Source organism: Triturus cristatus, chromosome 6 (genome assembly GCF_964204655.1).
Source record: "Triturus cristatus chromosome 6, aTriCri1.1, whole genome shotgun sequence".
In the NCBI taxonomy this organism is placed as follows: Eukaryota; Metazoa; Chordata; class Amphibia; order Caudata; family Salamandridae; genus Triturus; species Triturus cristatus.
The window spans coordinates 874415062-874487150 of record NC_140589.1 but is presented as its reverse complement, the minus strand read 5'-3'; the positions used below and the strand labels follow the sequence as shown (position 1 = coordinate 874487150).

Here is a 72089-nt window from a genome sequence, read left to right as displayed (position 1 = left end):
AAGATTTTGGCACATTCCCAGGTTTACAAGTTCTTGTAAATCTGGGAATGAGTCAAAATCCATGAGAGTTGCGTGGGATCGCCCTTGCAATTCCCATGGAACACCTATCCAGGGCAGAGTAATGCAACGCATCGATGTGCGCTGCATTGCATTGCTACAGATTTTTTAAAGTAACTCAGAGCCATTCAAAGTGGCTTTGCGTGGCTTAAAAAATCTGACCCCGAGGTTTGCGTCATGCATGTACCACGTTGCGTGGTGCAAAAATGACGCAACTCTCTCATAAATAAGCCTCTTGGCATGTGCATTTTTCTGTTAGGCCAGCGTAATGCTGCGTAATTCTGATTTTCACAGTAGGTTAAATGTGCACTTTTTTTTACCTTTAGTATAATGTGAAATCTTTTATACTTTTTGCCCGCGGACACTGATTCCATTAAAAAATGTAAAGGCGTTGCCATTTAAAACAAGACAAATTCTTCTCCTCCGAGTATCGTCTGGAACTTTATTTGCATGGATACTCATGCTGAGAAAGTTACTCAAGATACCAGTGAAATGTATTTTGAAAGCTAGGTGTAATTCCACAAAATTATGCATATTTCACACCAAAAATATTCCCAAATTTCACACACGCTTCATTTATATATATATATAGATTAGCACAATGTATAGGTTTTATATAGTCTCCTCAGAGGTACGAAGCTTTGAGTTACTCTTTAGCTCCAATATCGTTGAGCTAAACCTGAAATTCACTCCTAGAGAGCGAGTATAGAGTGCAGAGACATTGCGTTAGCTGCTATGAAAGATGTTTTATTCACATAGATCGTGGGTAATATGACATTTATCAAGATTACTTTATGCACATTTACTTCAGAATAATGCTGATTGATAAAATGCACTAATACAAAGGGAGTAAAAGGGGGGGAAAAAAAAAGCCACGGCCGCCCCCCACTCAATCTACTATAACAACCAAAGGCCTGCTTTACAACACATCAATTCAAATGTTAATTGATCAATGAGATTTCAAATCTTTTATGATTCCCTAGTGTATGTTTCTTATCACTCCTCATATGTTTGTGTTGTATTAATTTAAAAGTGTCAAAAAAAACATCAAAGCACCAATTCTTCCCCAAACACAAACTTTGAAAAAAGGTGAAAAAGGAAAAAGGGCACCTCACGGTAGTAACACCAAGGAGGGTTTTGCTGGTTGGTACTCACCAGTATACCCACTTATCATCATCGGTTGTTCTTATTCCATGTGAAAAACAAAGAAATTATAATATACTAATATATAATTTCAGTGTATAAAGATGGTGAAAAAAATATATAATAATAATAGTGCCATGTGAATTTACATGTGTCCAATGAACCCCAGTGAGAACATAAAAGATTTTATTCTCACTATTTAAAAAGCGGTGGTGCTTACTAGCTTGTCGTAACTTTATTAGATGCTGTAAGCTCCCACAGTAAAAATGGTTTCAATCAAACCATACCCAATTCTACAGTGCCAACATGTTTCGTTGCCGACTCTTCACGCAACTTCTTCAGGGCTGAGTGGTTCAAAATCACCTTCACAAATGGTGCACCTACAATCTCTGATGGTATAATAAAAGACACAGAAAGCCAGTGTAAAATGCACTCAGCAAGTTATAGATTAAATATCTTGATTATGTGCCACATAAGCATTATACCAATGAGATAGTTGCTCATGGCCAAGACATCATAAGCTAGTTGCCATTGAAGTGAAGTGGGCACCATAGCTGTAGAGAATGGAATACATATTCAGCCTTCCCTTGATATTTTTCAGATTACCTGTATTTACCTTTACATTCTCAGCCTCATTCTGGCTTTGTAAACATGTATCCAAAGTCTGTATGTTATACAACAACTAAAAAACATATCCTTCTTTGAAGCATGAGAACACATATCGAGCTCAGCTTAAGGTGCCAGCTATTTTTTACTGTGATTAGTATCATATAAACTGCAGTCTCAATTGGCCTTTCGTTATAAATTAAGATGTCAACGCAGAATTGCATAATGCAATACATTTAGCCCTATTCACTTAGTTGGCTTCATTTACATATATGTCAAAATGTATGACAGCAATAACATACCTAACTTAGCTTACACAGCGATAAACTGAAAGATACTGGACTTTTCCCTTTCCAAATTCACACCACTGGCAGGATTGGACTTGGACAGAAAATAGGCATAGCACCAAAATAAAAATGGCCCCATCAGTGAATTAGACACCTTCCTGCACGAAAACAATCCCCAGAGACATTTTCCTCTGTCTATGTGTGCTGTGGGATGCAGGAAATAACGAGGAGAAATAAAGATAATACTCCTCGTTATGTCTCTGTTGGGACAGCCTAGCATTTTGACCCATTACCAGGTTTACTAGTCTTAGTTTAACTGGAAATGTGCCAAAAACCATAGGTGGATACATGAAAACACACACACCCCAACAATGGAATGCCTAACGCAAGGTGGGTGCTTGCTCTCCCTTGCGTTATTCCACATTTACTATGCCATGCAGAGGCATGTGGCTCTGCGTGGCATAGTACATCTAACTTAAGTGCTTGTGTTACCTAGTGTGACTCAAAGGCATTGCAAGCCCTTGCTAAATCTGAGCCATGGTTTGCTGCTAGGGAGACTCAAACATTTGACATGAATTTAAAAACTAGGCTGTATTTTTGTAGGTTCAATTTAGAATAAATTATGCACTCATCAATAGTCAATCCATGTCCTAACCTAAGTATGTGATCTGATAATAGATTGATTAAAGTTTTTAAAGTTTTAGGAAGGTCTACATTTTTGCCCTTTTAAATTTTTGCTAGATGTCCTAATTTTCCTTCAAGTTTGCTTTAGTGAATATTTTTTCCACATGTACAATTTCCGAAGTTCATTTTTGCACCAAAGGAAACCAGCAAAGTCAAATACTACCTTTGGACTGCGATTAATGCTCCTTGTGTATTTGCGTTATAGTTCTGTGTCGGAAAACGATGGCAGAATTATTATTCCACTGCAAGATTATATGGGGCATATTCTCAAGAACGTGTGATAACAATCGCAAAAGTTACTTAACGCAACCTACAACAACGCAGTCAATCGCTGGAATTTTACGCCGTGTTACCCAGGGATTCACAACACAGCGGTACCATGCAATAGTCACCAGATAACACGTCAACTGATTGCGATAAAATCAACGCCATGCCGCAACAATGTGAAACGCAAACGCAAAAAAAGCTGCCATGAGGCCAAGCATGATTCAAAAAGCTGCGAAAACCAGTGGTAGGCCTGCAAATCCTACGCGTACCGCGAGAAAATGCACTACAAAAGTCGAACAAGAAAAACACGCCAGAAACAAACCCAAGTGCGCAGCAACATGGATGCACCCTGGCTCAGCACAGAGGCCAATGCGAACACCACAACCCCCACAGACCACCAGCAAGGTACAAGGGGTCGGGGAAGGCCAGGGAGACGAGGGAGAGGAAGACGGGGTGCAGTCCGCAGGAAAACAAGACAATCGTCACGGAGGTGACAGAACGCTACCATCAACTGACCCACAATCAGACTACCTGGAATGCAGCTGGAGGGTAGAGGAGGCCAATGGAGGAGGCCAAGAAGTGCTGGCATGACCTGAAAACCTAAACCAGGCACAAACCCGCTGCCAACAGGAAGGCAGCAATGGCGACAGGAGATGGGAGTCCTGCGCCACAGGAGGAGCCTGAGGAAATGGAGGCCAGTCATTAGTGTGGAGACGGTGCAAGGAGGTGGGAGTATGGACACAGCTCGAGAAGCTCGAGAAGCTCGAGAGCTGAGGTGAGTAACGACCATGGACTGTAGGGATGGGGGGAGATGGGCCCAATGTTACACATGCACAAGTAAGTAGAGAACACTGCACACCCACAATGACCCAGGATCATATCCCTCATCCCTGTGGCACACTGCAGCACACACACATAGCAAGAACAGCAAATCCCCTGACAATGTGGCACAAAGTGCAACACTGACACTGCAAAACAGGGGACACAACTGGGTCCGCACATGCGCAGAAACAGGCCACTCACACTGAACAGAGAAGGAAACTGTCAAATGCATATGTACGTGTACAACCTCACATCCGTCACGTAGCCCAAATGTCCACTGTCCTCCCTCAAATTGCCAGCACCGCTCAAACAGTCACAATGTACATTGTCACACAGTCTGCATGTCAGCAAGAACAATGCGCCAACATACATGTCAACATGCATCTCCCATTCACATTACAGTGGGACAAAAAGCACCTCCAGCAGGTCAGACCAGACAAACCATCAGTGATGCCGGAGACCACCACCACACCTTTAACACCGACGCCCTACAGCAGCTCATGGACATCACAGGCAAACCACCCCCAGGATCAGGGCAGCCAAGCTAAATAGAGAAGACCCGAGCCCCAGCCCCTGCAACGACCACACAGCTGGAAGCACCCGCCACCACGGTTGGCTCCCAACACTCAACCTAGGCACACATGGCATTCCAATGCCAGGTGTCAGAATGTGAAAAGGAGGTGGCCGAACAGATGCAGGTGTGGTCAGAGCTCATGGAAGGTGAACTGGACCACATACCTGGATGTCCAAGTCCCATCTGGGACCACCTACACCCCACAAAGGAGACCCACACTGCGACAGAGACACATGCAGATGGACATTCCCAGTACAGAGCCATGCCCAGGCACACGTACATATCAGTCACACACCCACGTTGGCTCTGCCCACGACAGCCCAGTCCACTCCCCTCACGAATTGAGTGGGTGACGACAAAGCGACATGATGGTAGACACCGCCATCCATATTACAATGCATGTGGGGACCTGCCTTTCTGTGGCAGCAACACCACGGAAACGCCACGGCACATGGGAGGTACCTATGGTACCCCCCTGCATTTCAATGTACAACGTGGCAGGCACCGCGCGGTGCCTGTCACGTTGTGCATTGAAATGCACAACCTGCCTTTGTGACATTGCGGCAGGCGGTGCTCTCTGCACCGCCCACCGCAATGTTGAAGATGTGCCATGTGCCCACCAGTGTGGCGGGCGCATACTAATTGGGAGTGTGGGACCGCGCACCCTCAGCGGGCGGTCCTGTTTCCCGAGGGTATGGCGGGCGGACAAAGTCCGCCCGCCATACTAATGGGGCCCATAGTGTCTAAAAGCTCAGGAAGAAATACTGCATACATTTGGAAGGGATATTATCTGGCCCAGCAGTTTTCCCCTTTGCCGTAGCATTTACCGCAGTCCCTAGCTCTTCCGCAGTTATGTGTAATTCCAGAAAAGTCCTTTCCTCTTCTTCTAGTGAGCTCCCCGTACCTGTGCCAAGAAGGTTAAAATAGCAATTTGACTGAGGTGCTATATCTTCTGCATAAAGATCTGAATAATATGTCTGAAAGACTGCTAAAATCTCTGTGGGCACTTCTGTCCTCCTCCCTTGTTTGTCACAAATAGCCTGGATCCCTCTTGCTGCCTCCTTCTGCCTAATGCGGTGTGCTAGCAGCGTACCCATGCTTTCTCCGTATTTGGAACACTCTGCCTTATAATTTTGATATTTACCAGCCCCTCCTTACTATAATATTCATTAATTCTAGCCTTGACTATCACTAGTTTCTGGATAACATCTGCGCTATCCATTTCCAGCCTCATTAGCTTGGCCAAGTCACACTCATACTTCAAAAGTACATCATACATTTCCCATAAGGACCTCTGACTTTGTTGTTGTTTAGACAGACTACAATTCAGTGTCTCTCCCCTTACTCCCGCTTTTAGAGAATCCCAGACCATCGCGGGCAGTTGTACCTTGATTTATTGAAAAAAAAAACTTTAGTGACTTGCACATGTGCACCAGATAGTCCTCATCTTTGGGTATCTTCATGTTAGATATCCAGGATCTATATTGCCTTTCAAGACCTACCATTTCAAATTCTAATACGAGTAGGTTGAGGTCTGACATTGCCCTTGGAAAAGATTAAAAATCCAAACCTGTTCTACTAGGGAGACAGACACGAAAAATAATCAAGACATACCGAATTTTTATGGGGACAAAAAATAATGTATACCCAGGGCTCGGATATTTCATCGCCCCCCATTACTACTACGTGGCCAGCTGATTTAGAGCTGGTACTTTTTGGAGTTCTGACTTTTGGCTCTTTCCCTTTCTTGCCAATGGCATCCTCTGGTGCCAAGCTGACTACTTTTGGCCTGGTAGCATTTTGGGCTCCTTTCCCTTGCCCATTCATTCCATTGATGTCTTCCCATCCGCCGGGGTCCCCCCAGCCATGGTAATGTGACGGGGGGAATTTGTCAGCGGGCGGTAATTTTTAGCAGGCGGATCGCCATCGCCATATGGGCGGTGGCGATCCACCCGCTATACTAATGACCCCCTTTGTCTCATATTTTTTATCAGCACAGAAAGAAGGGGTAATACTGCCATTGTGGGAAGACACCAATAGTGTGGTGTTTAAAAAAATGGTTAAACCCCCTCTGAACCCTGGGTTGTACAGACTAATCTCTCTGATAAATGCAGATGTAAATATTTATGCAAAAAGTCTAGCAACTAGACTTAGGAACGTCATTGTGAAACTTGTATCTCCACATCAGCATGGTTTCATCCCTGGGAGGGGCACCGATGACCATGTGCGCAGGGTAATCGCGCTAATGGATTGAGCAAAGGTTGCTAAATCATTGTTGGGGTTGGTGTTCCTGGACGCAGAGAAAGCATTTGATTGAATCTCTTTGGGCTACCTCTGGGAAGTATTAAGGTGGAAGTGACTCGATCCGAGCTTCATCAAATCTATCAGGCTTTGTATCAGGATCCTACGTCCAGGGATCCAGGCTTCATCAAATCTATCAGGCTTTGTATCAGGCTCCTAAGTCCAGGGATCCGGGCTTCATCAAATCTATCAGGCTTTGTATCAGGCTCCTAAGTCCAGGTTTAGGATAATGGCCAACGGGTCGAATCAAATTTATATCATGCAAGGAATAAGGCAGGGGTGTCCTTGTTTGCCCCTGTTATTTGCCTTATACATTGACCTGTGTTTAATCCAATTGTAAAGTAAGAATCAGATTCAGTCAGTAATTATGACTCAAGCACAATATAAAGTATTGGCATACTCCAACGATGTATTCATAATAACACCAGATCCCTGTAATGCCTTAAGACATATTGAAGAGGAAGTCTGCGGATTCGGGGCTATATCGGGATATTGCCTTATTGAGGGTACGACCCAAGTGATAAGCACAGAAGGCCCTACCTCCGGCGATCAGCACTGGGTGGAGGAGGCGACCTATCTTGGAGTGGTCATTACATCTGACATCGGGAAGATAGTGGAACTAAATCTAGCCCTAATTCGAGGAAAATTGAGCAGGATCTGCATCGAATTTGTAATCTGTATCTAACTCTCGACGGTAGGTGAAATTGAAAATGATTGTGCTCCCAAAAATATTGTTTTATTCAGAACTATTTCTCTCGACATACATAAGAGCTGGCTAACTAAGCTGTACAGCTTGTGTAATAGCTTTATGTGGCAGTTTAAGTGACCAAGTCGGGCCTCAAACTTAATAATTTTACCAGAAAATCGGGGACGACGGGGGTTCCTATTATTGTGCCATATTATTGGACCTGTATGATACAGCGCTTTGCAGTATTGATAACTGGTAATACCCAAGTTATGATTCTGGCCATTGTACCAGCCATATATCAACTCACATTACGCTCCGATGTGAAGGGTTGTGTTTCCTAAGGAACTTAGGGCCTCATTTATGAGGTTTTGCCATAGGGAAGTGCAGCAGGCCTTCCTGCTGCACTGCCCTATGATAAAAGAAATGGGCAGGAATGCACTGTATCTATAAGATACAATGGGCTGCCATGCGCCAACGCAGGCACCTTTGCACCATGGTGCAAGGATACCTGCTTTGCGGGGATGATTATTTTTGTACGGGAAGGGAAACCTTTTTGGACAAAAATAATCACAAGAGGCTTTTTCCTCTCTATGTGTGCTCCGGGGAGGCGTAAGCTTTTGGCGCTGCCTCAGATTTAAGATTTCTCGTAAATCTGGGGCAGTGTCAAAAGGCCATCGATGTTGCTGGGAACGCCCCCAGCAACACCCGTTGCAAGCCCCTTTAACGCAGAACACTGTGTTAAAGGGACTGATATTTATCAGGCAGCATTAAGTCAAAAAAAGTGGCTTAGTGCTGTCTGATAAATATCACACAGGCTTCTGCGCCACAGAACATCACAAAAAGTGATGTTCCAGAGGCGCAAGGAGTCTCATAAATGAGGCCCTTAGAGAAGAGCTATTAAAAGAAGACTACGTTTAAGACAGTGGATGGGGCCTTCAAGGTTTGGTGTCAGATCAAAAAGACACTTCATATTACTAAATTAAATCAGTATACTCCCCTCTGGGACTCCTCGGTCTGAGTAGGTATATTTCAAGATGGTATGTGCAAGCGATATAAGGCTTGCTGAGTTCTCAAGCTGGGGGACCTTTGATAATGGTCAACTGTGTTCTTTTACGCAGTTGCAGAAAAAGTTCGGGCTAACTAAGGAGAAGTTTTATGAATATCTCCAGATCCCGGACTACTCTGTAAGTTGGATGAAAATCAACTGTCAGTTGTTAAATGCCCAGTAATAGACATAGTGGACCGGGGTGGCCGAATTGGGCATATTTATAGGGCCTTGATAGAGGATGTTCCAGATGATATATGAAACTTCAGAATGGGAAGTGGGAGTCAAGGTTGGGGGCAAAGGGATGAATACTTGAGACTTCCTTGGAGATTTGCAGTGAGGCGAGGGGGAAGCAAGAAGGTGGCCACCTGAGGCCGTTATAAGCATACTTGCCATCATAGCACTGTGAAAATGGCCCAGGAAGGACGGGGAGAGAAAAAGAGTTAAAGGTATTACATAAAGGCAGGAGCCTGATGACCCTAGACGCCATGATCCCCAGCACCATCGCCGACTCTCGATCAGGGTCTGAAAGCCGCCCAGGGGACGCGCTGCCGTCGGAGTGCCGGGCTGTGCTCGACTGGCTGACAGAGCTGATCGTAGCCTACATAGGTTGTCGGTGTTGCCGAGAAAAAGTCATCACACGGATGGACCCCAAAACTGCCAACGCCACAAAGGGGAAGCCGACTGTGCCTCCGACTGTAGATCTGGCTGGCAGGAAAGGGAGACAAGGAGCCAAACGGACGCCTCTGCCTGCGGTACCAGTGCCGGAGAAGGAGAAGGAGCCGGCAGCAGAGAAAGAAAGAGGTGGCGCCTCGACAGGACGATGCTTACTGGGTGCCACAATGCTGAAAATGCTGTGTGCTCCTTGCAGGAAACAAACTGGAGCTGCTGCCGCAGAGTCAGAGGCAGGAGAAACAGGATCCTCCCAAGAACCGGATCGAGAGAATGGACCAGCGGTTACTGAGGAGGCTGGTCTCCATACAAGTACGGCGGAAGAGCTACACTCAGTACGTCAGAGTGTAAGTATCTTTAAAAAGGGAGATGTACTGAACCCTGCTATTACAAAAAAACTGGATATAATTCAACTGGGGGGACCGGGACATGACAAACCACTCTTGAATCTGGATGAGGAGAATAAGGGATCACGACAGACAGGGGGAGGAGAGGCAATGGGGTGTACAATGGGTAAAGGGCCCCCAGTTATTAAAGCAACACAGCATGTGGATCAGTCCCAAGATCAAAGCACTACACACGCTAATATAGAGACTGAGATAGAACCTAGTGACTGTATTTTTCCCTCCCTGATGGCCCTGAATGGTCGGCTGACGGCTCAGGCACCTCTATTGTTTCAAGTGCAAACACCAGTGACCCAGATGTGGTTGGGGACTCCCTCTTTCTGACAGCTTGATGGACCGGGGGAAAAAAGACTGGGCATCACCTGCAGAGGGCCGCTAGCTTGAAATGGGACTATTTACTATCTGACTCTCTAAATACCATCCAAAATACAACATCGGAGGGCACCCCTGGCTTTCATCCCCCGACACTAAAACAGTCATTCAAACGATTATGCAACACCGGGAAGAGACTGGGGGGATGCCCGCAAAGGTCAGAGTGCAGCACGGAAAGTACAGGGCGCAGTAAGAAAACTGACAAAGACCTGTAATACAATAGGGGAGCGCCTTACAGAGCTTGAAACCAGAGTTAACAATGTTGAGACAGAGGTGGCTGACAAGCTCACACAATCTAAAGATCAAGAGAAGCAGATCACGGATATTCAATGGAAACTGGAGGATAGTGAAAATCGCCAGCAGCGCAATAGTTTAAGGGTCCTGGGAATCACAGAAGGGAAGGAGGGAACGGACATCAGGAGCTATATGTTGGAACTCTTTCGGAAAGCATTCCCAGGAATGTTCGGACTGGAACTGGCAGCTGGAGATTCAACTTGTTCACAGGACACCTTTTACCATGAGACATCCTGTCAGGGAAGGGACTAAACCGAGGGCTGTTCTGGTCTTTTTCTGGAACTTTCTCTTAAGGCAGGCGGTGTTTGAAAAAGCTAGGCCCGAGTCCTGGAGAAATGTAGGAGACGTTTCATTCTTTGTCAGACCGGACTTTTGCCACGCCACTGTCGAGAGAAGGTGGCGACTTCAGCAATTAACCAAACCCTTCCAGGATAGGGGCGCTAATGCGTTTCTGAATAATCCAGCTGCCTTAAAAGTAGTCTGACACGGTGCAACAAGGTTTTTTACGTCTGAAATCAAAGCCAAAGAGTTTTTGGTAGGGCTTAAACCAGGGCACCTTAACGGTCTGGGATAAATTCAGGCTAAGGGAGGTCAGGAAAGGTCTTCTTTTTTATCTCTCCGAACAACTGTATTATAGATTACATGTCATTTCACGGTGTTGGCAATTCGCTTTTTATCTTTCAAACAGACCAATGTGCAGTCTGGATTCTTCCCGAAAAGGGGGGGGGAGGGAGGGAGGGGTCAGGGAGGGCAGGGGAAAGGGGAGGTCAGGGGCTAAAGGTTTTTTTTTCGATTGGGGGCACAGGGGAGAAGCGGGCAAAGAATGGAGTGAAAAATTCAGAAAGGCATTCAGTATGGTATTCAAGCAAGATTGCAATCTAATAAAGATAATGATAGAAAATGGAATACATTGTTTCTTTCAGGATCATTTATTAAGACTAAATGGGTAAGATTACTATCTGCTCTGTTAATATAGGTGGCTTGGTGAACAGGAATAAACAGCTTAGGGTTATGGAGATAATAAAATCTGTTGATACGGATATCGTTTGTATCCAAGATACGCACATACCATGGGATAAAAGGGGGCTAATCATGGTAAATGGGTACTGCCTATTGGTTTGTTCTTCTAAAAGTTCCAACATCAGAGGGGTGGCCATCTTAGCCAAGAATAAAATGGGATCAGCTAAATGGATATTTAGTGATGCTGGTAGCAGATGGGCTCTGGTTGAATTAGAATCTGGAATAACGATAGGTACGATTTATGGCTCAAATCAGGATGAGCCATAGATATTAGAAGATTTGGAACTAGAGCTTGCATCTTGGTCCACCCCTCTGATCATGTGTGGGGATTTTAATATCCATCTTGGTGCAGTGAGCTTTGTATCAAGTAGATATCAAGGACAAAGGCCCAAAGTATATAGAGCTTTGATGTCATTAACAAGAAGCCATGGATTAATAGATGTATGGGGCTCTAAGTTTCCTTCAGACACTGGGTACACCTATTGTTCATTTCCACACAAGAAATATGTCCGGTCGGATTATTTTTTTATCTCAAAGCAGATTCTTGGCAGGGCAGGGATAGAAATATTGCCGAAAATGATGTCAGATCACAATCCCCTGGTTCTAGAGATAAAGACTCAGCAAATACAAATACAGTAATACCAATGGACGTTTGATCGGAAGTTGTTGGTAAATCAGGAGTTTGGTGTACATTTAAAAAATGGATAATAGACTTCTTTAATTTGAATAGATATAGCGTGTCGCGCAATATGGTGTGGGATGAGTTTAAGGCAGGGTTGAGGGGGGAGATGGTTAGCTTTGTCTTGCATAAAAAACAACAACAGGAGCAGAAGAGTAAACAAATGCGAGCCAAGCTCCGGGACTTCAAGAGAGAACATCTTGCTAAGACATTGTGGGGGGCAGATGTGGCCAGACTCAGGTAGATATTATATCAGACAGGTCAGTGGGATACCGGGGTAAGGGCGGTTTTTGGAAGTGTTGAGAGTATTTCAGTTAAGGAAGTAGAATCTGCAATTGCCAGGCAGCTCCCTAATAAAGCACCAGGCCTTGATAGGGTACCGGGGGACCTCTTTCGTTCCCAACCAAAAATTTGGGTACCGTACCTGGCCGTATTGTTTAACGCGATCCTGTTGGGAGCCAAACTGCCGGACACCTGGGTGGGGGCTGAGATCGTCCCCATTTTTAAAAAGGGTTGCCCTTTAGTGCCCTCAAATTATAGGCCGATCAGTCTCTTGGATACCACCCAGAAACTAATGGGCCGGATCCTTTTGGATAGAATACTTAGGTGGGCGGACGAGAACGAAGTAATGACCACTCTTCAGGCTGGCTTTAGATCTGGGATCTCGACCCTGGACCAACTTTTTAGGCTGCAGGTTCTTTATTGGAAGACTGTAAGCATTGAGGGTGGCAGCCTCTACCTGGTCTTCGTAGACCTGCGGGCCGCCTTTGATCTTGTGCCCAGGGAAAACCTATGGAGGGTCTTGAAAGAACTAGACCTCCCGCCCTATCTATTGGACGTCCTGAAGCGCTTCCATGAAGGGAATTATGCCCTGGTTAGGTGTGGGAAGAATGGGGAATTATCGGCCCGCTTCCCTGTATCTAGAGGAGTGCACCAGGGCTGTGCCCTGGCTCCAACGCTCTTTAGTTTGTACATAAATGGCCTGGTGGGCGAACTAGATAGTGTCAGGGATAGTGATTCCCCTTGGTTGCCGTCTGGTCGGGTGCCTGCTCTGATGTTCGCAGACGATACCTTATTGTTGTCTCGAACATCAACAGGCATCCAGCGGGTTCTAGACGGTTTCGTATCATTTTGCGCTTCGCGGGGACTTGAGATCAATCTAGAGAAGACGAAGTTCATGATCTTTGGTCTCCCCAAACGCACCCGCCCTAGCCCTGTGCTAAATGGTACCCTGCTCGAAAGGGTCAGAACTTTTGTAAATCTGGGTGTTACCCTGACTGAAGATTTCAGCTGGGGTCCCCAGGTAGCCAAATCTGCCCTGAGGCTTACACAGATAGTGGGGGTATTAGTAAGTTTCAGAGAACAACCCAATTTAAGCCAGTCTCCCCAGTGCTTGAAATTTACGGCGCCCAAGCTAGACCTGCTGCAATCTATGGTGCAGAACTCTGGGGCCATACGCGCACATTGAATCTTCTTAGGGTTGAGCAGGCATTTATGAGGAACTTGTTAGGCCTCCCCCAGACTACCCCGCTCATACCTTTGAGATTAGATCTAGGTCTAGAGTCTGTCTCAGAACTTTTAGCGGCTCGACCCCTTTTGTATTGGAGAAGACTCTGGACAGTACCTGAGCTTGGTGATTATAGAGCTGAGTTCTCTGCAATTTGGGGGCAGCTGAAGAGCAAAAATATACCCTGGCTCTCCCACATTAAAGCTGCTGTATATCAAATAGGTTTGCCCCAACTATGGGAGACCCCAGAGGAGAGTTGCCCAGTGGTGCGGAGAACTGAGTTGCTGGCCTCCTTGAGACAGCACAATTTAAGTTTGTTGCACAGCTCGTCAGTAATGGGCAGGCTGTCCACAGAATTTCTGCAGGTAAAACTGGTGCCCAGGAGGGAGGAATTTTTAGATTTAATCCAACCCCCCATGGCAAGAAAATTATATGTACAATTAAGGCATGGCTCCCTCCCGATTGGGGCATTGACCTGCAAATGGGCTGGACGAGAAGAGGGAATTTGCCCAGTTTGTAACAAAAGCAAAGAAGATATGGTCCATGTCTTATTCTTCTGCCCTGTCTACAGTGCAATACGAAGATCTTGGTTGGTACCATTATGTAGAAATCTGGGCCTAAAACAATGTGCTCAAGCATGCAGGGTTTTAACCCCTTCAGTGCCACGCCCTTTCCCCCTCCTGTGCCGGGCGTTGCACTAGTGGGTGGGGTTCATGACGAGATAGTCTCGTCATGGGCACAGCGCAACCGTGCTCCATGACGAGACTATCTCGTCATGGGCACTGAAGAGGTTAAGATATGATACTTCACCTCCCATTGTGTTTTCTGTCTCTCGTTTTTTATATGGTATGTGGCGCAGAAGGTCTGCTTTGATTAATTGTCCCAAATAGTGATAAATTGTAATGCTTGTCATCTCTTGTTTGATAACTTCCTGTTTAATAATTTTTTTCAAACTAAGGTGTTTAATTATTTATGCATTTTATCTTGTATGTATATATTCTATCTGTACTTTTATGGTCTTCGACCGAAATAAAGTTACCAAACAAACGATATTATTGTGACTAAAGCTGAAATAGGCTCATACTACTCCCAGAAAGCAGCAGCAGGGTATCAGACTCACAGGGCTGTGAGGTATGAATACGGGGAAACAGTAGGGAGACTTCTCACTTTAAAGACGAGACAAAAATCGACGAAGAGTCAGATATCCGCAATTACATGCGGAGGGGTCACAGACTCAGCGGATATAGCCACCGTGTTCCATACATTTTACCAAGACCTCTATACGGAAGAGGAACAGGGCCCTCGGGGAAGCACACAAGTGAGATTTCAACACGAACAGGGCAGGAGGTTGGGGGGTGAGAGGGATAAGCTGGAATCTGAATTGGTATTGGACGAGGTACAAACAGCAATACAGCAGCTGGCCTCGGGAAAGGCAGCCGGCACAGATAAACTACAAGTGGAATTCTATAAAAAATTTCAAGCAGAGCTAGCACCCTTGTTGTTGGATTTATTTTTAGGGGTGCAATATTCTGGAAACCCGCCTGATTCTTGGAGGGGTACCAATATTGTTGTTTTCCCAAAGAAAGATAAGCCACCCGATATGCCTACTTCATATACACCTATCTCTCTAATTAATGCGGATGATAAAATCTATTCAAAAATTCTCACAAGTCGCCTTCGGAAGGTCATTGCCAGTCTCGTATCACCTTGACAACATGGTTTTGTTCCTGGTAGAGACACAACAGATCATATAAGGCGAGCCGTGGCACTGTTCGACATCATTAAGGAAACTAATGGTAGTCTGACTATGATCCTCCTGAATGCAGAGAAGGCGATTGGGTGGCATGGGAATATCTATGGGGAGTTTTGGCTGCCAAGGGATTTGGTCCTTGGGTCATCACAGCAATTAAAGCAATGTATAGGGCATCATATGCAAAGCTTCAGTTGATGGGTAGAGAATCCAATGTTATAAGAGTGGCAAGGGGAAGAAGGCAGGGGTGTCCCTGCTCCCCAATTTAATTTGCCTTATACATTGATCCATTTATACAACAGATTATAGAGAATCAGGCTATCATTCCGGCTATAACCCAGGGGTATGAAACTAAAGTGTTAGACTACGCAGATGATATCGCGGTATTAACATCTAATACAGATAACGCATTAAAAGAAATATAAGCCATGGCTATCATATTTGGAAAGGAGTCAGGGTACTTGCTTAATTAATCCAAGACTCAAATAATATGCACTGAAAATATTATTTTTCAAGATAGTCGGCAAGTACCTATGGCTACCTAGCTTGGGGTTAGGATCAGTCCGGATGTAGATCAGATCACACAAATTAATTTTGACCCAATGATCAATAAGATAGCTTTGGACCTTAGGCAGATCAACTAATTTCATCTGACTATTATAGGGAGAATCAATGTCCTCAAGATGGTAATGCTCCCCAAGATACTATATGTGTTTAGGGCACTTCCCGTGGAGATTGAAGGGACAATAATCAAGGCATTAGATTCTATATTCAGTAATTTCATCTGGCAATATGGTAAGATTAGGAGAAGCTGAAATTCCTTATTTTGCCACAAGCACGGGGTGGCTGTGCTGCTCCAAATCTCACTTTCTATCATTGTGCAGCATTTTTTCAGTACATTAACAAACTCTTTTTTTGAGAAGAATGGTAGAGATGGAGGTGTAGGGGCTGAGGAACTCCCAAAAATCTACAAGTTGGCACTCGTGGAAGGGGCTAGAGCGCTGCTGCTTTGCCAGCTTGAACCTAGTTACTTTAAACAAGTACAATTTAAAATCATTAGGAACACCTGGAAAACTAGGGGGAAAATCCCAAAACATCTGAGATTGAGGAATTTACAAGGTATACATGTATATGGCGATTGTCTTTTTCCCCCCCAGCGTCCTACGATGCTATTGGGAAACAATGGGAACAGCTGGGCTTAAGGACAGTATGAGATATTCAGGCAATAGACCAATTATACTTCTTTCCTGAGTTGCAGAGAGAATATTGAATACCCGATAGACACTATTTTAAATATCTACAAATTAGGGGATTTTTATGGGAAGCCGTTCATGTCAAAATTACAGATTTCCATATAAGGCACCTCCTGAAATGCATAGAGCGCTCCAAAATAAATTTCACACACACCAGGATGAATGTAAACTGTGTCAAAACAAATATGAAACCTGGCAGAGTGAATGTGCTACTTAGTGATTAATATGAATAATACACACTCAGAATTGAATAAGAGATATAATGAAATATATATCAGTCAAACTAAAATGAATATGGCCCTCACTGTAAATAATATAGCTATCACTGAAGCGAATGCAATAAGCATCAAGAAGAATTGGACATTTCTTGAATTGACGTACATATGCCAAGATGAATATGACGTACATTGAAATGTATATTACAGATTGAAATGGGTATAAGTTACTGAAATGAATATGTTATATTATGAAAATAATATTATGCACATTGAAAATAATATAACATACACTGAGATGAACATTACACATGTTGCAATGAATATGAATTGCTTTGAAATTAATGTTACTCAGATTGCAATGAATATGAGAGATACAGAAATTAATAGGAGATGATTTAAAATAAATATGGCTTGTGTTGTAATTAATATAAGCCCTATTGAATCGAAATTGGTAAGCTTTAAAATGAGTATGACCAAAGCTAAAATTCTCATGACATCCATCAAAATTAATATGGCATGCCTTGAAAATAATATGATATATATTCAAATAAATATAATATATATTAAAAAGGGTCAGTTGCATCTTAAAATGAACATGACAAATGTTAATATGAATATGACATCCATTGAAATAAATATAACATTGATTGAAAGAAATAGGACACATTACAATGAATATGGCATGTGTTGATATAAATATAAGCTTTATTAAAACAAATTTGCCATGATTTAAAATGAATATGAGTAATGTTGCAATTAACATGACATTTATCACAATGAATATGGCTTGCACTAAAAAAAGTATGATTCACATTAAATTGAATATGATATGTGTTGAAATGGATATGACTCATGTTAACATTAAAAAAAGAAGTATTCATATGAATGTGATATTCAGTGAAAGGAATATGTCACATGCTAAGATGAATGTGACATGTGTTGAAATGAATATGAGTCTCATTTGAATAAATGTTACTTGCTTGAAAATGAATATGACCAATGCTGAAATAAACTGGCCTCTGGCAAAATAAATATGACATGCTTTGAAATGTTTATGATAAGCATTGAAATGAATATCACATATTTTGAAATGGATATGACTCATGTTAAAATTAATATGACACGTTGTATTATTAATATTACATCCACTGAATTGAATATGACATGATTTAAAAGTAATGTAACACATATTAAAATGAATATAATATATGTTGAAATGAATATAAACTTTATTGAAATGAATTTGACATGTTTTAAAATGAATATAAGTAAAGTTAAAATAAACATGACATTTATCAAAATGAATACGGCTTGCATTGAAAGTAATATGATACGCATTGACACGATCATAATATGTGTTGAAATGGTTATAATTCATGTTAAAATCAATCTAAGATATGTTAATATCAATGAAACATCAATTGAAAGGAATATGACACATGCTAAGATGAATATGACACAAATTGAAATTAATATGAGCCCCTTTGAAATTAATTCAGCATGCCTTAAAATGAATATGACCCATGCTGAAATTATAATGAAACTTGCAAAATGAATATGGTATGCTTTAAAATGAATATGATACACATCAAAATTAATATTGCCTCTATTGAAATTAATATGGCTTATTTTGAAATATGACACATGTTAAAATTATTATTGCAGATACTCCGGAGCTCTGCATCGTTAACGAGACCTCCAGGAGTTTACTGAGGGGACCCGCTGGACAAAGCCACCGTCATTGACACCAAACATTGCCTGCTGACGAAACCCGCATGACATTGAGAGAAAAAGAACCAAAAAAGTGACTACGTCCAAAGGTAAAGTTTTGACCGGCCCAAACCCCCAAGTGCATCTGATCCGCTCTTCATCATGGTGGGCCTGAATTTTGACTTGGTCCTGGTCTGGTGCATCCACATAGCTGCAATTAGCACTTTTAACTTTTTGCCGCTAGAAAGCACAGTTTTACATTTAATCTTTGAAAATGTATGTCTCCAGTTCCCTACATTGGATCTTTGTCATTTTGGTGTCATTTTAATCATAAAAATATTTCCTATTTTAATAAATTGGTGTTGGACTTTTATTGTCTGTAGTGTCTTTCTTATTTAGTGTATTGGTGCTTTACACACCTGTCTCCTAAGATAACTTTGCCTGCTCGTAGCCAGCTATCAAGGGTTGAGCAGGGGAATAACTTATCAAGACCTTGACTGGGCCTTATATTGTTATTGTGGTGTTAATACTAGCAGTAGATACCTACTTTCACCTACTACCAAACCACCATCCAACAATCGCACACCCCAATCCATTGCTGGCCTTGCTCGGCAGGCCCCACGATGCAGCCAAGGAGGGAGAGAGTCTGTGGCATGCACACAGTTGGCATGGGAGGAGATCCGTAGAAGGCTGGGTTGCCCAATACTCTATTCCACTGAACAATCCTTGCATCACTTCACTTTAATACTGCTGACTAAAGACAAAGTTGTCCTGTAGAGGTTGACTAAATGGGGGATCCACTGACTAAGTAAGCTATTCCATACCATCCAATTTTTAGGTTTCCCAAAAGCTGATTTGCCCCTGATGGGCACAATCACCTACTTTTGCTTTCGTGCATTGAGTGGAGAGCACTATCATCTGTTTCCTGAGGAGCTGCTGAATCCAAGATATTAACCATGTTCTTAAATCAGGCGTGCAATGTCTGTAGGGCTAAAAGGGCTTTAGGTCCCTTCTTTCGTGTGTCTCAGCCCGGGCTGCTGCAGCTCCAGCTGCTGGGGCAGATAAGTGCTAAAAGTACTGGCTTTAGGTGATTCCACTTATTTCTGTACTGGTTGGGACATCAAAATACTGGTGCTGCCGGTAGACATCCTGTCAGCTGGCAATCCGAATCAGGAGACTGAAAGTTTGTTGCAGGATCAGCACTTCATTTATTTACTCCATTCTCAATCCCTGATTGATGCCATAATAGCAATAGTTTAGCTTATATCTGAAACCCTAGGGCAGCCGTCAATTCAAAGGTGAGTTACTCCAGGTGCCTGGGATTACATCCTGCATTCAGACAACTCACTCCTCATTCTCACCCTTCACTTTTACGATCACCCTGCACTCACAGCAGTCCCACAGCACTCACACTGCTCACCAGGCACTCAAATTCCTTCACCCTCCTCCTACCCTGCACTCACACTTGCACACCGCTCACCCTGCACGTACATGACACTCCACTCACTTGTAACTTTCACTGCTCACCCTACACTCACAGTGATCACACTGCACTCATGCTGTTACCCTGCACTCATACCATTCACCCTGCTCCTAACCTGCACTCATACTTGCACACCGCTCACCCTGCACGCATATAACACTCCACTCACCTGTAACTTTCACTGCTCACCCTACACTCATAGCAATCACACTGCACTCACGATGTTACCCTGCACTCATACTGTTCATCCTTCACTTACCCTTCAATCACACAAGCACACTGCTCACCCTGCACTCACAGCGACCACACTGCACTCATTCTCCTTGCTTTGAACTCAAGCCGTCCTCCCTCACCTTACCCTGCGGTCACATGAGCACACTGCTCACCCTGCACTCACAGTGAATACACTGCACTCATGCCACTCACCAATTACTCACGCTTTTCAGCCTGCACTTACACGATCACACTACTCACCTTGCACTCATTTGATGCTTCACTCACCTGTCACTCTCATGGCTCACTCTGCAATCTTACTCAAACAAACACATCAATCACTATGCATTAATTCCTCTCACTCTGTTCTTTCACCTGCACCTAAACTCATCTGTCACATCACTCACCCTGCAGTCACTCCTCTCACCCTCTTCTCACACTGTCACTGTGCCCCCACAGCCGGTCGCTCCTCTCCACTGCTCTGCCTGCCTGTCGCTGCCTGGCACCTGCCCACCCTGTGACTACCGCCTGACGCCACTCACCTGGTTTCACGCCGCCGCCGCCTCCTGCCTGCTGCCTGCTGCTTCTCAGGTACCGCCTGTCGCTTTCCTGCCGCTGCTGCCCCTCCTCGCCCGCTGACCGCCGCCGCTGCCCCGGTCACTTCAGCTCCGTTTTCCCGCCGTTTCCGCCGCCGCTGCCCCGCTCTCCTCCTTCCTGCTCCCGCCTCCGCCTGCAGTCCCGCTTCCCCTCACTGCCCATTGGCCAACCCGCTCCCGCCTCCCAGCTGACCCTCCCTCCCGGCTCCTTATTTATGACGCCCCCTGAGCGACCGCGCGCAGCGGGAGCGCCGAATGAGCGCCGAAGGTGGCCAAAGGTAAGCCCGTCTGCGCCCGTCTACGCCTGGACCGCGCCCAGCGCCAGACCCCCTGGCCCCCGCGCCCGCCAACCCCCCGCAGGACCTACGACTTCGCTACGCTCATCGCACTCAAAACCGCCCGAGCCCCCGGATGCTACCGAGCGTCCCCGCGACGCACCCATGGACCCTTCGTCTGCCGATCCTGCAACTTCTCCTGCCTCCAAACAGGCACCACGCCCACCAAGACGGACAACAGCAACCACCTCAAGTGCATCCTGATCAACACCCGCTCTGTCCACAGACACGCCGTGGAACTCTGGAACCTCCTCGACACCGCATCTCCAGACGTCGCCTTCCTCACGGAAACCTGGATGAACGCCTCCTCAGCCCCCGACATCGCCATAGCCATCCCGGACGGCTACAAGATCATCAGGAGGGATCGCAACAACCAGACCGGAGGGGGCATCGCCATCGCTCACAAAAGCACCATTCGCATCTCGACTGACTCCACCGACGCATTCAACACCGCCGAATACCTGCACTTCCAGATCCACACCGACCCCAAGACGACCCTCAGAGGCACCCTCATCTACAGACCCCCGGGACCACGCGCACAGTTCTGCGAAGACATCACACACTTCATCAGCCCTCACGCCCTCCCCTCCGCCGACTACATCCTCCTCGGGGACCTCAACTTCCACCTGGAGAACAACAACGACCGCAACACGACCACCCTGCTGGACAACCTCGCCAACCTCGGACTCCAGCAACTGGTCAACACCCCCACCCACTACGCCGGCCACACGCTCGACCCCCTCTTCTCATCCAGCAAGCACGTCACCTTCAGCCACTGCACCGGACTCCACTGGACTGACCACAGCTGCGTCCACTTCAGCTTCAAGAAGAACACGGTCCACCACCACCCGAAGCAGGTTCCCCACAGAAACTGGAGCAAGATCACCGTCGACCAGCTCACCACCTCCCTCAGCCAGAACCCACCGGTCAGGACAACGGACCCTAACACAGCAGCCCTCGACCTCACGCAGTGGCTGACCTCCTGTGCCAACGACCTCGCCCCACTGAAGAACCCACTCACCAGGCCCAGAAGCAAGAAGGCCCCCTGGTTCACCGACGAACTCAAGGATTCCAAGAAGGCCTGCCGCACCCTCGAGAAGGCCTGGCTCCTCTACAAGACCACCGACAACATGACCGCCCTCAAACTCGCCACCCGCAGACATCACCAGCTCACCCGCACCACCAAGAAGAAATCTTTGAAGGAACGACTGTACAAGAACGCCCATGACAGCAAGGAGCTCTTCAACATCGTCAAGGAGTTCTCCAACCCCAGCACCGGCAACAACGACATCACTCCCTTGCAGGACCTCTGCGACTCCCTTGCCTCGTACTTCCACCGCAAGATCGCCGTCATCCACGACAGCTTCGGCGTTCCACCCCCGCACCCATCGACCGAACCTACGCACCCCGCCACTATCCTCCAGACATGGACCGAAGTGACCCCCGAAGACACGACACGCATGATGAACACCATCCACTCCGGATCTCCGACCGACCCATGCCCCCACCATGACTTCAACAAGGCCGCCTCTACCATCGCATCCCACCTCCGAGACATCATCAACGCCTCCTTCGACACAGCCACCTTCCCGGAGAGCTGGAAGCACGCCGAGCTCAGCGCACTACTGAAGAAACCAACAGCGGACCCGACCGACCTCAAGAACTTCCGCCCCATCTCGCTCCTTCCCTTCCCTGCCAAAGTCATCGAGAAGGTCATCAACAAGCAGCTGGCCGCCTTCCTCGAGACGAACGGATCCCTCGACCCATCGCAATCCGGATTCAGAGCCAACCACAGCACCGAGACCGCCCTCATCGCAGCCACCGACGACATCCGAGCCCTGCTCGACAAAGGTGAAACTGCGGCACTCATCCTCCTTGACCTCTCCGCAGCATTTGACACTGTCTGCCACCGCACCCTAGTCCAACGCCTCAACGACACCGGCATCCAGGGGAATGCTCTGGAATGGATCATCTCATACCTCTCCGGCAGAACACAGAGAGTACGCCTCCCTCCGTTCCGCTCTGAGGCCACCGAAGTCATCTGCGGCGTCCCGCAAGGATCGTCGCTCAGCCCTACTCTCTTCAACATCTACATGAAACCCCTCGCTGCCATCGCACGCCAACACAACCTCAACATCATTTCCTATGCCGATGACACCCAGCTGATTCTCTCCCTCACCAGAGACCCCGACACCGCCAAAGCCGGCCTACACGAAGGGATGAAAGATGTCGCCGAATGGATGAACATCAGCCGCCTGAAGTTATACACGGACAAGACAGAAGTCCTCATCCTGGGACCGTCGCCCTCCGCATGGGACGACTCCTGGTGGCCCCCGGCCCTGGGCACCGCACCCAAGCCAACGGACCACGCACGCAACTTGGGCGTCAGCCTGGACTCCTCCCTATCGATGACCAGACAAGTCAACGCCGTCTCCTCATCTTGCTTCCACAACCTCCGCATGCTCCGCAAGATCTTCCGATGGATCCCGACCGAGACCAGGAAGACTGTCACCCAGGCCCTCGTCACCAGCAGACTAGACTACGGAAACACCCTCTACGCCGGTACAACAGCCAAGCTTCAGAAAAGACTTCAGCGTATCCAGAACGCCTCCGCCCGTCTCATCCTGGACGCCCCCCGACGCAGCCACATCTCGAGCCACCTGAGAGACCTGCACTGGCTCCCTGTCAACAAGAGGATCACGTTCAGACTCCTCACCCACGCACACAAATCCCTCCACGACCTGGGCCCAAGGTACCTCAACGACCGCCTGACCTTCTACACGCCCACCCGACAGCTACGATCCGCGAACCTCGCCCTCGCCGTCGTCCCTCGCATCCAGAGAGCCACCGCCGGAGGAAGATCCTTCTCCTACCTGGCGGCTAAGACATGGAACTCCCTGCCCGTCCACCTGCGGCTGACCCAGGACCACCTCGCCTTCAGGAAACAGCTCAAGACCTGGCTGTTCGAGCAGTAGCAGACCCCCTCCCCCAAGCACCTTGAGACCCTTCCGGGTGAGTAGTGCGCGATATAAATTCCATGATTGATTGATTGATTCACATCGCTCACTGTGCACTGATAGGTACTCCTTTCATTCAGGCAGCTCACCATTCACTCACATGGGCACAGCCGTCACCCTACACTCACACCATGCAAATAAGCACAGCACTCACTCTGCACTCACACCACTCACCTGCACTTCCTCTTCGCATCCTGCACTCACACAGACAAACCTCTCAGCCTGCATTCCATATAGGCAATCTGTTCATCCTGCCTGCACACACCACTCACTCTGCAGTAACTCCTCTCACCATGCACTCACCCGTCACTCTCACAGACCACCCTTCATTTTCACCGCTCACCCTGAACCACACACAGGTACACCACTCACCCTGCATTTAAACTGCTCATACCACCCTGCATTCACTTCTCTCACTCTGCACGCACTCCTCTCACCCGACACTCACATGGGCCCTCCTCTAACATTGCATTTAGCTCACCCAACCCTCGCATTGGCACATTTCTTACCCTACACTCGCACCACTCACGCTGCACTCCTTCATACTATTCACCATCACCAAGCACTTAAATGATCATACCTCTTATCCTGCACATATGAAAATGACACAACTCTCAAGAATATAAACATATTTCTATAAAGGCACCCACAGAATACCTGCTCTTTCCAAAGTAGTAAATGCCTACTAAATTCCATCCGCAACAACGGGGCTGGTGCAAGAGGGGAGAGCGGACTGAGAATGTGGGAGGTACAAGGTTTGGCACACAATCCTCAATCCAGCACCATATCCAAAGCCTCAGCCCTACAATGGGAGGCTTTGAGGTGTGATTAAGGATTGTGAGACATCTTCAGCCATTCCTAGTTTTCCATTCACCACAATGCTTCATTCTGGGACATGTGGTGTTTCTTTACATTGTAAGTTGGGTCTCAAAAACCCAAAATGCAAAGTGTTACATTATAAAATCCATGGTTGCTGAAGAATTCAAGCATTTTATTAGATCAGTTGGATGCTGTGATATTACATGTTGTATGTAGATTAGTTATTTTCCAATACTGTAACTGTTTGATCCACACGTGAAACCAAATATAAGTCCTGTACAGCTATTTTAAGGAAGTGCACTTTTTATTCACATCATACTTGTACCAAAAATTGACAAGGCAATATATTATCATTTTTGGATAGCGTGTACAGAATATGTTTTTATTAAGCTTCACTTAAAGGAAAGGCAGGTATAGCAGAAGCAGCCGAGCAAGCTAATCTAACACAATAAAAGCAGATTGACTAATGGAAGTGTGAGTGGCAGTGTGTCTGTGTGTGAGTGTGACAGAGTACTTATGTAGGAGAGAGTGCAAGACATATAATGAGAATGTGTGTGTGAGAGAGTCTGTGAGTGTATATGTCTTATGTGTGCAAGTGTGCTTCCGGAGATTATTCTTGCCTTATTGACAAGGGCACTAACAGCATATGGATGGGATGTGTTACCTATGGCAAACTGCAGGCCCTGATATGCTTCTATGAAGACACCATCATTGGCTGAGGGGACTTGAACTGTCTAACTGAGAAAGCCAATTGCCCAGTCATACCCAACGGCTGGGACACAGAAAACACGCCGCCACACATGATGCATGTGATTCTTAGCATATTGGGTACCCCTGACATGACATGAAATTCTGTCACTGTCATATTGAAAGTACTCCTTGGCATAAGGGGTTCACCCATGAAATAATGATGACCTTGGTATAGTGGAAGTCATTTCTGACTTAAGACATTTGAAAAAAATGTGGTCTGCTATGAGGAAAGGCCAGGTTTCCCTGTTGCACCATGAAAGTACTGGAATATTTCATGGATGCCCTATAAGGGTCTGTGGTGTTTTAGCAAATTTTATCCCAAACCTTTCAAAAACATTCTCAGACCAGAAATCTACTCTCCCTTAAATCATCTACAAGAAATCTGTTAACTTGTTTTTGCTTGCTGGAATTTGGGGGAAGTATCACACCTCACCAGTAACATAGATCTTTTCCCTCATATAATGGCTAAGAGGTTAGCTCTGACCCCATTTCTGGAAATGCTTGTCCTGCCCAATTGCTGGGGTCAGGACTGCTGTTAGGGTGAAGGGACTAATGCAGCTGCACCTGGCGTTGACTCTGGTGGGGGCGCTGAATTTTTTGTCTAGTGGCTGTTTTGACTCACTGCAAAGTAGCGCAGAGGGTTAATGTGCCTGTTGCAAAGAATGCGTACCATGCAGGTCACACAACTGAGTGTGAGTGAACTGTGAGTTACACTATAAAAAAATGAAATGTACATCAGAGAAAGGCTAATGAAAGATGTAGTGCAGTATTGGAGAGTGGTAGTGAGGGAATACTTTGAGAAGGATGTTATAAGAGCGGAGATCACCAAAAAAGCCTGTGGTAACTGGTGCCACCAGTTCTCGAGCTGGCCCTGGCTGGGAGTCTTAGCTCCCCCACAGTTTGGGTCTAGTTGCGCCCCTGTCTTAAATGCACAGACGGCTAGACAACTGGTAACCAAGCTCTACTCCTCCATACAGGCCGAGCTCTCAACACTAAGGCCTAGTACCAAGGTGCTGTGGGATGTGGACCTGGCAGATCTAATTACGGATAAGGAGTGGCCTTAATGTTGTAGCAAAATTGAGGAGCTATCTCCGTCGGCATATTTACACCGGACATACCATACTCTCCTCAAACTGATCACTCACAAATTACAGGCCACTCCAGGTGTGTAAGGTGTAACGCACTATAAGTGGGCTTCCTGCACCTGAACTGAGCATGCCCACTGCTTGCTAGCTACTGGGGCAAAGTATTTCATGTTCTCGGAGCTATACTAAGGTCACGCCGTGTGACGGTTCACATTGATAGCACTACTGTTGGCAAAGAGGCGTGTGTCATGTATGATGGGTAGGGATCACATACCTACTTTGAGGACCTGGTAGCATGATATGATACACTACAATGACCAACTGGAACTCTACTCTTCCACTATTCTCCATTGTGTCCAACCCAACAACATGTGGGGCCCATTGCAAGCTTACTTGTTAAATCATGAAATCAATGTCATCGAAATCCATTAAAAATGTGGCCCAACATGCAGAATGTGGGAGGGATGATTGCGTGATGGGAATGTACATACACATTGATTCCTGGACAAAAGCTCTAAATGTAATAGTACCCGAAGCGCCATCTTGGCCCCATTACAGCTTTGATTAATGCCTTTGTGCTTTGGAGGTGCCATCCTTATGTGTGAAAAAGATGTTCTGGGAAAAGAAGGATCCTGCTGGACTGTTAATGTATTAAATGACATGCTGCCCCATGTGTTAAGGTGCTGTCATTTACTGCAGGAAAGTGTGCTGTTTTGCATACAGTTGATATAACACAAAAGCTAATTGAAACATTTTCGTTACAAATGGTTTAAATATGTCAAATCTTGAAATTTATATAACTATCAATGAAGCAAATAATACTGTTGTTAAAATTAATATGGGCATCACTGAAATTGGATATGAATCACATTGAGTTGCATAGAGTACTGAATGAACTGGATAAGGACGTGAATGAATTGGATATGGTGAGCTGTGTGTATAACATGTACTGAAAAGCACATGACACTGACAGCCAATCACAGTGGACTTCAATGCAAGTTGCAGAGCTCACTTGTGGTCCTGCCCCCACCCTTGCACTCCTTCCCATAATTCTTTGCAGTACTTCTTTGTGCACGCAGCACGTGTTTCCTTTGGTAGGCCTCCCTAATTGTGCAGAGGCTTTTGCTCGAAATTGGCACTGATCAACTGCGTGCCAGTGCCCAACAGCCACTCCACTCAACAAACCCAGCCCCTCCCAGACTTCAGAGCCCTGCAGCCCCGGTGCTCCGTCACAGCAGCAAGAACAGAAATTCGGACTGCAAGCAACGGGTATGTAGACACAGAGCAGAGGCGCAACTAGAGCCAAATTTTAGGGTGGGAAAGCTAAGAAAATTTTTCGAGGGGGGCTGAAACTTTAAGCAATAGGCACAGTGGAGCTGATTTACGGGGGAGGGCGGAGCTGAATATTTAAGCAATAGGCAGAGTGGAGCTGCTGGGGCTCTTGGAAGGGCTGAAACAACAGCGAGGCCTCATTAACATGCAAATGGTCTTTTTAAAGACCTGTGAAGTGCTCGGGCGCGGCTGTGTGTGTGCCGGGAAGCTCTCATATCCCGGGCTGCCACACACGACGGGGGCAGGGGCGTAACACAGGCCCCCGCAGCCCCCGCGTTGCGGGGGGCCCCCGCGCTCCAGGGGCCCCCTCACTTCATCATGAATAAAATGGTGCGCAGTGCGCACGCATGCCCGGACTCTTGTTAAATTGAATGGTGCGCACGGTGACGGGACACACGCCTGGGCCCCGGACGGGCCTCTGAGCCTCTTAATTAATTAAATGGTGCGTGGGCCCGGCCGGGCCTCTGAGGCTCTTTCTATTAAATGGTGGGTCAGGGTGGGTGCGTGCGGCCACGTGGGTGGGGCAGGGCTGGTGACAAATGCCCTGATTGAAGTTGTCTTGCGCATTGAGCATGCGCAATTTCAAAGTGCGTAGGAGCGTGGCATCCCAGGACCCATTCTAGCTCCTATGCTACAGACTGAGAAGGACTGTCCGACCTGCCATTATTTAAATTAATTTATTACGACCTACCATTATTCAAATTAATGTATTACTAGCCCCCCCCCTGCCTGCCTAACCTTGCCCTGCCTTCTGCTGCCTGCCCAGCCGCTCGCACCTACCTCCGAAGCTGCAGGCGAGGCCCGCCCAGCCCTCTCCTCCGGTCAGGTGAGTCTGCGTCAGAGCCTAGTAGACAGGAGTGGTCCGTGGATGGTGGTGAGGACTGTCGGTGGGAATCACAGTGGGTGCCGGGGTGGTAATCGGATATTTTGGAATCAGGTAGGGCTTCATGGTGGGGCCCTGCCGGCAATACAAGTAAAACATCCACCTCTCTGTCATGCAACGGATTTTCGTCACCTCTGACTTTGTGACGGTTGCCCCCTTCACCTCTCTGTCATGCAACGGATTTTCGTCACCTCTGACTTTGTGACGGTTGCCCCCTTCACCTCTCTGTCATGCAACGGATTTTCGTCACCTCTGACTTTGTGACTGTTGCCCCCTTCACCTCTCTGTCATGCAACGGATTTTCGTCACCTCTGACTTTGTGACGGTTGCCCCCTTCACCTCTCAGTTATGCAAGTGCTTTTTTTTATCACCTTTGACTTTGTGACGTTCCGTCTTGGAAAGAGAAGGAGGCCATTTAGCTTAGGCCCCGGGCCCATCAGCAACTATCCCCGCAGAAACAATAGAAAGCTCGCCTTAACTTGTAGAAAAAACTAATCTTCCTGAAGGGGAAAGTTACAAGCAATAGGACAACTTATCAGGGTGTGTAGGCATTTATTGTCGAATAGTGTAGTTTGTTGAAAGTTTATTCTAAGAAACATTAAGTCAGTTCAGAGTTCATTATTGAAGCACTGTTCATGACTTACAATAAAGTGTGGATTGGGCTCCGTGGGAGCACTGCGCTGAACGTGGACTTTTTAAATCTGCAATATCTGTTTGACTGAAATGCATATACATTGTGGGCAACTGCAGCATTTAGAGTGAAGACAGACAGAGATTGAATAAATTGGGGCTCTGGAAGGAGCGCAGCAGGCCAGGCCTAGCAAGCAATTGTAGAAGAGTCCAAGTGAAAAGGAGGGGAAAGAGGCCAATTAAGTTCTAGATGTAAGACAAGAGCGGAGACATGTGCGCACACAATTGCAAACTCCAAGTTTAAAGTGTGGAGAGATTATTAGAATGAGGCACATGTCAAAGGCGGCAGATAGATGAAGCGGCGCCTGATATAGTACACACTTGCACATATTTGAAGGCTTAAAATCAATAAAATTATCGTTTAAAATTCCACAGGTTTATTTCCGCAACTGCACTTTTTTGTCTTGGTCTTTTCCCGCCCATGTCTCGATTTGTCATCGGCACGTGCGTCGTGAATTCACTACCCTTTTTAATAAAAAAAAAAAATACGGATTTTACTTTAAATTTTTACTCACTCCAACATGTATCATAACAGCTAGTTCTAAAGTCTTCCACTAAAAATCATCCCACTCCAGCCGTCTCATTCTAAGTACAGCAACAAAGCTGAAGGTGAGCAGAATCGGTGTTTGTGGCGCTTGATTCTGTTTTCTGAGGTTAGGCGATATTGTGCTTGCGTTCCTGCAAAAATTCTCCTCAGGTAACACTCTGAGGAATTTGTTTGAGAAAAGCAAAGCATACAGTGGCATACTGTGTGCTTCTATCAGCCAGGAATGCAGAAACGGCATATTATTTCCCATTCTTACAAAGAAAACGGAGGCAGTCGATAAAACCACTCTGGATATTACTGCGCAGTAATGCTGTATCCCCGGCAGATCTACCGGTCCTAGTAGGTAAGGCTAGGTACGTCATAGCCTCAGTGGCGCATACAAGTCTCTTCGCCACTCTGCTCTCACCTCTTTTACTGATTTGTCTTCCGACTTGAGAAAAAGAAACCTTGTTCCATGAAAGCAGAATTTTCTTATCTCAATGTTTGCTTATGGTGCAGGTGGTTGGTGATTCCTGAGCGGCCCAATGACAGCAGGCAACCTGAATTCAGTCATACTTGGGAAGAAACTTGCATTAGTGCACCCAGAAGAGTTTAGTATAGATTTGCAATGTTTATATAGCGCTTACTACCCTTATGTCGGGTGCTAAAGCACTTGTCTAGAAGAGTAGCATGATACACCATGTGGGGTGTGTGGCTGGAAATATGTTGTCTTTGCTTTGATCCTATGTAGGAAGTGTTTCAGTGTCGTGCATGAGGTACTGTTATCGTGTATGGAACGCAGCCCTTAACAGTGTGATGGATGAAGAATTGTGAGACAGAGGCGCACAGTTTATGGTTTTCAGTAATCTGGTAGCTCTATAGGTCCCTTTATTGTATATTTTGATGATCATCGTCTGCTTAGCTGGTTACTTTACTTGATTGTCAATTCTGAGGTATGTTGTTTAAACTTTGTGGTACTGAGCAGGCATAGGTATAGAGATTCCCACCCAGATGTGCAGATGAATGTTGATGAGTGGGTCTCACACTGGGTATACTACGAAGAAAGTTGCCTTAGGAGAGCAGAACCACTCCCCTGCCATCATTGTCACTATTCCCTGCTCATCACTCCAACCGCGTCTTCAGCCAGCCTGCCAGGGCTACCTTGCCATCCTGGACCATTCGGGACTTGTTTGCCTAGAGCAGAAATTAGTGAGTGATCAGCAAGAAGCACAGTAAAGGCAATATCTAAACAAATATTGGCAAATCCAATAGGTATTGCCTATGAGAACCTTAATCAATGGTTCTAGCCATGATGTACATAATACCTGAAGCTATATAGCATGTCTTTTTAAAAAGAGAAAAAAGCAACACCCAGCCCAGCCATGTTTTTTTGTAGGCACACACCTAGAAAATGTTGCTTTCGCTTTTTTTAGTTTGCCGGACCGAGTTGGATCTGTAAACCAAAAAAAAGTAGCATGGGTAGGGTAAGCTACACAGGGGAAAGGGAATTAATTGGGTGCAGGGAGGAACAAGGACAGAGCAACACTGAGGGGGAGCAACAGGAAGGGGTGTGCAAAGCAACTTCGTTGCGTGAAGCAACACAGAGGGCGTAGAGAAGGAGCACCAATGGCAGGGGAAGCAAATGGAGCGAAAGAGGAACATGTGGGAGCACATGGATGAGAGAGAACACAACGGGGTGGTAAGGCGAGCAGCATATGGGTGAAATGGCAATGTGGAGTAGTATGAGCACACAAGGGCATCACAGAGGAGAATGTGGGGGGAGCGTACGGGTAAGGTTTGGGGGCAGGGCTTAGAGCATGGCCAAGATGATGGCATTGAGTGGGATTGAGATTTTCGAGGTGTGCATCCACAGCGCCTGGTGATCTTTGAAAGTGGTAGGGTGTAATACCTGTTAGGAGTCAGTGGCTGAGTCAGGCGCATGTTGGTGGTAAGTAAGTAATCGTAGGGTCACACAAGGAGTCAGTGTTTGAGTCGAGAGTTGGATACTCAGGATGGTGAATGATCTTCGACAGGTAAACACAGTCTCAGTGTCAGAGCCAAGAGCTGGACACAGGATAGTGAGCTGTCTTTCCTCAGGTCACCCAGAGTAAGTGACTCACTTAGGAGTTAAATCACAGCAGTGAATGTGCACTGCTCAGGTCACCCCCAGAGGCAGTGACTGAGGCAGGCACACACAAGGAGTAGGAGAGCTATGGTCAGGAGGTGGACACATGGGGTTGTGAAGCTTTTGTTAGATCACTCAGAGTCAGTGGTAGATTTTACCCTCCCCTGGCTCGATGCTCCTGCTGATGTGTCCAGTGTATGAAGCCTGCGTGGATGCGGATGGGCCCCTGAGCAGTTGTTTTTCTTGCTCTGCCCAGGGAGTGCACTGCCCGATGGTTTGGAATGACTGTTCTGCTCTCAAACCCCTGCAATTTTGTTACCTACGTTCATCCCCTCTCCCTTCCCTCCACTGCCCCCTTGATATGGTGGTATGGAGTGGAGGAGGCCCTGGAATATTTAACCTGCTCCTTAACACTATGGATGGCTATTAATGGCAAGATCCCGCAGATGAAGGCCTTATGCTAACAGCAGACCTTGGTGAGTGTATGCACTCTGACATGCTGTGCTTCTGTATTCTGAGGCTGGTACTGAGTGCTGCGATGTTCTCAAACTTTCTCAGAATATTACCAGGGGTGGAAAGCAGGCACAATACACTTGAATACTTGTACACCAACACTGGCACTCCCACATGCGCACAGACAGACGCACACTCCCACATGCTCACAGCATTCAGCACAGAGGCACAAAAGCTCTCGGCCAACTAACATTCCTTTGTAGTATATCCTGTGTGCCCAGGAGCAAAGAAGATGGCACACCCTACATCACTTGTATAGGTTGATTAACACCATGGGGTTTGATTGGTCCCTGGGCTGTTAACCACAGTGTGATGCAAGGCCCATCCTTTCACCATATGAAATGAGCCATTGGTAGATAATTCAGCCGGGGCCTAGCTCACTGACACTCAGGCTGTGACAGCCACATCATCAGAATTGCATCGCAATGTGACTTGAACCTGGCCCGGCCCTTGTTTAAACATCATTGGTACGGGTACTCTCTTTGGCCAAGGAGAAGTTCCTGTACAATAAGGGAGGAAATTGAAAAGGGCCAGTACTCAGTACTGGTGAGTACCAGCGCATTTAAAGCACTGACCATAGCTTGTTACCTTGAATGTAGGGTGTGCAGGACCACAAGGAACACTGCACTCTCCTGTCCTCCTTTTGCCTACATCATCCAAAACCTTTCCCTAATAAACTGTCAAATATATTATTATATTCACAGGCAGACACATTTTCATGAAATCAACAGTCCATGATTGGTGCATGAAAAACCCTCTCCCAAATCCTGTTCATGAATGTTTTGTAACAATATGCTTCTTACACTGGTCCATGAAGGTCTCTTCTCTGTATGCTGCTCACCACATTTATGCAAGTGTCTGTCTCTATATACTTGACTCACAGACCTCGTATAGGGTTAGTTAAACGTTCACAACTTGTTAGAGAATTTTACAGTGCAGTCCCAACTCATGTATCTGCTCCTGTTCACAGCCAAATGCAACTACTTTGAATTGGTAGTGCCGACCAACCACCATAAATCGCAGGTACTTTTGATGCCATTCGTGTATGGCCAGGAGAAAATAAGCATCCTGTAGATCTGGTGATATAAATATTCCAGACGAACGATTGACAGAAGAATGTCCAGGCAAGAGCTCACCCCGAAGCCTTGCTTCTTTAGAACTTGTTTAGTGCCCTCAGATCCAAGAGGAGACACCACTACACATATTTTTCGCTGTCATTCTGAATGTCTGGGGGTGCGCTGTAGAGTCAGCCCTACACCTGACCCTCTAAGTGCCTGTTAAAAAAATAATATAGAGGTGGCACCTTCATGTCCACTTGGACCAGCCATCCCAAGAAATCACAAGAAGTCATCTTCACAACTGCTATAGAGGTGACAACCTCCACCCATTCTGATCCACAGACTTTGCAAACTACATGAATAGAACTACTTTTACATTTCACTTGTAGTCAGTCAGCTGTTTATAGTCCAAGTATTGAGTAAATAGTGAGTAAAATGTCTGTACACCCCAAAGCTATTGATGGTATTTGTTTTAAAGTGGTTATGGCACAATATTTGTTTTTCTGCGATATTTGTTAATGGTTGCAAACATGAGATTGCTGACCCTGTCTCACTTTCGGGTTTCAGATGTTGTGACCCACAGGATTTCAGAACAACTTGATTGTCCAAGCAAATGTTTCAGTAAAGGTTGGAACAATTATACCTTTATCTAGGCATGATTTACTGGCTGTTCTCAATCACTTCCAAACGATCTTATATATTGGAGAGTTGGCGCAGTAGTTTGAGTGGCCCAGTCCTTGAAGTTTTGGTAATAGAATGTGGCTGAAGAGGCAGAATGTTAGAGGCCATTCTGTAAATGATGGCATGATAGGTCTAAATACCCAAACAGACATCATCAAACAAAAGTACATTCTGAAATGCCTATTGTTGGTTATTTTTAGACATGCGGGACTGGATAAAGAGAACTGTTTTTTTCTGTACACGCGATGACCCTTTAAGAGCCTGATCACTGTAACCAAACTGGTGTTGCTCTAGGTAAGGACGATGTTCTGCACTGGATCAAGGACAATTTGAGTGTTAGATCTTCAGATTCCAGAAGGAGATGGGCCACCAAAAAGTCTTGTAATTGCTTGTGACACTACGGATTTTTTGAGAGGTCCACAGGGGTGCCAGTTTCCTAACACCAGTGGGCGTAGGTATTCTCTTAGGTGGATTATGAGTGCCAGCTGCTTGAACAGTATGTGTAGATTAAATGTACTAGTGCTCCCCATGCATTGCTCCCACAGCAGTTTTGCGGGCACTTTGCAGTGAACGGTTCTGAGGATGCTTGAACAGGAACCTCTGAGGGTGGGGAAGACAGGAATGCACTGGCAGTACTTATAGATGAATGGTTCAAAGAGAGGAAGCCAGACTGCATTTCAACTGCTATCTCTTGCTGTGAATTTGACAGTTGTATCTTGAGATTAATAACTGCTTTCCCACATTTTGATCATGTTGAGGTCATACAACTCCACAACTGTAGACATTTGCGAGGCAAAATTAGGGGGAACAGACAAAATTGAGCTACATCAGAGGAAGGCTGGACTCTGACAAGCAGGGGCAGAACAGGAGACAGGCAGGGGTGAGAGGCAAGAGCAAGAAGCTTAGAGCAAGGAGCTTAACAGTCAGAGGCAGAACAGGACATTGGGGGAGACATGGGACACAGGCAGGGTTTGGCAGCGAGAGTGGCAGCACTAGACACCATTGAGGGGCAAAGAAGAGAGTAACGTTGTACAATGGTTGCTTCTGATGATTCTCCAGCAAACAGCGCCGAGGCAGTGGATTGAAACTTTCTAGTTAATTTGCTGTCATTTTGTAAAAGTGGCAGAGTGACAGCTAGTCCGGTTGGGCCACTCTCATGCAGTTGAACAGTGGCGTAACACAGGCCCCCGCAACCCCTGCGGTGCGTGGGGGGCCTGAGCTCTAGGGGGCCCCCTCAGCACAGTACTCTGGCCGAGAGCTGCTGATTAAATACGGAGCAGGGGCCCCCTCCCAGTGCCTTGCAGGGGGGCCCCCTCAAGTTTCGTTACGCCACTGGACGGGGGGGGGCTGAAGCCCTGAGTCCAATGGGTGTTGCGCGCCTGGTCCTCATAGCACAAACTCAGAATATCGTCAACATTCAACAACTGCACTTTCGACAGACTCCCAACAGCAATTTCCACGCACTAATGTAGTTGTGAGTCATCATTTCAGAGAAAGGCGCACAGTACTTGATCCTCGGGCAGCAGCACCTGCGTGACAGAACCCTTCTATCAGCAGGTGCACAATGCCATCTATTTGGCATAAACACTGCAGTCGGCAAAGTAATAGCACTGTAATTTACCACAGAAACACGCACCATGGAAACCCTCTGATAAATATAACAGCAACACACCGTTCTCTCAAGAGGGCAATGCTGCGTCATAATGACCTACCTGGATTGTGATGGAGAGATAGAGAACATTTACTTCGGACAAGTAAAGGAAAACCAACCACTCGAGGAAAAAAAAAGAACATAAGAGTCTCTCGGACCACCCACCCATCCCCATTACACACTACAAAGATCTCCCAGGACAAAACGTGTTCGCGCTTTGCATTATTGCCCAGAAAACAGTTCCATTCTAAACATTCAAGATGCTCTCTGCTAAAATCACGGGATCAAACACCAAAAACCGACAGGCGCAAACCACTGATGTTTTTCACGTTTCACTCAAGGAACTTTCGCAAGATAGAAAGGGCGCTACGACTCCCTGAAAAACGGAGGATGGCGCTAGCACAGGCGTAACAATAGTCCAAGCAGCGCCTGCGGTGCGAGGGGCCCGAGCTCCCGTCTCCCTTCTGGCACTGTACATGGTTGGTGTGCCCCTGGATTGAGAGCTTCTGACTTGGTCCGGAGGGTGGGTGTCCCTCCTCCATGTTTGGTGGGGGGGGACACCTAAGCTCCCTTACGCCGCTGGGCGCTAGTCAAATGCGAATAACGAACTCAACGTGACATTGGCCCTCCAGCATCTGTGTACTTTCACTTTCAGATCTGGCGGCTAGAGCGTGCCATTTTAGGGAGTGTGGCTGTAAACACGTGCATAGGTGTTCAGTTGTCCAGGCCTGCACAGCACGTTGATGGAAGGCCTCGGGGAAAGGCGATTTTGCCTATTTCAAGATGATAATTATTTACACTGCAAATCGTATGAATAGGTAGTTAAATGTGATTGGCGTGGCATGATAACATCTATCATGTTTTAAACAGACATTTATGAAAAACAGTAATTTAATTTCTATGATCCGTGGAAGGCAGTTGCCACAACACGCTGTGAGTGAATGTTAATTGCCTTCTCAGTTGCTTAATAATGCATGAAACGCATACATCACTTACAGACGCACAGACCCACCTCTGCCACACACACGGGGGCTGAAGCCCTTTGACTCCAATGGGTGTTGTGCGCATGCTGACAGGTGTAAACACAAACGGCAAATTCAGTTGTACACTAACGCTTACGACTGGATTTCGATTAGGGACCTCTTTCAGTGTTTTTAGTCGTAAGGGATGAGAACATTCCCTTTGTGATGAAGGACACCCTTCGTTAGCCTTTTCTGGCATGTGCGTCGGATAGCATAGATATCATTATCATTAAAGTACCTGAAAAGAAAAAATATATTTTGAAAGTGTGCAGACGGAGACATGCTTGGAGCAGGAAGTGACGAATGAATGATGGAGTTCTGGCATACGTGGCGTCCTGCAGGTCTGTACTCGGATGCCACCGCAACACAGCATGCTTTTCTCAGCGCTTGGAAAAAAAAGTCGGCGACTTCTTTTTGGCCTATATCATACATGCCAACATTTCAGAAGACCTAAGTGGGAGATTTAAAAAAAAAATCAGGAGAATGGGGCCTTAACCGGGTTACTGTCGTGTATGGGCTTTGGAAGTGTCCTGCAGCAGCATCGGACATTTGAAACGCAAAATGCACGTTTTTTTTCTTATCTTTCAGAAGCATGGAGCGCAATGGCAGGTAGAGAGAGGGTGATCGATGCAAGAGTTGTGTACTGGCCTGGCAGGTTGCTGGCAGTGCATACACCCCCCCCCCCCCCACCTGTGCCCTTCCCCAGGCACACACACAGCCGCCCCAGAGTACTTCACAGGTCTTTTAAATACCATTCGTATGTTAATGAGGCTTTGTTTTGCTTTTTCACCCCTTCTAGAGCCCCTGCATCACCACTCAAACTATTGCTGGAAGAATTAGCACGTTACACAAAACCAAGCTGTGTCAGCTGAAACCCCCGAGGAATCGGGTTTTGCTTACAGGAATCGGGAGGCGGGAGACTAGCCTTGACATCGGTAGTCTGAGATCTGAGATCCAAAATCTTTTACCACTCCAGGTACAGTACTACAGATTTGGATTGCTAAAATACTTCCCAAGCCAACCTGGAATTAATAAAAGCAAACCCTGAAAACGTGTTTATCTCTTACTATGAGCTCCTCAGAAAGGTATAGCTTTGTCCAGATTCAAGGGAACACCCATTATAAGGCCAAAAAATAGCCTTTCAGGCTTAGAGTGCCAGATAATTTATGCCAAAAAAGGAAGCAAGGAACTCTGGGTAGTTCCCAAGCAACCCCACTCCACGCTTTTTTTAATATAGATGCTAACTTGATATGTTACTTTGTCATTATGTAAGCTCATTTAAATGTGTGTATATTACATATTAGATCAAATGCCAAACGTAAAACAACACATTGACAAAGGCAATGCTTGCTTTCTGCCAGGGCCAAACTAATGAAAAAACCTGATGACAGTTAAACAATATGGTGGAGAGGGTAAATAGCCTTTATTTTGCAACCATGACACTTATGATACAGCCAATTGAAAAGCCAGTAGTTACAATTCTTCACATTGTAATTCCTCTTTCTTATTTTTCAAAGCAAGTGATTGTCTACTACCTACATTTCCAGTAATATGCAGCGTACCTAAGTCACAATAATATAAAAGAAAAAAATAAATGGAAGCAACTGCTTACTTAGACTTTTTCAAATAACATCAAAAGTTGTTTGACAATTGAAAATGTGCAGTACAGCACAGTTCTCCACAGAGTATTGTTAGCAGACATCAGAGGTTCAATATTTATTTCAGGTTTATTTACAGCCATTCTGAATTGCTTTGCTAGGAAACAAGATGTGAACAAAGTGGATTCCTTAAAGGTGTCCCTACCATATTTTTTGACAAATGGAGGGCTGCATTTTCATTCTTGTATTAAATGTATACATTTCAACTACACATGGAATTCTGAGAATGCAGTGTTTATTTTATGAAGGGTGAAGTTTAACTGCATCTTTCTAAGTCACACGCCTCTGAATGGTGAATCAAGGAGGGAAATACCATTTGTTTTACCACATTACATGTTCAAACCTCGAAATATGTGTACTTATCTCTTGCTCAAATTTTGCCAGGTTATTATACTTGGCAAAAATCGTGCAGGGAAAATCCTTGTGGGTGGGGTAATTTCCATTCCTTATCTAGCTTGTTATTTGTCAGATGATATGAGTTTTTTACAGTGTTATTACATACTGATATGTTCTTTTTTCCAGATCTCACTAAAAAGATGGCTGCAGAGTCAAAGGTAGTGTGTGACCTTGTCGATAGCCTTTTAGCTCAGCCATCAATTTTGGAGGCAATAAGCCAAACTCTAGATGTACCAAGGAATCCTCAGACCCATGTTAGGTCCAATCAAACCTTTTCAGGAAGTAGTAATGCCAATACTAACAGTCTAAGCATATCTAGATCAAACTACAATACACGATACAGAAACAGAGGACAAGACGTGGACGAAGAAGTAAGACACGTTTTTTCGAGAGGAAGGTGTTCTTCAAACCCAATGGAATCTGCTAAGTCAGCCCAAGAACAGTCAGAAACACGTGTGCAAAGTTCTGTGACGCAATCGCCAATATTTCACTTTACACGCAACTTTGGAAGACAGAATGGTGAAAGGATGCAACAGCCAAAATATACTCGGAGGTTAGATTACATATGATATACTATTTCATTGCCTTCATTGTCTCCCAAATAATTTTGTTCAAATAAATTTCACTATGAGTTTCACTTTAAATTGGGTGTGTGGCCTACAAACCACCGGGGTGGTGGATGCTCTCCTTCCTCAGACCCAGAATCTCTCACTTGCCAAATGTAGAGTTTCTTGTTGTGTCAGTGATAATTTACCAAAAGAGCTTACTTGAGAGGAGCACATTTGGCAAAAATGCAATGGGGTGCTATGCAATAGTTACCGTACAGCATGTTTTTGTTTTATTTGAAATAAACACTTGAATTTGTGGATTCTTATAATTTGTTTTAAATATATATACTCATATGTACACACACACACACACAAATAGTGTATATATATTATATATATTAGTGTATATATCTATATATATATATATATATATATATATATCTCTATATATATATATATATATTCACTGAAAAAACCATAGGTTTCACACATGTTATAGTTAGCGGAAATTTTACTGATAAAAAACCAATGAAATTCCCCCGTTATAGTTAGTGCAGGAAACTATAACTCACGCGACCGCAATCCTCTGCTGATGCTAATACTGTATTTAGACACTTATTTGCCCATGTCTTCTTCCATACATTTTTAGCTATACATATATTACAAATATTTTTTTTTCATAAAGACACATATGTCATCAGCAGAAGATTGCGGTCGCGTGAGTTATAGTTTCCTGCACTAACTATAACGGGGGAATTTCATTGGTTTTTTATCAGTAAAATTTCCGCTAACTATAACATGTGTGAAACCTATGGTTTTTTCAGTGAATTTGCAAGGTTTTTTAAATGCTAATTCCTAACTATAACGTGTGTGAAACCTATGGTTTTTTCAGTGAATTTGTACGTTTTTTTAAATGCTAAGTTACTTTACGCCATTCGAGGCGTGCGCGCCCACTTAACGCAGTTCGTTCCGTGCACGGTTTTTATCAACTTTAATAAGCCCTGTACATTTGGTGGCCTTCGGCCACCAAAAGCACAGGGGGTGGGGTCAATGTGGATAGTGTTTTTTTTATTTCGATTTTATAATTTCATGTTGCCAAAATTTAGTTTTTTTTTACCTATTAATAAGCCCTGCACATTTGGTGGCCTTCGGCCACCAAAAGCACAGGGGGTAGGGTGAGTGTGGATAGTGTTTTTTTTATTTTTATTTTTTTACCGTACGCTTACGGTAAGCGTACGGTAAGTGTACTCGGCGAAATTGCCGAAAAAAAAATAAAACCGTTTTTGCTCTTGGGGGATGTTTGGGGACTCCCTCAACATTACTATGTGGGAGGGAGTTGTCAAAACAGCCCCGTAACATGTTTTTGGCCATCATGTTTGATAAACAACACTCAGTGCGAGAGACAAAATGGCGGACGCCGCTTCCTGGTTTCGGCCGATTCGAATGTTTACTAAGATCTAAGAGCCAATCAGAATCGCGCTCGCGCACGCCACCGTACGCTTACGGTAAGCGTACGGTAAGCGTACCGTAAGCGGGCTCAGATATATATATTGATTTAAAGGCTATTTTCTCAGAATCTACTGAACAGATTTACACCAAACCTACAAAAGGCACTTCCTTGACCTAGGGACTACCTCTCTGCCAAATTTCTAGTAATTCTGTTCAGCCGTTCGGGCTGTAGCTCGTTCTAAAGGTCCTATGGAAAAATGCATGGGAAAAACGCGTTTTGGGACCCCCCTTTTATCTCAGCCCCCGCTTGACGAATCCCCCCGAGACTTTCAGGGTAGGAGCGGAGCGTAGCGCCCCACCTATTTTGAGAAATTCGCGAGGATTCATCGACCGGCGCCAAAGTTATTCAAAATAGAATGTTGCGGATTTCCTATGGAAAAGGGGTCCTAACTATAACTACCTACTGGCGACCGCCAGTAGGTAATATCTCTCTATATATATATATATATATCTCTCGACATATCTCTCTCTCTATATATATATATATATATATATATATATATATATATATATATATATATATATATATATATATATATATATATATATTCACACACAGGTTGTCCTCAAGGAGTTGCCTCTTATGAAGGGGTTACAGCACAAAACACCGCTGGCAGTTCATTTCCCAGCCTAGCACAAGCTCCCCGTGTGGCGTGCCATACGCGTTTCGAGCAGAGTTGCTGCTCTTCCTCAGTGGTTGCACGACAAGTGAAGCAGATTGATTTCTAACTAAATTTATTCAAAGTAGATAAGTCCCGCCCAAATGGGCGTCAACCACAGCATTCTGGTCTTAGTAGTTCAAAAGGACTAGTAGTTTGTCACCATGTGGACTCACTGCCTCAGTTCGTTTAAAATGTCAAACCCGTTTGGGTGAGAAGTCTTGAAATCTGTGCTGGAACCCTCGCCAATATATTCCAGCGGCTGAGGCCCCCTCCGTTCATAAACGTGCCCGTGAATCCAAGCACGCAAGACCCGCTAAAGAAGCGGTAGGGCTTCTCCGCGGACGGACGAGCCGCTTTATTATTCACACACAGGTTGTCCTCAAGGAGTTGCCTCTTACGAAGGGGTTACAGCACAAAACACCGCTGGCAGTTCAGTTCCCAGCCTAGCACAAGCTCCCCATGTGGCGTGCCATACGCGTTTCGAGCAGAATTGCTGCTCTTCCTCAGTGGCTGCACTATATATATACAGGTACTTCGTCACACCATTCAAGCTTGCAGAAAGGACGAAGCGGACCCAGTCGAATCAGTGCATATATATTTAATCAAAAAGTGTGTCGTGCACCGCCATGACGCGTATCGGCCTCAGAAAGGCCTTGATCACATGACCAAGATATATATCCAAGCACAGTTCTCCACTTTGGTAGGAGCCCCCGTCCCTGCAGGGCGGCCTCGTTTGAACAGGCAAGGAGTCTCCTGTCCTTTAAAACCACAACACAGGAAGAGATAACCTTTCAAAGGAAATGCTGCCTCTGTGTACTTGAATAAAGCTGCTGTTTTACGGACTTGAATCCTCGATATCTCTTCCTGTGTTGTGATATTTATATATATATGTCTATATATATATCCCCACAGATTTCTCCGATTTGAGGCCGCACTCCACATCAGGTTAGTCACAGACTATTTATTTTAAAAACACACAGTTTTTCATCCCGGTTATCGAGTCCTTGCCCTTACGTACGTTTCGAAGCATTTGCACTTCTCGTAAGAGGCCCGTAGCAGAGAATCATTTTCCTGCAGCTACTTCTCCATTCCGCATGTCTTCATTCTTCAATTGTCCTCCGGTGTGCCTGTATTGATCTTCTCCATGCATGCTGGGAGGTGTAGTTAACTTATGCACTTTTTCGCCCTTTGGTGGCTTGATTTCTGCTGTTTGTTCCAGGACACATTGTTTTACAGCCCTCCGGTGAGCCCCAGCACACACCCCTGCATGTTTAAAACTACAGTCCTGATGTTCCCATCCAGAGAGGATTCTTTACCTCCCTCGCGGGCCCTTCTTTGGTCTTTGAGCGGTGCGTCCATGCATGGCAAAGATCTATATATATATATATTCACTGAAAAAACCATAGGTTTCACACATGTTATAGTTAGCTGGACATTTCACTCGTGAAAAACCATTGAAATTCCCCCGTTATAGTTAGTGCAGGCAACTATAACTCACGCGACCGCAATCCTCTGCTGATGCTAATACTGTATTTAGACACTTATTTGCCCATGTCTTCTTCCATTAAATTTTAGCTATACATATATTACAAATATTTTTTTTTCATAAAGACACATATGTCATCAGCAGAGGATTGCCGTCGCGTGAGTTATAGTTGCCTGCACTAACTATAACGGGGGAATTTCAATGGTTTTTCACGAGTGAAATGTCCAGCTAACTATAACATGTGTGAAACCTATGGTTTTTTCAGTGAATTTGCAAGGTTTTTTAAATGCTAATTCCTAACTATAACGTGTGTGAAACCTATGGTTTTTTCAGTGAATTTGTACGGTTTTTTAAATGCTAAGTTACTTTACGCCGTTCGTGGCGTGCGCGCCCACTTCACGCAATTCGTTCCGCGCGCCCACTTTACGCTGTTAGTGCCGTGCACGCACGGTGGGCACGCGGTGCACTACGCGCACCGCGTGCCCACGTTACGCTGGATGGGCCATGTACGCACGATGCGCTTCGCGCACCGTCCGCACACGGAGGACATATTATGCGCTTCGTTGTGAAAGGCTATCTATTATATGTTCAATTATTAAATATGCCATGCACACAAGGTGCCCTACAGGCACCTTTTACACACGGGGGGGGGGGAAATGTGGATATTTTTATTTTTTTATTTTTTTTTGACCGTACGCGTACGGTAAACGCATTCGGCGTTTTTAAAAAAAAAAAAATAGAATTTTTGCCCTTGGGGGTTCTTTTGGGACACCCTAACCAAGGCTAGGTGGTTAGGAGCTGTCTAGCCTGCCCCTTTTCATGTTATCCAACTTTGTTTTTCCTCCCCCCCTCAGAGTGCGAGAGAGAAAATGGCGGCCGCCACTTCCTGGTTTCGACCAATTCGAATGTTTACTAAGATCTAACAGCCAATCAGAATCGCGCTCGCGCACGGCACCGTACGCGTACGGTAAGCTTACCGTAAGCGCACGGTAAGCGCACGGAGCGCTGCCACAGATATATATATTGATTTAAATGCTATTTTCTCAGGAACTACTGAACAGATTTACACCAGACCTACAAAAGGCACTTCCTTGACCTGTAGACTACCTCTCTGCCAAATTTCAAGTAACTCTGTTCAGCCGTTCGGGCTGTAGCTGTGTCTAAAGGTCCTATGGAAAAATGCATGGGGAAAACGCGTTTTGGGATCCCCCTTTTTTCTCAGCCCCCGCTTGACGAATCCCCCCGAGACTTTCAGGGTAGGAGCGGAGCGTAGCGCCCCATTAGTTTTGAAAATTTTGCGAGGATTCGTCGACCGGCGCCAAAGTTATTCCAAATAGAATGTTGCGGATTTCCTATGGAAACATGGTCCTAACTATAACTATCTACTGGCGACCGCCAGTAGATAATATATATATATATATATATATATATATAGAGAGAGAGAGAGAGGGAGAGATAATGAGCACAGTCCCAAGAACTCCCCAAAAATGGTTTACTCAATAAACACGCACCCTGATTAGGCTAGAGGTGGTGCAACAGTTCTAAAAATAAGATCTTAAACTTGTTATTTTATGCTTTTATGAACGCTTTGCTCTTTCAGGACCATTGTGCCAATCAAATGTTCTTTTTTTCTGATCTAATGAGAGTTTTTTCTTGGTACTTCACAGAAACTGGTTTTTGAATTGTGATATAGTACAAAGTGTAGAATTATATTCAATTTCTAAATATATAATTGACATCTGGACATGGCTTTGCATTTCAGGCATTTTCGTGGGCCTCCTACATTCACAAAGGAAGTAATTCTTTTATCTGGTCCTCAAGATGAGAGTGTGGTGAAGCAAGGAACAAAGCAATTTCTTTATGAGAGTGGACATATCATCACAACATTTGAGTTTAACAAATTATGGACTAACTATGAGGTGCAGGACCAACTCCGTGTGGCTTTTAGCCCCAAAATTGACAATATTGAGTAAGACAATTTTCATTTCGCATATTTTTATGCAATACTATTTTGAAAATATCAGCAAGTTGTATATGGAATTGTTATCTATTTCCACTTAATTAGGTAACAGTCTTGCATTTAATCTATTTTGTAAATCAAAGCCATATACTTTCAATGTATTAAGAGATTTTTGGTTATGTGTATGGCAAATAACATATGGATACAAAGAAATTTAAGAAGTAATGAGTGTCAATGGTCAGATAGACAGGAGGAAGAAACTCACTGCAGGTGTCAATTAATAATTACTCCTTTTTTACACGGATCACAATAGTTAATGGAGATGATATTCTTAAAAGTAGGAGTACAAATAATTTAATACTTGTGCTAGTGATCTAAAATATAGATGCGTATCTTCACTACATTCAGATCTGGAGGACTCGGGACCACTGACGTGAATGAAAAGCATAGCACATTGTACAATCAATATAGTGACAATTAGAATGCTGAAAGATAAGCAGTTCCATCTGTTCCATTCTTATCCACAGCGCTACCTCCCATCCAATATATAGATGGTGTTTGAATCTGTGGGGCATATTTTTAAAGTTTAGGAGTTGGGTAGTGCCGCAAGTCATTTTGCTGCACTGCCCTACCCCAATTCGAAATGGCAGTAAATTACCCGTATTTGCAAGAAACAGTGCATTTCATGTCCTTTCAGCCCACGCCGGCACACAATTTACAGCTATAAACCAACGCAGGCACCCTCGCATCATGGTGCAAGGGTGTCTGCGTTATTAGCGTGATTGTTTTTCGTGCAGAAAGGGGCACTTTCCTGGATAAAAACAATCATTAGAGGCATTTTCCTTGTTCTATGTTTGCTGCAGAATGCAGCACACATGCAAAGTGGAAAAAATGAGAAATGTAAACATTTCTCCTCATTACGCATGCTCTAGAGAATGTACTGCCTCTTTGACACAAAGTAAGGCAAGTCAGCAACTTGCGCTTCTTTGCTTTACTCCATATCTACGAAGCCATGAAAATCCATGTAAAGTGGCTTCTAATGGTCTCATAGAACTAGATCTGAACATGGCGCCTCTGTAAGGTCACAAAAGTGATGCTCCGGCAGCGCAGTTGTGCCGCAAGGGACTTATAAATAAGACCCCGTGTCTCTAGTTGGCAAAGACATGCACCATGTCTAAGCAGGAACCACAATCCTATTAAGGGTATCTCGGATACTCACTAAAAGATTACATGTGCTCAACCTCTGGTAGCTTGGCAAATCAAAATAGTTATCGTGTACAGTATTTGTGCTACACAATAACACTATGAAAACACAACAGAAATACTCCACATAGGTTTAGCAAAACAGGCAATATTATTATAAATTAATCTAGAACAAACCAACATAAAATGTAGAAGTGGAGTTATGAATTTATAAAGAATAAAAAGAGGACTAGTCTTTACAAGCAATATGCACTAATTTGGGTTATCTGGTCACGCTGGACTGGGGCAAAGTCAACAGTTCAGGCCGACGTGATAGATCAGAGACCAGGGACAAGAGCCAAGCAGGTCCAGTGAACATAGTACTTTGATCCTAGGTGCAACAGCGAGATGCGGAGCGCAGGGGAGCGGCATGTTGATTCCCAAAGGGTGGCGATGCGTCGGTTCCGAAGACGAAGTGCCAAAAACTAGATGCGTTGGTTTTGAGTGCGATGTTCCGAACATCAGTTTGCACAGGCGTTGCATTGGTTCTGAAGCAATGTGCCGATTCAACTCCTGTCACAGTTACGATGCATCAGGTTCTGCTTCATACAAGCAATGGATGCATTGTTTCTCTGGAGCAAGTATCTGGGTCCACTTCCAATGGACCAGGCACAGGAGCAAGATTATAGACTTTGATATCGCTGAGTGGCAAGCAACAGGAGGAAATCAAATAAGCACTTGGAGAACACTTTGGTCGCAAGGCCGAGTCCAGCTGTCACTCGGCAGGGCCAGTGAGCAGCAGGCAGAAGGGCAGCACAGCAGAAAAGCAGGTTTTCAAGATCAGTAGTCCAGAATAGTGACAGTCCTTGAAGCCTCACAGCAGTTCTTCTGACAGAGTTTTGTTACAGGTCTATAGGCTACCTAGGACCTATCTTAGGGGTGACATATTTGTAATAAAAGGGAAATTTAAGGCTTTGATTTTAAATGTCAAGTCGGAGTGGCAGGAAACAGCACACACAAGTCCTGCAGTGGCAGGCCTAAGACAGGTCTGATAGGCTACTTGAGTGGGTTGCACAATCGGTGCTATAGGCCCACTAGCAGCATTTAATTTGCAGGCCCTGGGTATATGGAATACCATTTTACAATGCACCTACAAGACATTAAAAATACCAATTGTGGATAAACCAGGTTTATGGCAGAAGCACAGGCACATTTAAGCACTGGTCAGCAGTGGTCAGAGTCCTAAGTCCAACAAAAACAATAATTAAAAAGTGGATGTAAATAAGCAAAAAGTCTGGCGGAAGACCACTCTAAGGCTGACAGGTATAACAGTTTGTCAGCATTGATAAAAGTTGGTCAGCTTATTGACAAACAGGTTTACTTTTTCCTTCATGGATGATATTCTGAGTGATGCAGATTGAACATTTGTGATATTTTGAGATATGTTGAAATGTATAATTTTAAAGTTCATGTGTAGTTAAACTAACACGCCACTTTATGTTTTTATAGCATAAAACTTCTGATGCCATGCCATAACAAATTAGTGCAGCCATTGCTAATGGACAAACAGAGTCTGTCAGGTCTTATAATCTCAAAACTCTTCAAACAGAAATCAGTCTATTTACAACCATCAAGGCAAATTCTTCAACTTCCTGATTCACAGGTGACTGTAAGTAATACTTGCATAAAGTATGCTCTGTGGTTTCTTTTGAAAGGTATAGGAAACATGTCTATTAATACATATGCATGCATTTTCATATTCCCATAATATTTTTCATATTGCATCTTCTTTCTAGTGCAGTTAGATAAAAAAAAATTTTTATAGCGTAGCAATATCTATCTAAAGCCGGAAGTAAAATACTGTACTAGGGGGCAGATGTAGGTAACTTCAATTTAGCGAGTCCTTAATAGCGATTTCTACCGAATCGCTATTAAGGACTCACTAAATGGAATGTAGGTAGGAATCGCTAAAATATTAGCGATTCCTTAACTTTCCCCAATAACGAATCGGTAATTGAGATTCGTTATTAAGGAATACCTACCCATTCATTCCTATGGGCTAGGAGGCCCATAGGACTGAATAAGAAGATTTTCACTATTAGCGATTCGGTATTACCGAATCTGTAATAGCGGGAGCTATTTCAAGGGTGCCAGTGTGTCCAAATGACACCCTGTTGCACCCCTTAAACTTGCATGTGTGCACATGTGGCGCACATACATGCCCCAAGGGCATGGATGTGTGCCACATAGCACATTTTAAAAAGCAAAAAAGTGCTTTTTCAAAGGAAATCGCTACTTACCACCAACTTGAAGTTGGTGGTAATTAGCGATTCCTTAAGGCTGAAGTGCACTATTTTTAGTGCTACGTACATTGCATTTAAGGAATCGATATTTCCGATTCCTTAAATGCAAGAGCAAAATAAGGAATCGCTATTATGCGATTCCTTATTTTGCAAGTAGGTTTCAACTTACCTACATTGCACTCAGCCAAATACCAGTCGGTAACGCAGAAATTCTGCGAATTTATGCGTTACCGCTCAGTATTTGGTCACCTACATCTGGCCCTATGTTGTTACCGAAAATAAAAAGGAGGAACATTACTTAATATTTAGATAGGAATATACAACTTTACTTTATAACATAATTCAATATGATCCACTTTGTTTTAATTTGGGCATTAAACTGTATAGTCCAATATTTAACTCTATTCATATAGCTATGTATCACCAGCCTATGCGGTTCTCTCTTACTCTATATGGAGTGACTGCCAACAAATGTGAACAAGTGATTGCCTAGACGGAGTTTGTGAGTGAGTTAATGTCTGTATGTGTGTATAAGATGCAGAGGTGAATTTATTTTTATTTATTTATTTAAAGAGTTTTATATAGCATGAACGTGACCCTTGGGTATCAGAGCACTTAACAATTACATGAGGTAGGCTAACGATACAATTTGAATAGCAGGACAATTTACAGTGATATGAGGTAGATTAGGTATGCAGCTATACAGTATTAGCAAATAAATATACAGTGACAAGATTAGGTTACCGTGTGATGTCAGGAATCACATATATATAGTTATTTCCCTAATATGTTTAACTTCAATGTTCCAATTAAAGTTATTGGAGCTGCTTATTGCACAAGGTGTAAATTGCAAATGGTAAGTGCCTTCAGCTGAGAGTTGTATTACACATGTAATGTCAGAATTTATATTTGAAAAATATGGAGTTGTGCTATGGATGATCTTGTAGGCAGTTTAAATCACCTTATAGCAGTAGGATTTGTGTATGGTAAGCTGGCAGTGAACACTGGAAATGCTTGTGTGATGCTGTCCTCAAGGAGTAGTTCTTGCCTGGCTACTACACACTGGCTATTTATAAATTGTTTGATTACTAGCATTTCTTGGATATCTTCATCAAGATTCATTTGATGTGCCATTGATGTTTTTATAGGATAAAGGCATAGATGAAAAAACGGAGATGGTGATGTGGCTGGAAAGTGAAGAACCTTTCAGCAATAATTCTGCTGAAACAGAATACCTGAGTAGTTCATGTCCATTGAAAGTCGACAACATTACAACAAATCAAATTTCTGCAAACACGACAGAAGAACATACAATTCAGATTTCGCCCTCTCCCACTGTCATTAGCGAAGGATTTGATGACCATTATCGGTACTGCTTTTCTCAACCCAGATATTCAATTATAAATTTGCTTGTTTTTTAAATATTGTCATATAATTTCGAAAGTATTTGGCTTTCATAAAAAAAGTTATTCTCTTGCAAGTTTTGTCATGACCAGCCCAGTAATGCAGGACCATGATGAACTGTTTTCCCTGCTATTTCCCGTGATGTAAGGCTATTGGATCATGCAGTTAATGTACAATGCATCTGAAGTGGTCAAATACTTTAAAGAAAAAAAAATCTGTATATCAAGGCAGGTAATGGTATGTACAGCAGTCACTTAAATTATGCAGGAATACAACAATGTAAAATGTACAATCCCAAGCAGTAGTTGTGCGGCATAATGTAGTGTGGTGGCCATGGCATCTTAGCATGAGACAGAATTACAAAATTCTCAATTTAAAAGACGTAAAACCAAATGTCTAGGTGCCTAGTAGTCAATATGGAGTACCACAGGTATGTACTTCTGAAGTATAACACCCTTGGTGTGTGGCATGGCGCTATTAGTTTGTTCTTGTTTTACATATTGTATGGATCTTAACTATATGCTACCACTAACCCATGTTCTGTCTATTAAAATGCATTGATGGTAAAATTGTAATCTGCACTACTATGCTAAATAAATGTGGAGGGCAAAGACAAGACTGGCAATTTCTACAAGTCTAAAGTAATTGGCTTACACAATTAAGCATAATTAATCATTAAACATACTCATGTTGGTTACAAGATCATACCTAGTGTGAACAAATTAGATAATGAGTTCTCTAGTGATGATTGTTGCTTAATTTGGTAAAACGTTAGTAATCCAAACCTAGGAACATGTATATGTAGTCACAAACAACCCAATTCACAGAGTCGGGCCATTTGCGTCCTCCAAAATGCTTTTATAGAATGGCAATTTGGGTTCTGTTCTTCTGCATTAGGAAGGGGCATGAGGAGGGCATCCCTTCCTAATACGAAATTGGAATGGTATGTACAAATGTTTTGCGACTGAAATACGGTGGCAACATTAGCACTGGCCTGCTCTTAAAAACTGAAACTTCCAAGTTTCATTTATTTCTTTTTTAAACTCATCATGTTTTCCTTCAAGGAAAATGGGCTGCGTTTAGGCACAAAAAATAGTTTCTTTATTTGAATGCAATCACAGACATGGTTGTCTGCTGACCCCAGCAGGCCACCATCCCTGTGATGGCAACGATTCCTAATGGGCTGCAAATTGCGACCTACCTCAACCCACTACAAACCAGTGATTAAACTCAAAAGACGTCCATTTAGGAATAGAGTTTGCCTAATTGTGATTCACAGCGAATCGCATTTATGAAATGGCTATTTCTAACTTTCATGCATGTAGCCCTATAAGTCATGTATAAGGTTGACTTGTAACAGGAAGCAATAGGATGATACATTGGTTGTGTTTTTTTAACATAGTAATAGTTGACAATATTCTTCCTGTTTTAGATGTTACACTGAACTGTTGGTTGATAATGTGCACATCCCTGACGATGAAGAGTTTGATACCTCAAATATCAATATTGCTGAACAAAATGAGGCACACGAAAGGTAATTTTATAAGGTTTAATTCCGAATATATACGTTTAATTTTGAACTGATACATTTGATAGCTTAGCTTTATTTCCTGTATTTCAGTGAGAGCGATGACATAACTTTGAAGGATCTACTATCAAACCTTGCATTACAAATTGACTCTGAAAAGACATCCAAGTTCAACATAAATCGGCGAAATATTTGGGATGGAGCACGTCGTGGCTTCCTTCGCAAAACCTATAAAGCAATCAACCGTATATCTGTTATGTTTACTGATTCCTCTGGTAACTCTGAAGGAGCTGTTGATTTTGGTGGTCCAACACGGGAATTTTTGCGATTGTTAATGCATCATTTACAACACAGCAAACTCTTTGAGGGACCCGAAAACAGCAAGACACTCAGTTGTGATGCCCAAGGTACCGTAAATTTATTATGTTCCAACCTTCCTAAACTGCTCAAATTCTAGAGGAGGGAAAGAATAATTATTTGAAGTGTAAATAATGTTTATATTATGTTACTTACCGACTCCTTCAAATTTTGTTTGATACCACTGATCAGACATTCTCAAAGAATTTTAACTAAAAGTGGAATAGTGAAGAGAATACTGCACTATACTATTCATTTATGCAGCAAGAGCAGACTGGTTTCAATTTCACCCAATGAATATATCCCTTGCAGCCTGTAAAACAACCTTGCTAGCATGTACTACATTATATATTTTATGTTTGCTTTGCATTAAATGAGGGGCTAAGGTTTTCCTGCTGTAGTTACTGTTATCAATTTAGAGAAAATTCCCCTGACAAGTACTTCAAATAATGGCTAACTTTAGAGATTCTGCATTAGGTAATCTTAGTTGATGCTCTGGTGCAGCAGTGTGTATGAAATAATCACCCAAACTGTACAGATGCATCCTGCTTAGGCCCGATTATCAAAGGAAATAAACCACTGCGTGGGTTAGTTTGATACATGAGACTTCAGACACTGGTTGGGTTATAACGGTAGGAGTTCTTGTACGTAGAAATTAAAGTCTTCCAGTCCATTGTAGATGCAGATCTTAAAAAAAAAAGTTCTTAAGATAGACTTTTTCCTCCACTGGAGCCCATCAAGACATCTTGTAGGAGTGTTGAGAAAGCAGAACTTTTTGGGTACAGCAACTTAATTATGGTTAAGTTCGGATTATGCTGCCGCTTAAAGAAAGAAACATCTGGAAGGTCCAAAAATGGCATGTAATATTCTATTCCTGGTTAAACACACTGTTGTAAATCTCTTTGGGCAGGAATGAGTTGTACCTTTTAATCAGGTACTACATATATAAGCACGAGGTGGAGACAATTAAACTGGGTTATTAAGACATGTCCCCAACAATCATCCTCCAAGGAATATAACTTTGCCAGCTTTCATCCCTTATTGTGCCTGGTGATGTTGGGTTCCTTGGTGAGGGAGAGCATGGGTTGGGTGTCATCAGCGTAGGAGACGATGTTGAACTCATGGTTTCGGATGATGCTTGCGAGGGGGGCCATGTAGACTTTGAAGATGGTGGGGCTGAAGCAGGATCCTTGGGGTACACCGCACCTGGTCTTGGTCGGTTCTGAAAGGAAAGAAAGAAGTCTTATTCTCTGTGTTCTGCCCATGAGGAATGAGCGTATCCAGTCTAAGGCCTTTCCTTGGTTGCCGGCGTCGTGGAGTCTGGTAGTTAGTGTGCATTGGGAGACAGTGTCGAACGCTGCGTATAGGTCCAGGCGGATGAGGGCTGCAGTTTGGTCTTGGTCAAGGAGTGCACGGATGTCATCTGTTGCGGTTTAGAGGGTGGTCTTGGTGATGTGGTTGCTGCGGAATCGAGTTTGGGAGATGTCTAGGATGTTGGTGGCTTGAATGAAGTATGTTAGCTGGGTGTTGATGGCCTTTCCGATGACCTTGGCTGCAAAAGGGAGCACCAAGATGGGCCTGAAGTTCTTCCGGTCTGACGGGTCTGCGGAGGATTTCATTAGGAGGGGGTTGACTTAGGTGCGCTTCGATTTGTCGGTGAATGTGACAGTCACGATGGAGCAGTTGATGGTTCAACGTAGCTCGGATGCGATGGCTGTGGCAGCCCTGTGTAAGATGTGTGGCAGGCAGGGGTCTGAAGGTGCTCCGGAGTGGATGTTCTTCATGTTGTTTATGGTGTCCTCTGTCGTGAGTGGGGTCCAAGTAAGTAGGATCTGTTGGGTGGCATTGCTGGGGGTGGGGGTTGAGGCGGTGCAGAGGTCTTGGCCGTCCAAGTTGTAATAGAGCGTCTTGATCTTGAGGTGAAAGAAGGAGCTGAGTCTGTTGCAGAGGTCTTGGGAGTGGTGGGCTTCTGTTGTTTCGCTGTTGGGGTTGGCAAATTCCTGTTTGATGGAGAAGAGGTCCTTGGAGTTGTGGGTGTTGGAGAGGATTCTGCCTTGGAGGAAATTCTTCTGTGTGGATTTAATGAGTTGGCGGTATGCCGTGGTGGCTGTTTTGTAGGTGGTGTGTTTTTCCAGAGTTTTGCTGTTTCTCCATGTCTTTTCCAGTCGTCGGCAGGCGTGCTTAGATTCTTGGAGTGCTGCGGTGAACCACTTTGCTTTCTTGTTGTGTCGTCTTGTAGTCTTCTGGAGGGGAGCGAGTGTGTTTGTTCAGTTGGCGATCCATTGATGGAGGTTGCTTGCCACAGTGTTGGCATCTGTCATAGTTAGGGATGGAGTGCAGGTGAAAGCGGAGGTGATGTGTTCTTCTGAGACTTTGCTCCAGATTCTGCATGGGAGGCGATGCGTGTGCTTGTGTGTTGTGGGTTTTCTAAAGGAGAAGTGGATGCAATGGTGGTCAGACCAGAGCAGTTCCGTGATGTGACAGAGGAAGATGCTATTTCGTCCTGCGAAGACAGGGTCAAGTTTGTGTACTGCTGTGTGAGTGGGAGCAGAGACAAGTTGCTTCAGTCCTATGTTGCTGAGGTTCTCAAGGTGGGCGGTGGTGTTAGGGTCGTGGTGGTTATTCAGGTGGAAGTTTAGTTCTCTAAGTAGTATGTAGTCTGTGGAGGCGAGTGCATGGAATGTGATTAGGTCAGCAATGACATTGGTGAATGGAGCCAGGCAGTCTGTAGGCGAGGGTTCCATGGAGCGTTATTCTGGGGTTGGTCTGGAAGTGGATGTGTTACATGGGGGCGAGGCGTCGTCCAAGTCAGTGGTTGTCATGCGGAGGGAGCTTTTGTGGATGCTGGCGAGTGGGGCGGGTGGAGCGGTCTTTCTTCAGGATCTTACATTTGATCATTATAGGATGTTAAAAAAAACTCAACCTTCGATAAATTTTGGCATGCGAAACCTGTCAAAAGATAATGGTAGAGAAAAACAGGGAATTTACTGTATCATGCAGCTTTTGGTGCTTTAAACACCAAGATCTGCATGCTATTTGCCACAAACTAGCAATAAGTGTTATTTTTCACAACCAATATTTAATGTACCCTGTGGTAAAATTATTTATCAGGTGCGTAAAGTAATGGGTAAACTCGTAATCAGGCCATCTGTCTAAATATGTTAGTCTGTCTTAAATATATTGTGGTCCTGATTTATAAAGGTACTGTTAAGAGTGCGGAGTCTTGTACTCGGGCCGAATTTCCGCACTGTGAACTGTGTAGATTCTGCACTGAGTATGGAGACTGTGTCCCAAGTACAGTGATTAAGCCCCGAGTGCGAAGGCTTCTCCACGTATGCCGAGACTCTGCATACTTGACTTTACTGCACGTAAGTACCTTTGTGAATCGGGCCGTGGATTCTTGGATAATATGTTTTCTAGATTTTATGCAATAAATTTAGTTTGAGATGTATAATAAATGTTTTATAGATAAGCAGAACACTTTACGTTTAATTTCTTTTTTCTTGTTTAAGGTATGCGAAATGATGACTATTACCTTGCTGGCCAAGCCCTGGCTGTTTCCCTAGTTCACGGGGGGCCTGCTCCAAATTTTGTGTCTCCTGTTTTGTATCGATGTTTAGTTTCTGATGAAAAAAATGTGAATTGCAGTTTGGTAGATGTGGTAGATCCAGATACACGAGACATGTTGCAAGAGGTAAGCAATAGATACTAAACATCTGTGCTGAGGAATCTTTATCAATTTTTCTTATTTGGTTTTCACGTAGTTGAGGGTCTATTAGGCAAAAACATGCAAATGATTTGGGTCTAATTTTGTGGTTAATAGTTACTTATGTATCTTGGATTTATGTATAATTGCCACATGTACTATAAATGAATATGAAAAGAAATTACACTCATCTATTTGATATGGAATTGGGTCAATCCTGAATGTCTATTCCCGTGCCTCCACACCTTTTTAAAGTTTCCAAAGCAACCTCTACGTATTTGCTACTCTCTCAACTGACATGCACAAATCCACATTCTTGCATCAGTGATCAATCAAGAACGTCATACTGTTAACCAAATTTTGATCTATATTTCTTAGTGATACTACCAAATCAAAAGTATGTGATATGTTCTTGATATGTCAGAGTCTTCATATTACAAGAATACAAAGTTTCAGGCACATAACTACAGTCATACCAACTACCACTTGTAGTTGCCCCATGAGACTCCCCTGGAATTGCTACAGTTTTTCAACACTGACTAATAACATAATAGATGGGGCCTTCCTGACCATGTTTCTGCAAACAATGTGATATAGGAGAGGACCTAAATATCTGTATTCTGGATTAATATACTCAGTGCCAAACACTTTCAGGTACATTAGGCCATTTTGCTAGTCATCTTTGTCTAATTCTCTCCCACTCTTTTACAGTTGGTGTTCCATTCAGGGAGAGAGTGTAGCTAGTGTAAAACTACAGTGGCGTTAACTACAGCAGCAGTTGATACTGTTTTAGTCCATTGACTGTTAAACTTTTATAAACATTAAACTTACTGAACAAATATGTTTATTTAGCAGATGGCCAAGGCAAAATATTCTGCATCATCATGGTTTAATTACAGTTTTTTTTGTTAAGTTAAAATGTTTTTTGTTTCTATTTAATCAGAATATCATAATCTTAATTTTTCCATAGATAGAGGATGCTTCGTCTCTTGAAACTCTTCAAGGATTGATTCAAAAACACAGCACAATTCTAAGCGTAGCAGGTTGCTTGCGTCCATTAAAATCTCTGAATGACAAAAAAGAACTATTGGAAGATATCATCAATTGGTACATTGTGGGGAGGACTGTTCCTTCACTAGTTAGGTACAGTGCTATTTATGTGCATATGCATTATAAAACAATATCTTTTTTACTTTGCAATACATGTATGTCCATTTTTAAAAAGTAATTACTGTAAATCACTGTTCACCCTAATGGCATCATATATATTCACACTGTGTGAAATGTCCCAATGACATAATGTGAAATCAAGCACATCATGGTGCTCAAATATATTTTAAATTTAGTTTGTTTCAGTTTTTTATTGGCATTTTACAATACAACTTGTGCTGTCCTTCCTCCAGGGGGCATAAATAGAAGGCTAACAAAAATTACAGGAATCCCAACATTCCCATAGGTTCAGCCCATGCAACACAAATCAAAATAGAGAAAACAAACAGGAAGAAATAAAACGGTGAAGGCCTTCCCACCTCCCCAACTTCCCCAAATAGAAACTGCACTAAAATTAAGCAACAACTACCTTCCCTTCATAGTCACAATGGGCATCAGCATAAACAGCAGAACGTCAGAGGATTTGGACTTCTCATATTCACGTCTTGGCAGCCCAAAAGGAGTTCTAAAAATGTAACAGATTCAGGGCTTGCATGTGCGTGGGATAGAAAAGTAATGGCAGCACGGTGAATAAAAACTTGATCAGCAGGCCACACCTTTCCTCAACGTTTTTGAATGTATCCACCAGGACATTTTAAAAATCAACATATAGGTCTGAAATCATAAATGTAATGGTCACAAATTGTGACTATTGTTTTGCTGCCAATGATTTGTGCATTTGGCCTAATAAGTGTTTATTGAGGCCATTCTCTAATGTTTAAAACAGAATTTGCTATCGGTATCGCAGTGCTTGTTTGCCTCAAACATTTGCTTAGCAAACTCTGTAAGGTGTTCTATCAATCTAACGAATTTTTTTTATCCAACTGCCAAAAAATCAATAATTGGATGTTGTCTAGGTAATTCGATGCATACCTAAGAATAGTAAATTTGCAATTGGCTGTATAGGGTTACCGTTACTATATTTTAGTTTTCATCATTCTATATAATATTTTTACAGTTTGTTGAAAAAAATATTTGGAAAGGCAACCCTTTGTACTCCTCATAAAGTAGATGGTTTATGGAGTACTGATTCACCCAGAATTAAGAGTCAAAATCTATTCTTTGACATCTACTGCCACCTCTAGCCCCCTACCTTCCAGTGAACTCCCACGGTTGATGTGAGCGTGAAGCCTGCAGACATCAACAGCTACAAATCACCTTGACCAGGTGCTCTTTTAATCCAATGCATAAAATAACAAGTTATTATGCAGGGTTGTCTAGGCCTTGCTAAAAGTCCAAGCACAGTCTCTAAGGTCCCATTCACACTCTCCACCGGGTCAACAGTTTAAAGTCAAAAATTGGCATCCAAAAAGCTCCGAAAATGAACTGTTTGCCCTCTAATAATGTACTTGCTGGGTTTGGTTACGTTTTTTTAAGAAAAGCTGCAAGTCGTGTGCTACCTTGCTGCTAGGAATTCATCACAAGACCACAGGAGAAAGAGAATTTGCCTTTGTCAGTGTTTTCCGACAGCTAGCTTCAGATTTTTGTTTTTGGACAGAACTTTTTATGAACAGCTTGAACATAGGGCACTGATGGACCTTTAGATGCATCATAGACATATATTAATTTTATAATAACTTTTACATTATAGTTTGACCAATAGTCTGATTATTTATGGTTAGGTATTCTTTTTTCTTTATTGCAGATTAAAGGAGGGGTTAAAAACTCTGGGTGTACTTCAGGCCATGGAAATTCATAAACAACTTTTTGAAGAGGCATTCATTTGGATGGAGCACGAAATCACCACTGATATCATTAATGGCATGTTTACCATTAAATTCAGTTCATTAGGCAGTAACCATCGGTTACAGGAAGAACACATCATTGCTTACTGGAGAGATTACCTCCAAGATTGTGAAGGCAAGTGAAATTGTTTCATTATGTTATAGCTCAACTATTGATGAGACACATCTGTTGAAAACATAATTTAAACCAGCCTATTATGACAAACATGGTGTCAAAGACTTCCGAATTATACTGTAGAGAAAGAGAGTTAATGAGGGACATACTAACCCGTTTTATTTGCACAGAGTAAAATCTATAATAAGAACAAAAGGACAATGCATCCAAAATTGTGAAGTCTATGCCTGCTTTATTTCAATCTTTATTTTGCACGATATGTATATTATTAATGTTGTTAAAGCTTAATTGTAGTGTCCTGGGAGTAAAATGGTAGCTACCCCATTAGAATGATGCTTCATGTACTGCATCAAGGAAAAGTAATACAAATCGATATAGAGCATGATTGGGTCTGCTGTGTGGGTCTCTAAAAGAGTAAAGCCTTTGCACAGTGGAGATTGCAGCTACCTCCAGCCCCAAGCCTTTAAGATAAGGTTATTGGCTTATCGGCATTGTTTGTATAAACAGTGGTGTGTGTGTGTGAAGACTCAGAGAGAGTGTCAGATGCAGGTCTACCAACATGGAATACCTATGCTTACTCCATGTTGAACAATGGGAAGACTTCTATTAAAGGGAGAGTAAGGCGAGCAGGATTGTGGAAATGCTAAAATAGTCTGACACCAGATCTTGAAATGTTATGTGTTGTTAACAACAGATAATCTCGAATTGATGAGTTTTTGGTGAAATGAAGCACAACAAATCATCATTGGTTTTATTATTCGCATGTCAACCATTACTGAAGTATTCATTTAGCAGATGAAATAAAAAACAATCACAATCTTTGCTGTAATCACAATTTAACTAGTTTGACTCATATATATATTTTTTCTTTTAGAGCTTGCATGTGAAGCCAAATTAAAGGACATTCTGTGTTTTGTGACTGGCGCTAACACAGTTCCACCACTGGGCTTTAATCCTCAACCATCAATAGAGTTTCTACATGCATGCGATGGCCAAGTTGAAATGTCTATGTTTCCAGAGGCAAACACCTGTGGAAATGTGTTGCGCCTCCCCCTTTCAATATCCTATGAGGAATTTAAAACAAACATGGACTTTGGGATACTGAATTCTCCAGGATTTGGACGAGCCTAATGATCATATTGAAATGAGGGGTATAATGTATATATATGACAAAGTAGTTATGGATACAAGGATTGATCATGCTGTTGTCGCGGAAGGTGTGAGTCTTGTGGCAGCTTACGAAATGCAAGGGCTTTAGGCTTCTGTAAAATCACTTGATAGCCACAGGGCAGGTCTCTGTGCCTTGAGAATAGCACATTTCTTTTGTCAATGTTTGCTGTTACAATGATGAATAAAGTTTTTTTCTAAACGATCTATACCAATAAATATACATTGGTTGTTAATAAATAGAAGTTCTTCAGATTGACGGAGTTCTTGGTTTCATGTTTTTAGTGTGTCTTGTGTCAGACCCTGTTTTGGTGGCCACTGGGCAAGCAGTGGCAATTGGGCCTGAGGCCTGTGGTAATGTACCTCTGATGTAAAGGGGTACAGTGAACCTTTGGCTGTGCAAACTGGGCTATGTACAATCCCTATAACACTTCACTCTCAATTGTAGCAATGGCAAGCAGTTGCAGGCTTCTCAGTGAGGTAGTGTGAGGGTATGTAAACTCAGAAGTCATCTATTGGCCTGCAAAGCAGCAACTGATTGTCTAACCCATACCTTTACTTTGCTTATGAAAAATGCTTAACTGAATGATTCACAGAACAGGCTATAGCTACAATTACTTTACTGAGCTACTGTGCCTTGTGTCCTAGTCCTCCGCTCCAAGGGGTTCCCATCCTTTTGGGTTCAAGCTCTCTAGTGCCAGTAACAAGGGTCAGGGGCTGATTATCATTTTGAATGGTCTCAAGCAGACCCGTGTGACAGTTCCCACCAGAGTGAAATTGGTTCATCCCACAACGAGTGGTCAGATGCAAAAAGAACAGTTGATGGACAGAATGCTGAACAATGTAATACATTCACCCCAGTACAGAGCTCTGGGCCTAACTCCCATCATTTTTTTGCTCACCATGCCATTCCAGTTTGGACCCAGCCATATGCAAATCAGTCTTGACCCTGCGCCCAATGGGAACAATCCAGCTCGAACTGCCAGGTCAGGTCCTCCACGGACTGGAAACAAGCATCCTAGGACCGGTTTCAGGCTTTCAACCCTCATCATCCAGGATAGCTTCACTCCAGTGGCATGGAGAGCTCGGGACCCATGTAACCCCGAAACCTGTCCTCGGATGCTTATTTCCGGTCCAGGGAGGACCTGGCTTGGCAGTTCGGGCTGGACTGTTCCCATGAGGCACAAGGTCATGACTGATTTGCATATGGCCAGGTCTAAACTGGGGTGGCATGGTGAGCAAAAGAATGATGGATTTAACCCAGATCTCCTGACTGGGGATGAATGTTTTGATTTGTTCTGCATTCCGTCCATCAATTGTGTGTCTTTTGCACCACGAGTGGTCAGCAGGGACCTACTGCACTGTGTTGTGAACTCCCAAATTGCAGGGCACATCCACAAAGATTCACATAACTCTAAGGGAAACTTGGTTCCTACACTACCTTCAGAGAATAGGAAAAAAGACAGGCTTTTCTCACACTTCCCTGCAATGAATCATGCTCATCTTGATCCTGACTTTTATGAGTCAGAGAGTCCTTCCAGAGAAGGTCTTATCTGAAAGGAGTCTTTGTAGATGTGTGAAGCCTCAACCTGAAAGCAGTCAACATCACAACTATTGGTGTTTTTAAATAATAGAATAGGCAATATGGACAATCTGCACATAAAAACCTTGTGTATCAGAATATGGCAAATATATAATAATAATTCTAGCACTCATACTATCAAATAAAAAGAACATTAGAAAAACCAAAAACATATTTTTTATTGCACTTCCATAATATTGGTAATGAATTAGCTTAAACCATACCTACAGCCTATATTGAAAATATTAGCAGCTTTACAGTTATTATATTGGTGTGCGAGTAGTGTTGTCCCTAATTATTTTTCGCCAATTCATATCATGCCACTGAATACATTTGAAGCTTGCAGTTGGACACTAGCATTTCCCACAAGCAATCAGTCCTCTTGTCTTCCTCTCCCAAATTTGTCGATCTGTTTACAACTTTCTCATCAATAATTCTCTTTGGAAATGTTTGTGGAAGTTGTTAAGTCTGACGTATATGTATCATAGAACAAACCATGCCTCCGTTAGAAGCATGTATGAACAGTAAGCAAATGTGTGGAAAAATGCCTCTAAAGTTGCTCTTTCATGGTTTGAATGACCTTGTAATGCTGCTTCTAACACATTGCTCTTTGAACAGCTGAATGGAAGTTTCATATGCTGTGTTGCTGTTATTTTTGTTGGTGTAAGTAAAACCTAACTGCTTTAAAAATACTATAACCATCTTGCACACTCTGTTAAGTATTATCATCATTCAAAGCATTCGTTTTCTAGACCCTAAGCCTAGCAGGTACACACTCTACCGAGTAACATGCATTCGTCATCTTAAAAGAAAGCCCTGCCGCACACGTCAGTGCCCATGACATGTTGCTCCCTCTTCCGAGAGCTGACATGCTGACAGGGGTTCCAACATTTTGGCTGAGGACACAGCAGGTAGCAGCCGAGGCCTCCGCCGCTGTACTTGGAGGAGTACGGACTCCAGTGAAGACACAGGCCTTCGGCTTTCTATGAACCCGCTTCTGGACTTGAATGATCGATCCCCCGATCAGGCTGTCTCATTGAGAGAACCTTCTTTTGCAGCAACGGGAGGGTCCTACACTCGAACCTGCACACCCTTCACCTTTATGTTTGAAGACCAACCTTTAACAGCTGACAGTTTTCAAACTTCCTCACAAAGTATGTGATGTTATTCTGACAGCCAGGAGTACCTCCACCAAGTGGGTATACGCCAGCACGCGAGGATAAATTTGTTGCATGGTGTTTATCTAGGAACATTAGTGCTCTAACTGCTCCCCATTCTCAGTTTCTCCTGTTTGGACATTTTTCTTTGTTCAAGGCACCTTTTGTGGCTAGGATCCTCAACGGTTTGCAACATACAATTCCTCCCAGGCCATTCAGCATGCTTTATTGTGTGCACACTTTGAGCCTTTGCATAATTGATCCGGCCACTGATTAACCATCAAGACTGCTTTTTTAGTGCACGTTACATCAGCCAGAATGGTCAGCAAATTGCAGCCACTCTATGTAAACCCTCCCTACACCATCTTCTATCCGGACAATCTCGTACTCAGGACACATGCCTCCTTACTCCGGAAGGTTGTGACTACTTTCCTTGTAGGCCAGTGCATCACATTGCCTAACTCTTTTTCTCTACCTCACACTTCAAATGAGGAGGAGAGACTCCATTGTCTGGACCCAAAAAGAGTTGTTGTTTCTAACTTGACCACACAAAAGAGTTCCAGGTGTACGATCAAGTCTTTGTGGTGTACAAAGGGGCCAAGAAAGGGAATGCTGTGCAGAAATGGACCATCTCAAGACGGATACTGCTCAGCATAAATACCTGATACGTATTGGGCAAGAAGCAACCTCCTGAGGGCTTGCTTGCTCATCCACCACAGCCAGGGCTACGACCATTGCGTTAGCTAGCGTAAGGAGTCCCTGTCCTGGTTATCTGTTAGGCAGCAACATGGGCATCTCTGCAGATGTCTACCAAACACTATTGCCTGAACAGTTCGGTCCGTTATGATGGGCACTTGGTCCACTCAGTCTTGTAGGACTTCCTGGTTTAAACCAGCTTCGCATACCCACCTCCTGGGAAGCTTTGCTTGGGTTTTGTATTCTAAGATAAGGAATATGCAGCTAGAAGTCTCTTATCAGATGACCTTTCTGGTCATTCCATCGTCCATGCTCGCAGAACTGATCACAGTGTAAGGCTCACCATTCTAAGGGCCTTAGAATTTCAGTTCAGTTGTCAGTCCTCATCATGGCTGCGTGCTTGACATGGAAAGTCACAAAAGGAACTAACATCAGCGCTTCAGGGTGGCATTTATTTAGGCACCACGCATTGCATTGCATTGCCAGCGTAGACACCACAACACAGAGCCGGACGAGGCCATCTCAAGCGAACTGCTTGAAAACTTCTGGATCTAGTCTGACTCCTGGGGAATATTCTATGGTTAGGAATCTGCAGCTAGATAGAGTCTCTACTAGATAAAGCATTACCGAATGTAAGAAACTTCTTGTGAGAAACAGACTGAAATGGTTAGAGGGACCAGGTAGGCAATGGCACAAGTAAAAGGGTGTGGCAGGGGAGAGATAGATAGGGAGGTAAGATCTGACTGGGACCAAGTGATGAAAATCGCATTATTGTGCACAAGGAAGGTAGGAAGCATGAATGTGTCTAGGACTCTAGTCACAAAAACACAGCAAAGTAAGAACAAAGCATGAAGGGAAATAGGGCAGAAAATGGCGCAAAGAATAAAGAAAGGAAAGGAAAAAAAGACTGCATGGGATACTCCGAGTATGTACAGGGGAGTGGAAGAAAGAAGTTACAAAATATTAAGAGAAGGCTAGGAAGAGAAGTCTACTATAGTTCATACCCTGTTGAGGTGGGATGAGGTGGGAACACCAGGATGGAGTACACTCTGGAAGCTAAAGGCCTAAATTCAGGAAATGGATCCAGGTTGGAATGGGATCTAAGGAGAAATGGTACATGGAAGTGTGCAGGAAGGTGGGGAAATAGACAAATAGAAGGGGTCAAGGCTCTGTAGGGAAAAGGACTGAATGGATGATGGAGACCAATCATACAGATACTACATTTTAAATTGAATGCTGGAGGCTAAAGGAACAGGATACTCCCATAGGCACCCCTCGAAACTGTCTGCAAACCCTATTAAATAAATTGCCGTAGGCTAAGCTGCAGGCTGTGTGCCCTTGCAAGTAGATTGCAAACAGAAATGTCATGGGACCCAACACGGACGTAGGTAGTAGGGTGCACCTTGGAAACAGCATCACACCCCAAAATCTAGGGAGAAATTTAGTAAGTACATGAACGCAGTGCAGCAAGGCAAGTTTCTGTGGTGCATTACGTGAATGGGATAGAGCTCACAACAGCCATATTTAAAATATATGGCACTCTCTTCTGGTGCTAGCACACTTGTTGCTGCTTAGCAACAATGCAGGCACCCTTGCTTCATGCTAAAAGAGTACCTGGATTACAGCCAGTACTGTTATGTGCAGGATCCTACAGAAAAACACATCAAAGAGGCATTTTTCTTTTTGTATATGTGAAAATGTGGGAAGAATTTGGTCTCGGTTCTGTTTCTATTGTCATTGAAGCACGAGACAAAGACATCTTCCTTTGTCCTCTTTTGGCCTAATCACCTGTGGAAGAAAAGTCTAGCCCTGTTTAAGATGCCAGCATCAGTAAAAACCATGCTCTTATGACCATACAAGATTTTCAGTGCCCCATATTCAGGACAACAGTTTTGAAATCGCTGTCAGAGTCAGCCTATGTGGTGATGGGGACTACCATCTGAAGACTGATGAACCCAACCATGCTAGCTACAGGCTCACTGCATATGTAATATAGGCTTTGCGAGAAATATGTTCGGTTTGAAAGTACTTATGATTAATTGTGACTGTGCTGATGTCTAAATACAAAAGTAAAATATTCAGAAGTATGAATAATAAAGTAGTATTTTCTGTCCCTATCCGACCTGATGCACCAAACATTAACCCAACATAGAGCAGGAAAGATTTACCAACTATTGAAAAACAGAGGCCTTCACAGGAGGGCATTGCCTGAAAAGTGAGTGGGATGTCATCAGATTAATGAGTTTTATTTTTATTTTATAAAGCTTTATATAGCGCAGACAAGATCCTGAAGGATATCAGAGCGCTTTACAAAAAGATGGAAGGAAGGACATAAATGCAATAACGACATCAAGTAAGAATAAAAAAAACAGGAATATTCACATAATTACAAGACAATGAGTAGTGGGCTACAAAGGGGGGCACACTGCGGTAAAGAAGAGCAGCATCAAATGATGGTACAACGGTTGTAGGATCAATGACTTAGAGCAGGTGAACATTGCCCAATTTAGGTAAGAGTTAATTCATTAGGAATCTTTGAACTTCCACTTTGAAAGCTGTCATTAAGGATATTCTGCATACTTCCAGGGGAAGAGAGTTCCGTATCTTTGGGGCAGCTCTGGAGAAGGCTTGGTGACAAGTTTTTTTTTTGCTATGGATGAGTGGTTTCAAGAGGAAAGTGTTAGTGCTTCTTGAGGCTCTACCACCACAGGATAATTAAAGTTTTTGCGCTAGGTACCTGGGAGTTTTGAAATGCAAGGCTTTGTGCGTCTGAACGGCAATCTTTAACTGAATTCAAGCTGTGTAGGGCAACCATTTAAGGGATTTTAGGACTGGGGATATGTGCTCATTTTGTTTGCTACCTGTAACCAGTCTAGCCGCAGCATTCAGTGATGCCCTTAGTGGAGCCAGGGTGTATTTGGGAAGATCCCAGAGCGTAGCGCTGCTGTAGTCTAGCCCCGGCAAGACAAGCGCTTGGACTACCTGCTTGAAATCAGACTGTGGAAGGAATGGTTTGATATTTTTAAGTGTCCTCATCAAGTGATTAGCTCCCTTACACACATTGCTGATGTGATTTGTCATATACAAGTGCTTGTCCAGGGTGATTCCAAGAGATTTGGCTGAGTCTATGATGAGAGGGATGCAGTTAAAAGCAGTGAGGTGAATCAGCCAAAGGTCTGGCTTGGAGATGTGGTTCGGAGGAGAGATGAGAAGGTATTCAATTTTGGAGGTGTTGAGCAGGCGATGATTCTCAGTTAGACGTTAGGGTAGTGTTGAGTGAGATGATGTTGTCCGGGGATGAGAGTTTCAGATAAAGTTGCGTATCGTCCGCAGACATATGGAAGAGAATGTTTGTGGAATTTAGTGAATTAGCTTGTGGTTCCAAGAAAAGGTTGAAGAGGATAGGAGAAAGGGCTGATCCTTGGAGGTCACCCATGAGTACTAGAGAAGGCTGGGAGAGTGAGTGGTTTGCCTTGATTCTTTGTGATCTGTGGTGGAGGAAGGACGAGAACCATTGTAGCACCCGACCCGTGAAACCCATCCTGTTCTTCAGAATGGATAGGAGGTTGTCATGATTAACTGTTTCGAATGCGGAGGAAAGGTAACGGAGGATTAGGAGTCAAGAATCATTTTAGTCAAGCATTTTTAAAATGTCATCCATAACATGAGTGAGAGCCGATTCCGTATCCTGCCTCTTTCGAAAACCGGATTGATAATGGTCTAGGAGTTGGAAGTTATCTATGTGAGCACAAAGTTGGGATTGTACGCATTTTATTAGGATGTTGGCTAGGGTTGGGATGTTGGAGATAGGGCGGAGGTTTTTGAGGTCAGCTTTATCTGCGTTTGTTTTTTTTAGTGTAGGTGATACCTGAGCTGCTTTTATGCAGTCTGGGATGGTGCCTTGTTATAAAAAAGCGTTTACAATCCCTGTCCAGCTGAGGATGAGTGCATTCTTGATTTCTTTGAAGATGGCCGGGGGTAACGGGTCACTGAAGTGGTTAGATGGGTTGATATTCTGAAGAATCTTGTTGATGTCTTTTTCACTGAATGGGGTAACGGTGCCCCATTACGAATTGTTCTTAGTGTTCAGGCTGATAGGTTTGCAGGTTTGGCGTTTTCTAAGAGGTCAAGGCATGGTGTGGACCCAGAGGATGACAGGAGAGCCTTCTTGGAGGTGAGTTCAGTGGTGATGGGTCTTGTTTTCTCAGTGAAGAAAGCAGCAGGTTTGTCGCATGATGGTGTACTGCTTCCAGAGTCAATGGTTTGGACCTTCCACTGATTGCTGTTTGACCAATACTAAAAGTTTCTTGGGGCGGTAGCAGCTTGATCAAGTTGGTGTCTGAAGTAGTCAGCTTTAGCGCTATTGATTTGTTTGTTGTAGAAGCTCCTAACATCTCTAAGGAGTTTTAGTTGGTAGGGAGGATTTGGATTTACAGGACCGTTCAACAGTCCTGAGGTTGCGGCGTACCGTGTTTAGATTATCATTTTACACCGGATGGATATTTTTGTTGAGGCATTTTTTTGTTTGGGTGGTGCAATGTCAGCCATGAGGTTGGAGATGGTCGAGTTGTAGGAGTCGGTGAGTCACTGAACCTCAACCAAGTCAGCTTGAGAGGAGAGGGCAGCTTTACAGTAGGCTGCTAGTTCATCTGAGTTTATTGATCTGAGGTCCCTTTTCCAAATCTTTGATTTCATTGGTTGACACTTCCTCTCCGACGCCTATCTGTTAATATAAAAGAGGATGCAGTGGTAGTTGGACCAGTCGCAAGGGGTAATGGTCTCCAAAGTGATGGTCTCTCCTTTCAAGATAATGAGGTCTAGAGTGTCTCCTTTGTTATGAGTAGGTTGATCACAGTGCTGAATCAGTTCTTGATCAGTTAAGAATGATTTAAGGCACATTACCGCATGTGCATTGGGGTTAGACCGGAGAAGGTTGAAATCACCAAGGAAGATTTGGGACACGGCTGAGTCGACATTGCCAGAGATGTTTTCCATTAGTTGCTCGATGAAGGGGAGATTGTCTCCCGGGGGGTGATAAAAATGGTGAAGTTTGCAATCCGGCAGGTTAGTACTTGAGAGCTGAGACAGAGGTATTCACAGGAGGAAGGCGAAGAGGACTCCATGTGAGAAATCGAGAGTGTGTTCCTATGAATACAAGCTAGGCCACTACCCAGCTTCCGAGCTCAGTTTAGCCTAATTATGTCATGAGTAGGAGGTACTAGGAGGTCTAAGATAGGAGTGGAGGCGGGATTTAGCCACGTTGTACATTTTTACATCAGTGCCGCTCCAGCACGTTGGATATACCAAGTAGATTAGCCCCGCTAGGGACGAGAAGTTTGAAATAATTTCCAAGTTCAAACGTTTTTGAATTGCTGAGGATTTTCAATCTGACTCTGGGAACTGCCAATCAAATACTTTTTGCCATTGGTCCCTTTAAACTTTGGAGCAAAGTTCCCGAACGTCTTGTGGTGCCTGAACCACCACAGGAGGACACTTATAAGGTGTAGTAGTTTTAGACTCTAAGAGGCAGATTTACCAACGAGTTGCATTGCCTTTGCGACACAACTACTAAGTCAGATTTATGAAGCAACGCAAGGCCACCTTGCGTAGCCCAGCGTGGCTTGATAAATCTAGAGTAACGAAACACAGTGCAAATTGCTGTGTTGCATTACTCTGTCCAAAGGAGGTATTTCATGGGTGTAGCCTAGGTGTTACCACGCATTCTACCATGCATTTTGGCACATTTCCAGATATAACATTACTGTCAGATCTGGGAATGGGTAAAAATGCTAAGCCTCCCAGGTGAAGCATAAGGAGGAGAAATGTCTCTATTTCTCCTCTTTTGTTCCACTTTCTATGTGTGCTGCAGCACACATAGCACAAATAGAAAGAGAAAAATGCTTCAGGGGATTTTTTTAATGCAGGAAGGTGTCCTGTAAAAAACACTCCTGTCTGCAAGGCAGCACATGGTGCGCCAGTGCAAGTAAAGGTCAGGAATGCGTGGTTTCGTGTTAAATACGGTACAATCGTGACCTTTCTCTTTCACGTAGCATAGTGCAGCAAGGTGGCTTGCTGCACCGCACTGCAGAAAATAATGATAAATCTGCCCCTCAGGGTGTCTGTCAGAGGGAAACAGCAAAGTTCAGTCCAGGTCCAGTTGCCACTGGTCAACTGCCATTCTTCACAGGAACATTCTTTTCAGGTTTTTTTGGTTTTTTTGGTTCCTGGACCCGCACAGGAGATCAGCCTCTTGATCTTTGGAGACCTTTCAGTCCTTGGATTTCAAGAAGGAGGGGGTCCAAACTCTTCAGGTCCTTCTAACAGGTCACAGAAGCCAAGTGCAGCAGCTTCAGACTTTTAGCAAGTCTGCCATTTTTCAGAGAAAGGCTGGATGAGGGTCCAGACTTCTTTGGTTCACCAGCTTGTAGGGGAATGGGTACACACTATGACACTCCCAGTTCCTCTATGACCAATGGAGTAAAGTTTCCCAAGCAGTAAAAAAACTTACGTTTGCAGTAGTTCATGTTTACCTTACTGTAAACTGGCCAAAAATGCAAAGTGTATTAGAGCAAGTTCAGTACGGCAAAGGTCTCTGGCCACAATAAACTCTGGCTCTGTGGCTGGGGGTGTAAATGGGGAGTGTACCCTGGTAATCCTAGTGACGTTCCACATCTAATAATAAAATTCAGTTTGATGCACTCACTGTACCCACAAGAAACACAGAGACAGATGCCTGGTAGGTCACAAGCAGGGTCTTTCAGTGAAAGGCATTAAGTTCACAAAATTGCCTTGGCATCCTGTCCTCTCCCTTGCAAGTGTTAGATGTGGCTCACAGACCTGTTAAGCCGGATTGACATTACGGTGTTAACAGGATGCCCACAGCCTCCTCTGTAAATATTCTGTGGAATTCTGAGGGTTCATCTACCCATTCAGGTCAGCCTATTGTTTGCTCCTGGGATGCAGTTCACATTTTTTTTAAACCTATAGCCAGGCTTGAGTAGAGGCTGGGAGTTGACAAAGGCTAATGCTATTTAGCTTTCTGAAAGCTCAGGCAGATAAATGCTAACTTTCTATTTATTATTTCTATTTATTAAAAATTTGAAATCACTCTGGTTTTATACATAGAGCAGTAAACTGATAATAGCCTTTAGGCACTTTTCAATACCACCCAACCACGCGTGTTGGCTACAACACTCACAAAGTGGTGACTTCCTAATATTTCAAAGGGGGGGTTTTACCTATTAAAAAAGGTTATTATAACAGTTTGCTCTGCAAGTATTACACTGCAGCAGTCAGGCAACAATGGTAGCCCCAACGTCATGTTTTATTCCTTTGTCCTACTGAGTGGAGTGTACAATAGGTGCGGCAGTCCGTGCCTTGGGTGCATTTTCTACATCATACACTATGGCCTTAGTATGCCAATAAAAGATTGGTCAATGTCTAAAAGTTTTAGGGTTGAGAACACATACACTGGGCGTTGATAGCAGAACCATGTTGTGCAGAGTCTAAAAAAGCAATATATTCAGCCAAAAAAGAAGTCGAGCATGTAAAGAGGAGCAATTCCTCATGTCCAACTCATCAGTTTAAATCAGACTTTTTCTTGCAGCAAAATGAGAATTTGAACACTGTAGGTACACTAATGCAATTGTAAACACTTTATGAGGACATTTCTGAAAGTGTCACCTTATTTGTTGATCACTCGACTACAGCTTCTAATGGTTTTTCTAGTTCAGTACCAGTAGAAAGTATTAACAATGCATTCTTTCACTGTATCAGGCAGCAAATATAAGCAATCACCTAAATGATACCAATGAAGATAGGCAGTCATGTAAATTACAAATGTGTAACAATGGGCAAAGGGAATGTGTTTTTTCATAGGTAACGGTAAATAGTGTCTTCTTGGCTGATGGGTATTGTGCGCAAAGAGTCTTCTCATTTTGGAGAGGCCAAAACAAGGTATCACCTACACTTAAGAGGGGCATTTCTGACAACAATTAACAAGGAAACAATCAGCAAAAAATCATTTCAAGTATAGTGTAATACGAACATAACATTACGAAAGTAAAGCTCTGAATCTATGCTACAGTGCTGACAATTTGGAAGTATGAATCTGTATCCGAACAACATAATCTCTGCAACTGAGCCTCCAAACACCAGTTTCTAAAATCAACCATGAGGGAAAGCGAAATAATTCCAACTGTCTATGGGCTCATATATCCTGTATGTGCCTCTAATTTTTCACCAAGAATTTGCTTTTTTTCCATATGTTCCATGGTATAATAATTTCAAGTGATGTCCTTTTAATCCAATACATTAAGCTATTAATGTTCACTATGATATTTGTATGTTTGTGTATTTTATTTTAATTTACAGTGCCTGAACATTATCCTAGTAGTTTTGATGATTTATGTGACACTAATTTTAATCTATTTAACTTTACCTCTGCAGGGGTAGAATGTGTCATCGCTCATTTTATCATAAAAGTCATATGTTTAAGTTACATCCTCTGCTGACAATATTCTGAAATGATTTTGCATTCAGAACATATTTAAAATTACTGCATGTTTAGTGGTCATTGAAACACACA

The 72089-nt window shown here is 43.8% G+C and overlaps 1 protein-coding gene across 5 annotated transcripts; it reads left to right on the top strand.

Moving 5' to 3' along the window:
* Positions 1-27720: 27720 nt before the first annotated feature.
* On the top strand, positions 27721-60274 carry LOC146817991 (uncharacterized). Of its 5 annotated transcripts, none has more exons than XM_085611463.1 (12): positions 27721-27920; positions 37932-38108; positions 39313-39739; positions 45154-45360; positions 48043-48202; positions 49985-50205; positions 51673-51774; positions 51862-52175; positions 55638-55819; positions 56802-56974; positions 58686-58900; positions 59775-60274. In XM_085611463.1, the coding sequence occupies exons 3-12, from the start codon at positions 39327-39329 to the stop codon at positions 60029-60031; spliced, it is 2244 nt and encodes a 747-aa protein (XP_085467589.1). In that variant the 5' UTR covers positions 27721-27920; positions 37932-38108; positions 39313-39326; the 3' UTR covers positions 60032-60274. The 5 variants fall into 5 exon arrangements, with proteins under 5 accessions (XP_085467589.1, XP_085467591.1, XP_085467593.1 ...); XM_085611464.1 differs by lacking the exon at positions 27721-27920 and adding an exon at positions 28626-28809; XM_085611465.1 differs by lacking the exon at positions 37932-38108.
* Positions 60275-72089: the final 11815 nt, after the last annotated feature.

Excerpts from the sequence above, each read along its gene's own strand:
- LOC146817991 (XM_085611465.1), top strand. The coding sequence starts at position 39,327 with ATGGCTGCAGAGTCAAAGGTAGTGTGTGACCTTGTCGATAGCCTTTTA. Across the intron at positions 39,740-45,153 it reads CAGCCAAAATATACTCGGAG|GCATTTTCGTGGGCCTCCTA; the intron begins GTTAGATTACAT and ends TTTGCATTTCAG. Across the intron at positions 58,901-59,774 it reads TTACCTCCAAGATTGTGAAG|AGCTTGCATGTGAAGCCAAA; the intron begins GCAAGTGAAATT and ends TTTTTCTTTTAG.